Genomic DNA, 72,089 nt, shown 5'->3' with positions numbered 1-72,089 from the left:
TGCTCACTCTAACACTGTGTCACACACTTTCTCACACACACATGCTCACTCTAACACTGTGTCACACACTTTCTCACACACACACATGCTCACTCTAACACTGTGTCACACACTCTCACACACACATGCTCACTCTAACACTGTGTCACACACTCTCACATACACATGCTCACTCTAACACTGTGTCACACACTCTCACATACACATGCTCACTCTAACACTGTGTCACACACTTTCTCACACACACATGCTCACTCTAACACTGTGTCACACACTCTCACATACACATGCTCAGTCTAACACTGTGTCACACACTCTCACATACACATGCTCACTCTAACACTGTGTCACACACTTTCTCACACACACACATGCTCACTCTAACACTGTGTCACACACTCTCACATACACATGCTCAGTCTAACACTGTGTCACACACTCTCACATACACATGCTCAGTCTAACACTGTGTCACACACTCTCACATACACATGCTCACTCTAACACTGTGTCACACACTCTCACACACACATGCTCACTCTAACACTGTGTCACACACTCTCTCCCACATACATGCTCACTCTAACACTGTGTCACACACTTTCTCACACACACATGCTCACTCTAACACTGTGTCACACACTCTCTCCCACATACATGCTCACTCTAACACTGTGTCACACACTTTCTCACACACACATGCTCACTCTAACACTGTGTCACACACTGTCTCCTCCTGCATACATGCTCACTCTAACACTGTGTCACACACTGTCTCCTGCATACATACTCACTCTAACACTGTGTCGCACATTCTCTCACACACACATGCTCACTCTAACACTGTGTCACACACTTTCTCACACACACACATGCTCACTCTAACACTGTGTCACACACTCTCACATACACATGCTCACTCTAACACTGTGTCACACACTCTCACATACACATGCTCAGTCTAACACTGTGTCACACACTTTCTCACACACACACATGCTCACTCTAACACTGTGTCACACACTCTCACACACACATGCTTACTCTAACACTGTGTCACACACTCTCTCCCACATACATGCTCACTCTAACACTGTGTCACACACTTTCTCACACACACATGCTCACTCTAACACTGTGTCACACACTCTCTCCCACATACATGCTCACTCTAACACTGTGTCACACACTTTCTCACACACACATGCTCACTCTAACACTGTGTCACACACTGTCTCCTCCTGCATACATGCTCACTCTAACACTGTGTCACACACTGTCTCCTGCATACATACTCACTCTAACACTGTGTCGCACATTCTCTCACACACACATGCTCACTCTAACACTGTGTCACACACTCTCTCCCACATACATGCTCACTCTAACACTGTCACACACTCTCTTCCACATACATGCTCACTCTAACACTGTGTCACACACTGTCTCCTGCATACATACTCACTCTAACACTGTGTCGCACATTCTCTCACACACACATGCTCACTCTAACACTGTGTCACACACTTTCTCCTGCATACATGCTCACTCTAACACTTTCTCACACACTTTCTCACACACACATTTTAACTCACACTCACAAAAACACACACACAGACTATCATTCTAACACTCACTTACACCTACATTCTCACTCTAGCACACACTCACTGTAACACTCTTTCACACAAACACTTGCAAACAAGTGACAGGCACCTCTAACTCTGCAGGCTGTAGTTTTCTTACAAAAAAATAAGAAAAATGCTGAAAAGTACACTTTTCACTACACAATATATATAAAATGTTTTTGAACACAGTTTTAGTACACTGCTTTAGATGTTAATATATCTACTACTGGTTGCCAAAAGAGCTGCAACTGTGTTACCTACACTCTAACACCCTGCTGGAACTGTACTTACCTCTCAGAAGGCAAGGGGGTCAATTTATCAATCTCAGTACATTCACCAGCGTCAATACGCTAGCCAGACATCGCTGACGCGGATCTGAATATGATACCCTTATTTATCAAAAAGCCGTCAAAAACATGCCCGTTAAGTACTGTGCGGAGAGCATCGGACTGTTGTTAACTAACAGTCATCGATATTGCGGTTGTTCAGGTTTTTCCCAACTTTATTTATACCATTTCATTACTGTCCATGAACAAGCACATTTCTCTAAAGCTAATCTTTTATTTTTCCACTGTTAATGTCCAAGAAATAGCTACATATATACCTCAACAAACAATATCTCATAGAAAGTTATTTTTATATTTATTTGTTATACAAAAAATTCTGTTATATGATACTTTCACATAAATAATGTGTATTTGTATTTCTAGAAGTCATGATATGCTTTTATCTTATTTTTTTTATAAATGATTATTAATGCTAGAATTTGTACATATATCTTTGCACACACTTGTATATATATATATATATATATATATAATATCCCAAAAACAGATCAGCACATAAAACAGTCTATACAGCAGCCAGGGTGCACTTAAATGAAAATCCACAAATCCAAAGGCAAAAAAAGGCACTCACTGTTCACAATAAAATATAACTTTTAATTAGTATTCAAAGGTTAAAACGACATAACGTTTCGGTGTTCACATAACACCTTTGTCAAATGTCAAAAACAGTTATAGACAACTTAATGCCCAAGCACTCACCTATCATACCTTAACACACACAACCTTATGTACATCATCGTTTGGCACTCCTGTACTCGATCAGCCGTGTGCGCAGTGACGTCATGACGTTGCTGCGTAGCGTGACCACGTGGTTTCATGTCACCCAATCACGCCCAATCAAGTTACCATAGCATACAAATAGGCGATATACCATCCGTCACATAGTAACATGCACTAGCACATATGTCATCTATATGTTAGTCTGTCCATGTTCCCTGGTATATGTTGGTAAAACAATAACAAGTTTCAGAGACAGGATGGCAAACCACCGCTGTGCAATACGTGAGGATTTAAAAAAGGGGGAATCGGAGCAACCAGTCGCCAGGCATTTTGTTGAATGTAACCATAGCTTATCAAGCCTGAGGTCAATGTTGATTGACCATGTACCACCACTAAGAAGGGGTGGCGACAGGGACAACCGATTGTTACAAGTGGAAACGAAATGGATCCATATGCTGGACACATTGGTCCCTAGGGGGCTGAATACTGTCCTTGACTTTGGACCATTCTATAACAAATGAATCTTCAACTATACCTACCAGTAATGGATGCATGTTACCCAGAACTATTCACATGGATTTTCATCCTAGTGGGTCCTTACGGGTTTCTGATCATACTCCAGGTGGCATGATTAAATTTAGGTATAGATAAAAAACATATAGAATACAAAAAAGGGAAGTAATGTATCTTAGGCACATGGAATATATTTGTTTTGACCCAATACATGTAGATTTGCTAATATTAGACAGAAGAATTATCCAAATGTCCCTGCTATCCATGATTGATGATTTTTTAACTGTAATTACACTGGGTTATGATTTTTAGTGTTTTGCGCTCCTGTTGCATGATCTTCACTGTGAGCAATAGGTGTTGCTGTGGTCAATAACTATGGGCCAGTGTGTAGTGCCTAGTGCATTTATTGATAGGCTGTTATGCCTACTTACTTTTGAAACCGGGATCTATTAGCCCGGTATAGCTATGAGGTATTGTATACCGGTTGCTATGGTAACTTGATTGGGCGTGATTGGGTGACGTGAAACCACATGGTCACGCTACGCAGCAACGTCATGACGTCACTGCGCACACGGCTGATCGCGTACAGGAGCGCCAAACGATGATGTACATAAGGTTGTGTGTGTTAAGGTATGATAGGTGAGTGGTTGGGCATTAAGTTGTCTATAACTGTTTTTGACATTTGACAAAGGTGTTATGTGAACACCAAAACGTTATGTCGTTTTAACCTTTGAATACTAATTAAAAGTTATATTTTATTGTGAACAGTGAGTGCCTTTTTTTGCCTTTGGATTTATATATATATATATATATATATATGTATATATATATATATATATATATATATATATGTGGAGATTCTATTCAGCGCTTAGAGGTTCGTGTGGATCTATTAGTAGGCACTTTATATATCTATATATATATATATATATATATATATATATATATATATGTATGTGTGTGTGTGTATGTATGTAGGATATATATATATATATCTCCACTTCTGAAAAACAACTTATTTCCTTCTACTTTATATATATATATATATTTCTCTCTCAAATAGTCCCACACAATTATAAGGTGGATAGTCTTTGGAGCCGTAGTTGTTCACACAGTCCGCAGTACTGGTTCCTGAGTGCCCAAGAAGAACACGGCAGCTCGTCTGTAATAGAGCGATCCCCTCTGAAGTGAGGTCCCTCCCAAATGTCTAGAAACTTGTAGAAATAGACAAGCGCACAGAGGCACTCCTAGTGTAATACGTTTTTTACTTAAATATATGTGTAAACAAAGGATTTATCCGTACTCACATGATTCTACCTCATTCACTCTGAGGTCTCTTTGCAGCACTGTGTTAGTTAAAAGGCAATTCTTTGGTCTGGATTCCTCCTGTGTCCCTTGAACCGGCCCAGGTTTTTTACACAGTCCTTGGAGTTGATGTTCACTCGATACTGTGGAGTAATACTCAAGGGCTATAAGGGGTTAAAGCGTCTTTCTGCTATCTCAACAGGAGTGCATGCAGACTTTTATTGCAGAAAGGAGTGTACTAACACTTGTAATTTATATGTTTAAAAACACCAATATTTAATGATTAAAAATAAAATAAAATACAAGCAAAATTTAGCTCCACGTCTCACCTCAATACCAGCGCTGCTTGCGGTAGCGGTGAGCTGGCAAAACGTGCTTGTGCACGATTTCCCCATAGGAATCAATGGGGGAGAGCCGGCTGAAAAAAAACCTAACACCTGCAAAAAAGCAGCGTAAAGCTCCTAACGCAGCCCCATTGATTCCTATGGGGAAATACTTTTTATGTCTACACCTAACACCCTAACATGAATTCCGAGTCTAAACACCCCTAATCTTACACTTATTAACCCCTAATCTGCCGCCCCCGACATCGCCGCAGCCTACATTATATTATTAACCCCTAATCTGCCACTCCAGACACCGCCGCCACCTACATTATATTTATTAACCCCTAATCTGTCGCCCCAACGTCGCCGCAACTATATTAAAGTTATTAACCCCTAAATCTAAGTCTAACCCTAACCCTAGCAACCCCCTAACTTAAATATAATTTAAATAAATCTAAATAAAATAACTATCATTAAAGGGACACTCAGGTTAAATTAAATTTTCATGATTCAGATACAGCATGTAATTTTAAACAACTTTCCAATTTACTTCCATTAAAAAAAATGTGCACAGTCTTTTATATTTACAATTTTTGAGTCACCAGATCCTACTGAGCATGTGCAAAAATTCACAGACTATACGTATATGCATTTGTGATTGGCTGATTGCTATCACATGGTACAAGGGGAGTGGAAATATACATAACTTTGAAATTTGTTATAAAAAAATCTACTACTCATTTGAAGCTCAGACTAAGTGCTTTTGCATTGTCTTGTTATCTTGCATTTGTTGATTATGCAAATCTAATGTGTTGACTGATCCTTTAACTAAATTATTCCTATGTAAAACTAAATACTTACCTATAAAATAAACCCTAAGATAGCTACAATATAACTAATAGTTACATTGTAGCTAGCTTAGGATTTATTTTTATTTTACAGGCAACTTTGTATTTATTTTAACTAGGTACAATAGTTATTAAATAGTTATTAACTATTTAATAGCTACCTAGTTAAAATAAATACAAATATACCTGTAAAATTAAACCTAACCTATGTTACAATTACACCTAACACTACACTATAATTAAATTAATTCCCTAAACTAAATACAATTAAATACAATTATCTAAAGTATGAAACCCCCCCACTAAATTACAGAAAATAACAAAATAATTACAAGATTTTAAAACTAATTACACCTAATCTAATCCCCCTAATAAAATACAAAAGCCCCCCAAAATAATAAAAAGTGCTATACTAAATTACAAATAGCCCTTAAAAGAGCCTTTTGCGGGGCATTGCCCCAAAGTAATCAGCACTTTTACCTGGAAAAAAAGTACAATACCCCCCCAACATTAAAACCCACCACCCACACACCCAACCCTACTCTAAAACCCACCCAATACCCCCTTAATAAAACCTAACACTAACCCCTTGAAGATCACCCTACCTTGAGAAGTCTTCACCCAGCCGGGCTGAAGTCCTCAACGAAGCCGGGCGAAGTGGTCCTCCGGACGGGCAGAAGTCTTCATCCCAGCCGGCCAGAAGAGGTTCTCGAGACGGACAGAAGTCTTCATCCAGGTGGCATCCTCTATCATCATCCATCCGGCACGGAGCAGGTCCATCTTCAAGACATCCGACGCGGAGCATCCTCTTCCATCGACGTCCAACTGAAGAATGAAGGTTCCTTTAAATGACGTCATCCAAGATGGCATCCCTTCAATTCCGATTGGCTGATAGAATTCTATCAGCCAATCGGAATTAAGGTAGAAAAAATTCTATTGGCTGATGCAATCAGCCAATAGGATTGAGCTCGCATTCTATTGGCTGATCCAATCAGCCAATAGAATGCCAGCTCAATCCTATTGGCTGATTGGATCAGCCAATAGGATTGAACTTCAATCCTATTGGCTGATTGCATCAGTCAATAGGATTTTTTCTACCTTAATTCCGATTGGCTGATAGAATTCTATCAGCCAATCGGAATTGAAGGGACGCCATCTTGGATGACGTCATTTAAAGGAACCTTCATTCTTCAGTTGGACGTCAATGGAAGAGGATGCTCCATGTCGGATGTCTTGAAGATGGACCCGCTCCGCGTCGGATGGATGAAGATAGAAGATGCCGCCTGGATGAAGACTTCTGCCCGTCTGGAGGACCACCTTGCTCGGCTTCGTTGAGGACTTCGTCCCGGCTGGGTGAAGACTTCTCAAGGTAGGGTGATCTTCAAGGGGTTAGTGTTAGGTTTTATTAAGGGGTATTGGGTGGGTTTTAGAGTAGGGTTGGGTGTGTGGGTGGTGGGTTTTAATGTTGGGGGGGGTATTGTACTTTTTTTCCAGGTAAAAGAGCTGATTACTTTGGGGCAATGCCCCGCAAAAGGCCCTTTTAAGGGCTATTTGTAATTTAGTATAGGGTAGGGCTTTTTATTATTTTGGGGGGCTTTTTTGTTTTATTAGGGGGATTAGATTAGGTGTAATTAGTTTAAAAAACTTGTAATTATTTTATTATTTTCGGTAATTTAGTGTTTTTTTTCGTACTTTAGATAATTGTATTTAATTGTATTTAATTGTATTTAGTTTAGGGAATAATTTAATTATAGTGTAGTGTTAGGTGTAATTGTAACATACAGTTGCAAGAAAAAGTATGTGAACACTTTGGAATTATATGGATTTCTGCACAAATTGGTCATAAAATGTGATCTGATCATCATCTAAGTCACAACAATAGAAAATCACAGTCTGCTTAAACTAATAACACACAAAGAATGAAATGTTGCCATGTTTTTATTGAACACACCATATAAACATTCACAGTGCAGGTGGAAAAAGTATGTGAACCCTTGGATTTAATAACTGGTTGAACCTCCTTTGGCAGCAATAACTTCAACCAAACATTTCCTGTAGTTGCAGATCAGACGTGCACAACGGTCAGGAGTAATTCTTGACCATTCCTCTTTACAGAACTGTTTCAGTTCAGCAATATTCTTGGGATGTCTGGTGTGAATCGCTTTCTTGAGGTCATGCCACAGCATCTCAATCGGGTTGAGGTCAGGACTCTGACTGGGCCACTTCAGAAGGCATATTTTCTTCTGTTTAAGCCATTCTGTTGTTGTTTTACTTCTATGCTTTGGGTCATTGTCCTGTTGCAACACCCATCTTCTGTTGAGCTTCAGCTGGTAGACAGATGGCCTTAAGTTCTCCAGAAAATGTCTTGATAAACTTGGGAATTCATTTTTCCTTTGATGATAGCAATCCGTCCAGGCCCTGACGCAGCAAAGCAGCCCCAAACCATGATTCTCCCACCACCATACTTCACAGTTGGGATGAGGTTTTGATGTTGGTGTGCTGTGCCTCTTTTTCGCCACACATAGTGTTCTGTGTTTCTTCCAAACAACTCAACTTTGGTTTCATCTGTCCACAGAATATTTTGCCAGTACTGCTGTGGAACATCCAGGTGCTCTTGTGCAAACTGTAAACGTGCAGCAATGTTTTGTTTGGACAGCAGTGGCTTCCTCTGTGGTATCCTCCCATGAAATCCATTCTTGTTTAGTGTTTTACGTATTGTAGATTCGCTAACAGGGATGTTAGAATTTGACAGTAACTTTTGTAAGTCTTTAGCTGACACTCTAGGATTCTTCTTCCTCATTGAGCAGTCTGCGCTGTGCTCTTGCAGTCATCTTTACAGGATGGCCACTTTTAGGGAGAGTAGTAGCAGTGCTGAACTTTCTCCATTTATAGACAATTTGTCTTACCGTGGACTGATGAACAGCAAGGCTTTTGGAGATACTTTTATAACCCTTTCCAGCTTTATGCAAGTCAACAATTCTTAATCGTAGGTCTTCTGAGAGATCTTTTGTGTAAGGCACCATTCACATCAGGCAATGCTTTTTGTGAAAAGCAAACCCAGAACTGGTGTGTGTTTTTTATAGGGCAGGGCAGCTGTAACCAACACCTCCAATCTCATCTCATTGATTGGACTCCAGTTGGCTGACATCTCACTCCAATTAGCTCTTGGAGATGTCATTAGTCTAGAGGTTCACATACTTTTCCCACCTGCACTGTGAATGTTTACATGGTGTGTTCAATAAAAACATGGCAACATTTCATTCTTTGTGTGTTATTAGTTTGAGCAGACTGTGATTGTCTATTGTTGTGACTTAGATGATGATCAGATCACATGTTATGACCAATTTGTGCAGAAATCCATATCATTCCAAAGGGTTCATATACTTTTTCTTGCAACTGTAGGTTAGGTTTTATTTTACAGGTATATTTGTCTTTATTTTAACTAGGTAGCTATTAAATAGTTAATAACTATTTAATAACTATTGTACCTAGTTAAAATAAATACATAGTTGCCTGTAAAATAAAAATAAATCCTAAGCTAGCTACAATGTAACTATTAGTTATATTGTAGCTAGCTTAGGGTTTATTTTATAGGTAAGTATTTAGTTTTAAATAGGAATAATTTAATTAATAATAGTTATTTTATTTAGATTTATTTAAATTATATTTAAGTTAGGGGGTTGTTAGGGTTAGGGTTAGACTTAGATTTAGGGGTTAATAACTTTAATATAGTTGCGGCGACGTTTGGAGCGGCATATTAGGGGTTAATAAGATAATGTAGGTTGCAGCGATGTTGGGGCGGCAGATTAGGGGTTAATAATATTTAACAAGTGTTTGCGAGGCGGGAGTGCGGCAGTTTAGGGGTTAATATATTTATTATAGTGGCGGCGATGTCCGATTTGGCAGATTAGGGGTTAAAAAAATTTTCAAGTGTTTGCGATGTGGGGGGCCTCGGTTTATGGGTTAATAGGTAGTTTATGGGTGTTAGTGTACTTTTTAGCACTTTAGTTAAGAGTTTTATGCTACGGCGTTAGCCCATAAAACTCTTAACTACTGACTTTAAAAATGCGGTACCAGTTTTGACAGGAGAGGGTCTACCGCTCATTTTTTGAAAGACTTGTAATAACGACGATATGCAAATCCCATTGAAAATATAGGATACGCAATTGACGTAAGTGGATTTGCTGTATTTTCGAGTCTGACCAAAAAAGTGAGCGGTGAGCCTGTCATTTCAAGACTCGCAATACCAGCGGGCATTAAAAAGCAGCGTTGGGACTCGTAATCTAGCCGATAGATTTTTCACAAAAAATAAAAAGGAAGTTAGATATATTATGTTCTGTATTTATTTCATTTTTATCTCTATATCTATTAGTTCGACAAGTTTGGGGAAAAACTTTTCAACAAATTTGTAGAAATATTGTCCCCTTGCTTTGTAATGAGAGACAAATTTGTAGCATAATCCATAAGTGGTAATCTATTTTTCATTTTTATCCCTATATCTACTAGTGCACCAAATGTGGAGCAATAATATTGTATGATTTAGAAAGGGTATACAATTTTAATAGAGTTTCTAATATACTTTTATTATGTAATATACTTCATTGTCTTGCAGCATCAAACATAAGCTTTCTGTGTTTTTAAACTCCCATTGAGTTCTATGGCATCAGCGACCTCAAGGGTGGCGGATTTAAACTAGGTATGCTGCGTCAGAATAGGTGCGAGCGTACCTGTTAAATGTTTGATAAATTGGGAAAAGGGTCAAATAGAGTCGAATGTGAATTCGAAACATCTGTAATGACGCAAGCATCGATCTGCGTCGGATTGAGATTGCGGGATCGTATTTTATGTCACAAATTTCAACATTTGCCGATCTTGATGCTTTGATAACTACGGCGGATCAATCTCGCAACAAATACGACGCAGAATTTAAGCGTATTTTCATTTGACGCTTTGATAAATTGACCCCAAGGAGTTAAGTCATAAACACACCTTACCTTTTTAAGAACCTTCATTTTGGATACTACCAGGACTATTTTTAGGTCTCAAATAAAAGGAACAATAGGCAAAGGGACAGTAACAATATATTATTTTATCCCAAAGCCCATAATATACACAACTCACATTTAGATATGGGAAAATACATGAACTAAAAGTAAATTATGAAATGCTCATTGAACTGTTATAAGCAGAATATAGAGAAGAAAAATATTAGAAAAAGTTACTATGTAGCAACCAACATTAGTTTTCCCTGGTGTGCATGCAGAGTATATCTACAGTATGTACCATAGTACAGATTAATGATTCATACTACTACACAAAAAACATTGTCGAAAAGTGGTGCACTGTTAATCTCAGACCAGCCATTTTCAATTCCCTTTCTTTAAAAGCTTACCTACAGCTTGCACTCCACAATGCCATCCTTTGCCAGCCAGCCAGTCATGCTAGTCTTGTCTAAGCTACTTAAGGCTCAGGAGCAGGTTAGCTTTTATAGACCTACTGCCCCCGAAGTGCTCTGACTCAGACTGCCTCCTAAGTTTAATGCTCCAACTATCAATGCTACTGTCAGTCCCCTACTGTTCAATTTTTTTGTGTGCACTCTGTCTCTTACCAACCACACACCAGCAATAATTTCCAGCACTTAGGGCTCGATTTATCAAGCTACGGCGGACAGAGGAGTACATATGCGCCCCTGTCCACTGCAGCTCACCTCTGGTGGACAGAATTCCGTTGGCGGAATTCAGCATTCCACAAGAACGCTATTTTGCTCTCTTGTGCAAAGCCGCACCCTGCTCACGTGCAGGCAGGAGCTATCAATCTCCCCGTTCGGACAAGACCAGGGAGATTGAAATTCTCCATCTAAGAGTTGGAGAAGAGGATGACCGCTACTTCATAAATACGGACTGCAGGTTCTCTTGTGAGAGCCTGCAGTCGAAGAGCAGGAGAAGGCTTAATAAATTGAGCCCTAACTACCAGCACTCCTATAGGACTGCCACCATTAAATGTAAAAATAAAGAATAAAGAGTATTAAAAGAAAAATACTCAACGCTGTTTGAAATCAGCAGGGGGGCATAGATTTTACTTCTTCTCTTTTATCACTGCTGCTTCATATCTAATGAGCTTACTCTCTGGGTGATCAGTGAAAAAGAGAGGGCTGCGTTTTGTGGTATTGGGAGCACTGGCAGATGGGGCAGAAATGGCACAGATAGTGCAGGATACACTGGCGATTGGGGCTTGCATGGTAGTTGAGCATGACTTATTACTGTGTCTTTATAGAATTTACTTGACCTAGATGTATAAATAGATTGCCACAAATGTTTGCATAATTAAGTTTTTGATGTATTAGACACATAGGCGCCCATTTATCAAGCTCCGAACGGAGCTTGTGGGCCCGTGTTTCTGGCGAGTCTTCAGACTCGCCAGAAACACCATTTATGAAGCAGCGGTCTAAAGACCGCTGCTCCATAACCCTGTCCACCTGCTCTGATGAGGCGGACAGGAATCGCCGGAAATCAACCCAATCGAGTGCTATCGGGTTGATTGACACCTCCCTACTGGCGGCCGACTGGCTGCGAGTCAGCAGGGGGCGGCATTGCCCCAGCAGCTTTTGTGCAATGTTAAATGCGGAGAGCATATTGCTCTTTGCATTCAGCGACGTCTTGCGGACCTGATCCGCACTGTTGGATCAGGTCCGCAAGACCTTTAATAAATAGGCCCCATTATATCACTTTAGCTGTAATACAGGTGTTATAAAACCCTGAGAAAGGTGGGCAGAGTTACTAATGAAACACTGCATCAGTCTCTAGTGGTGAGACTATCCTAGACAGGTTCCATTATTGTAAGGGTTTAACTTGAGGAGTTACAGGGACAGTGTTAAAGTGGAGACTTTCTAGAAAATGTGCAGTCTTGACAGTATCAACGAGTGTGGACTGAAGAAGAGGTTTGTGCTCCATAAATGAATAATGATGTCATATCTTAGACACAATTAGTTTCTACCACTCAGTGTTTCCTTTAAATTATTTGTGTTCATTATGTGTATTTAGCAAAACAAATTGCTGCAGTAATCTTGCTGTAAATAAAGTGTAGAAAACCCATTAACAAGTTTATAAAACTGTATTAATTTATTAGCATACCAAATTAATACTATTATTGTGAGTTGTGCACTCATGCCTATTTTTTCATCTGTATTTGGACTATAGCCTAATGTATGTGCATCATGTGATCATGTAATTGTATAAGTCACTGCTATTACAGAACAGTCACATTCATTTATACTGACTGATGTAAGCTTTTAATTTAATGAGTTATAATTAATATATATATAATCTACAATATTATTTGCAATATTTTTTTTTCCAGTTATTAGCAGAGTATTGATTATATGAATATTCATTTATAGGGGCCGAATTATCAAGCTCCGAATGGAGCTTGATGCCCCTGTTTCCGCACGAGCCTTCAGGCTTGCCAGAAACAGACGTTATGAAGCAGCTGTCTAAAGTCCTCCTGCTTTGAGGCTGTAACCATCAATCCACCCAATCCTATACAATCAGGCTGATTGACACCCTCTGCTAGAGAATCTGCAGGGGGTGGCATTGCACAAGCAGTTCCCAAGAACTGCTTGTGCAATGATAAATGCAGACAGCATATGCTGTCGGCATTTATCGATGTGCGGCGGACATGATACGCTACATTGTATCATGTCCGCTCGCACTATGATTAATTGGCCCCAACGTGTCTATAGTGCCTATAATTATTATTATCATCATATTTAGAAGTAATATTACTCAGTTTTGCTGTTTACGCAATGTTCGAAAAGGAACAAAAAATAAGTATTGTGTCAATGTTACGGAAGAGGAAGAAACTAATCTTCTTTTTTTGCTACATCACTGGGTTTTTTTTACTATACAGAGAGAAGTACTAACTTTACAGGTCATAGGTCAATTGCTTGTGTCACACTCACTCAGTAGTAAGAAGGCCTTTAGTCTTCCTGAGTCATAGTGGCAGGGTACTATATAAGCTGAAATTCACAAAAGTCACAAGTATAGTGGGACCTTGCGCAGAGTCCTGGGAAGATGTGTTTCATGCTGTAATAAAAATTAATTTTCTTGCTAATATATACAGTCTGTCCATGTGCGGAGTTATGTGGCAGCTGATCAAAGAGATCCCAGGTTTGGGGCTATCATGTTCAGACCCTTAATGCTCGAATGTCAAAACAAGATTCTTGGGAGATGCTTTGAGGTGTGCGCCTCAAGGGAGCATGACCCCTCCCCCTTGCTACATAACATATACAGAACGTGGCTATTATAGTTCTTCTCTAATTCCCACCACGGAATTAATGTAAACACATGTAACATGAGCAGTATACATAGGATTCTGAAAACTAGAAATCTCTGGCAAGGTACATCAGGGGCTCTAATCTGCAGTGCTAGTGGATTTTAGTTACCCCTTTTTTTAAATGTTACAGATTGTTATTGAGTTGTCTTTTTGTAAGAAGAGACTGCTTTATACCTCTGATTCTGTATTAAACTCATACTCCATGTGTAAGTGTCAAAACCATTTATGGTTATTCCAGTCCTATTGATAGCACTTCACTTGTGATAAGGCTTGTCCTAGATGTAATCCCTAGATTATGTGTATATGTGTGTGTGTATATATATATATATATATATATATATATATATATATATATATATAAAGTATATATATATACAGTATATTTATATATATATATATATATATATATATATATACACACACAATACAACAGAAGTGAGTACACCTATATCACTTAAATGTCAAATTATTCAAAATTGTTTCACTCTGGGGTCTGCATTTTTAATATAGTAAATCTAAACCGTTAATTTTTAATTTTACATCTGAGCAAATACCCCACTGTTCAACTTAGATGTAATGCAACTAATGTAAGGTTTTAAAATATTGAATCATTTGACATTTAAGTGATATTGCACAGGAGTGTACTTACTTCTGGTGTGTGTATTATATATATATATATATATATATATATATATATATATATATATATATATATATATATATATATACTTTTACTATAACCCTAACAATTTACTTCAAGGGGTAGATTTAATAAACAGCTGATGTTGCTTGCTCTGCCCAATGTTTCCGGCTCACTGGAAACATAAATTAAGAATTAGCGGTCGTAAGACCGCTGCTCCTTAACTCATCCGCCACTTCTTAGGTGGCAGACTGCAATCATCCTGATCAGATGATTGACACCCCCTGCTAAACGCCAATTGGGCGCGAATGTGCAGGGGGCAGCATTGTACAAGCATTTCACCAGAAATGCTTGTGCAATGTTAAATGCCGACAACGTATGCTGTCGGCATTTAGCGATGTCGGGTGGACATTGTTTGCTACAGCGAATTATGTCCGCCCGCCATTTGATAATTGGACCCCAAGGCCCCTATTTAACAAAGTCTGGCGGACCTGATCCGACAGTGCGGATCAGGTCCGCCAGACCTCGCTGAATACGGAGAGCAATACGCTCTCCGTATTCAGCATTGCACCAGCAGCTCACAAGAGCTGCTGGTGCAATGCCGCCTCCTGCAGACTCGCGGCCAATCGGCCTCCAGCAGGGGGGTGTCAATCAACCCTATTGTACTCGATCGGGTTGAATTCCGGCGATGTCTGTCCACCTGCTCAGAGCAGGCGGACAGGTTATGGAGCAGCAGTCTTTGTGACCGCTGCTTCATAACTGCTGTATTTGGCGAGCCTGCAGGGGGCATCAAGCTCCATTCGGAGCTTGATAGATAGGCCCCCAAGTCTCAAGTCCCTCTTTTTTAGCACTGTTATGTGTCGCACTTGTGCACAACACAACTTATAACTTGTAATATAAATAACTTTTATCACGACCGACCTATCCATTGAAAGATGTCGGCCGTGCTTAAAGAGACACAGTCTACAACAGAATTTGTATTGTTTTAAAAGATAGATACTCCCTTTATTACCCATTCCCCAGTTTTTCATAACCAACACAGTTATATTAATGTACTTTTTACCTCTGTGATTACCTTTTATCCAAGCATCTTCTGACAGCCCCCTGATCACATGACATTTTATTAATTATCTATTGACTTGCATTTAGAACTGTTTTGTGCTAACTCTTTAATAACTCCTCGGGTGTGAACACAATGTTATATATATGGCCCACATGAACTAGCAGTCTCCTGTTGTGAAAAGCAAATAAAAAGTATGTGATAAGAGGCTGTCTGTAGTGGCTTAGAAACAGGCAGAAATTTAGAGGTTTAAATGTTTTAAAGTATATTAACCCCTTGAGTGTTAATAGCACTCTCCCACTTTGAGGGAGATCTGGGGGCTCCCACCGGCTCCTACCCCGGTGTTCGGGCCTGCATAGTGACAGGTATCGCCAGGGCTTCACGTTATGCACGGTGACATCACGCGCAATGACGTGATGACGTCACTGCGTAGCTTTATTTAACATTAACAATGTTAAATACAGGAGCAGGGGGCATGCTGCTTAGAAACCTGTATCTCAGGCATCTAAGCAGCTACAGACCCCCAAGACCCAGTGTAAGTCTTGGGGATCTGAAATAAATACAAAAAAAGTAAAAAAAAAAATATTTTTAAAAATATCAAATAAAAAAAACTTTAAAAAACCTTAGCACCCAGGTGGGAAAGGGCTTAGCACTCAAAGGGTTAATATAACAATGTTGGTTGTGCAAAGCTGGCGAATGGGTAGTAAAGGCGTTATCTATCTTTTTAAACAATAACAATTTTAGTGTAGACTGTCCCTTTAACATTCTCTGGTAATTCTGTTTTACCATGGACTTATAATACCAGTTGCGCTCTATCTTAGCATTGTCTAATGATCTTAATAGCACAACTCGTGTTCTGCACTTGTTTTTCAGTATAAAACTCTACCCACCTCTTGGAGAAGCCAATCGGAGCTTAAATTTGCAGGCAGCAAGGCTAGCAACAGTCATAGAGGTAGATTTATTATTTATTGTTTCACTATCAGCATTTAATATTGCACAAGCATTTCTTGTGAAATGCTTGTGCAATTCCGCCCCATGCACATTAGTGGCCAAACGGCCGCTAGCAGGGAGTGTCAATCATCCCGATCGTATTACGACCGCTGCTTCTTAACGTGAGACGCTGCTTGTTAAATACGGCCCAGAATGTTCATATAAAGTGTTTTCTTAGCAGTTGTTATCTGTTGAAGTCAATTAGGGAAATAAATGTAGCAGGGTTAGCCTTTAGAAGTAGTCAGGGTGCACTTCAAGTTTTTTTGAGAGTGAAATTGCATAAAATGGGGGTAAAATAAATAATTAAAGTATATTATAACGTTGTTTTACTAGGCATAACAACAATTTATATAGAAATACCAGGGTGCTTACTGGATTTTTTTTTTGGGGGGGGGGGTTTAAATGATTTTTTTTTTAATTGTAGTGTTGTGTATACTTATTTACAGCTGACAAAAGGGTCAGATTACAAATGGAGCAATAAAACCGCACAATTAGACCCTCCTTCCATTCTGCAGGCTTGCTAAAATTGAATTAATAAAGACACCCCCATTAAGGGGTTTCTCTAACAACTGAGATTACATTTTTTTGAGCTTAACTATGAGTTTTGCGCTATACAGGGTGCAAAACTAACCCAAAATAAGTTGCGTTATTTCACCCCCCATATCGCTGCCATTACGAGTTACGGAAAAGCCTCCTTGTACTGCGATATGGTGGCGTTAAGCTCCATACCGCACAAAATCCAAGGGCTGCTTTGACGTGCTTGTGCACGCTTTCCGCCATAGACATCAATGGGGAGAGAGTGTTAGAAAAAAAAGAAGTCTTCATCCAGGCAGCGACATCTTCATCCATCGCGGGGTCGTCTTCTATCTTCATCTCGGCTGCATGGAGCGGCGCTGTTCAAAACAGCCAATAGGATGAGAGCTTTTAAAATCCTATTGGCTGTTCAAAACAGCCAATAGGATGAGAGCTACTGAATTCCTATTGGCTGATTTGAACAGCCAATAGGATTTCAGTATCTCTCATCCTATTGGCTGTTTTGAACAGCCAATAGAATTTTAGAAGCTCTCATCCTATTGGCTGATTTGAATTTGAAGAATCAAATAAGCCAATAGGAATGCAAGGTACGCCATTTTGAAATGGTTACCTTGCATTGAAGCTTCAGTGTACGACGGGGACTGTATGAAGAGGACGCTCCTCGCTGGATGTCTTCACCGCTCCGCACCACCGGGATGAAGATAGAAGACGCCTCCATGATGGATGAAAATGTCGCTGCCTGGATGAAGACTTCTCGCCGCATGGACGTCCGGACTTCAGCAACCGTGAGTAGATATGCCTGGGTTAGTGTTAGGTATTTTTTATTTTTTGTGGTGTTTTTTTCTTCAAATTAGGGTTTGGGCTTTTGAAAAAGAGCTAAATGCCCTTTTAAGGGCGATGCCCATACAATTGCCCCTTTAGGGGCAATGGGTAGCTTAGGTTTTTTTTAGAGTTAGGTTTTTTTATTTTGGGGGGATGGTTGGGTGGTGGTTGTTACTGTTGGGGGGACTTATTATTATGTACTTTTTTTTACAGGTAAAAGAGCTGTTTAACTTAGGACAATGCCCTACAAAAGGCCCTTTTATGGGCTATTGGTAGTTTATTGCAGGCTAGGGTTTTTTTTATTTAGTGGGGGGGTATTTTTATAGGGCTATTGTTTTTATTTTTGATAATAAGCTTAGTGTTTTTTATTTTTTGTGATTTAGTGTTTATTATTTTTTCTAATTTTAGATTTTTTTAATTTTTCTCGTAGTGTTAGGTTTTTTAAATTTGTAATTTAGATTTTTTAATTGGTAGTATTTTTTATTTTATTAGAATAGGTTAATTTATAGTTTAATGTTACGTTTATTTTTATTTCACAGGTAAGTTTTTATTTATATAAATATAGTTATATTGTAATTTTAATTTAATGTTAGAGGGGTGTTAGGTTTAGAGGTTAATAGTTTAATTTAGTGTTTTGCGTTGAGGGGGGCCGACGGTTTAGGGGTTAATAGGTTTATTTAGTGGCGGAGATGTGGGAGGCCGTAGGTTTATTTAGTGGCGGATATGTGGGAGTTTGGGTTTAGGGGTTAATAGGTAGTTTATGGGTGTTAGTGTACTTTGTAACATTTTAGTTATGAGTTTTGTGAAACATTTTTGTGGCGCAAAACTCATAACTACTGGTTTCAGATGGCGGTATGGATTGTGTCAGTATATGCTGTAACACAAGCTTTTTAGCCTCACCGCACAACCTGTAATACCGGTGCTATGAAAATCCCATGCAAAAACGTAATTTTTTTGAGTGCGGAATGGACTTTGTGTTACAGGCTAAAATGCTTGCGGTATAGCTATACCGACACGACTCGCAATAGCTGCGTTACTGCCATTACACTGAAATTGCCATTTTTTCAGCGTTAAAAGCCATAACGCAAAACTCGTAATCTACCTGTTTATTATTGTGTAGAGATTGAATTGCTCCGCAAAGCGATTGCTGGAAATACCATTTTGAATGCTACATCATGTCATCCCAGACATACTATTTCATCTATCCCTAAAAGTCAATATATTAGGGTAAAACGTAATTGTACTACCAATCAGAGTTACTCTAAACATTCAAGTGACCTAACTGACAGACTGACCCAAAGAGGGTACTCAAGGTTAGCTCTTGATACTATTAAAAAAGAAGTTGATCTTCTAGATAGAAAGGATCTCTTTCTGTCTAGTGGAACAAAGGATGTTGATAAATTCAACAAACCAAAATTCATCACTTCTTACAGTGTTGAATATGGTCAAATCTGTAACATTGTACGTAAGGCTCTTCCAATTTTGGCTACTGACGATAGTCTGGCAGGTATTATTAAGGAAGGTATTTGCTTTGTATCACACAAAGCTCATACTTTGGGTAATTTACTGTCTCCTTCTATGCTGCCACGACTACAGTCCAATAAGAATTGGCTCTCTATCAAACCAGGATTCTTTAAGTGTGGGAGCAGAAGGTGTAAATCCTGCTCCTATGCTTCTTTTGGTACCAGATTTGTATCTACAAAGAATCAAAAGAACTTTGAAATTCGGGAGCATATGACTTGTAACTCTTGCTATGTCATATATCTTTTGACCTGCAGGGGATGTTTAAGGCAGTATGTAGGACAAACGACACGTGCTCTTAAGGATCGTTTTCTTGAGCATTTACGTTCAATTGGGAGTCCACTACTCCCATCTCCCTGCACTTCAAACAACAACATAATTCTGACAGTTCCCTGCTAACATTCCAAGCGATCCAACTGATTCCAAGGCACCCAAGAGGTGGGAATAGAGGAATAGTTCTCAGTAAAAGAGAAGTTTATTGGATTTTTCAGTTGGATACTAGAATGCCAGCGGGGCTAAATTCAGAATGGGATGTGAAGTTATATGTAGATCAGTAGTTATTTTACTTTTGATATAATGTCTCTTTAAATCCTCAGCATTTTTGCTTATATATTTTTTTGTTTACTTTGATTGTTATAATATTTGGCTTTAATTTGATTAAGCATAATAGAATAAGGACATTGTTATGTTAGTATTTACCTATGTGTTTAACTTGGTTTGTTAATGCATATTGTTAATATCCCTTCTTTTTACTTTTTCTCTTTTTCTATTATCCCCCCTTACTTTGCCCTTTGCACACTGCTTTTGCAACAGATTTGTTTCTGGTTGGACAGCCACTTATTGGGAGTGTCCGGCTTAAGGGTTTATAAAGCAGTGGGTTGTGGGTATTAAGTATGGTCACTGAGGAAAAACATGCTTTTGACATAGGAAACGCGTCTGACCAGTTTTTTCCTGTTTTATTTTGCCTGTCACACGCTACTTATGCCTTCCTTACCTGTTTGGGCACTGTGTGGATATTTACCAAATATATTGAGCATTTGACTTTGTGAAGCAATAAACAGGTATTTATCAGCTCATCATCGTTTGAATTTCTCAGCTTTATTGGGTGCGCTGAATGTTGTTGTTGTTCTATTGTTTGAGCGTTGATGGAAGCGCTCTTTTCTCCGCACCAGAACAGCTGAATGTCTGAGAACTCGTCACGACTACATCAAGGGGGTGTGTCGGACTACGTGAAGCGCACTGCATCATCGGGGACTTTACACACAGCAAGTGTTTGAATGTTTGAACGCTTCCCGGTTGCTGGATGAAACTACCTGTTTATTAGATGGTGTTATTATTAGTGTAACTATACTTTGTAATGCATTTTTTATGTGTTTTGTGCAACTTTTATGTTTTGCGAAACAGTTAGTCAGAGCTCTGTAGTCGCAGTAATCATTCTAGCGTTTACTTTCAACTGGTAATACCAGCAGTAAGCCAGATGAGCAAAAACCCCCGTGATTAACCGCTTATCGCTCGGGAGCAAACATTTCTGATCCACTCGAAATCTGGCCCAATATGTATATTCAGTCATAAGATCCAACTTGTAGCTGACAAAATACTGACTGGTTTAAATCTAATTTTATCTGAAGAATTGAGGACACTGTTTTCAGGAGTGGGAACATTTGAGAAAAATACCTCTGTCTTCAGTGGTTGTCTGGCATATGGGTGAGGGGTACTGGCTATTATAAGTGTAGGAGCGTAAATAATTGATGGGGCAGATGGCTGGGATATTGAGCACAAGGATGAATTCTCCAGGTGATAGGTGCACAATGATAATGGTGAGGATGAGTAAGAGAGGCAGCAATAGTGGGTAATAGTTGTAGTTAGGACGTTCTTGGCCAGAAGAAAACAGTTGCAAGTCTTTAAATAAGGGAGAAACCTTTCATTTTGATCCCCCCCCCGAGGAGCATCTGACCCCCCCACACACACACACACCTGCAGTGTATTTATATAGTCACAGTTTAAAATGCCTGCTCCCACTTTTTAAGACCATCAAGACAATTATAACGTGCATCCTTTTTTGAGTTCTGTAAAGTTAATGATAGGTTATCTGGGCTAATGTGATCTCTTGTATCAAAGAGATGATATGAAAGATAGGCTTATGTGGTTTGTTTGCTGATAGTGATAGTGATTAACGTGTTTGTTGTACAAAACCAACATCAACAACAAAAATCGAGGTCGCTAAATGTATTGGTTCTAATATGATCAAGCCCATAATTACATTGCTCTAGACAGAAATCCTAATCCAATTAAGCAAAGGTAAATTCTCAAGTGGGGTTTCCTATTTTATTACAGGAATGAAAGTGTTGTACAACACTTATCTGTGGCCTATATTAGTATAACAATCTGCACTGCTAACTAATGCTCCAAAATGCTACTCAATGGTAAACACTTTTAGAAAGAGCTGGAAATTAGGAATTCAAATAAGAATGACATTAAAGGGACATGAAACCCAAATTGTTTCTTTCATGGTTTAGGTAGAATGTACAATTTTAAACAACTTTCCAATTTAATTCTATTATCACATTTGCTTCATTCTCTTGGTATTATTTGTTGAAGGAGCAGCAAAGCACTTCTGGTTTCTAACTGAACAAATGGGTGAGCCAATGACAATCGGTATATATATATATATATATATATGCAGCGCCAATCAGCAGCTAGAACCTAGGTTCTTTGCTGCTCCTGAGCTTACCTAGAGAAAACTTTCAGGAAAGGATAACAAGAGAAGAAACAAATTAAATAGTAGAAGTAAATTGGAATGTTGTTTAAAGTTGTATGCTCGTTTAAAGCATGAAAGAATGTTTTTGAGTTTCATGTCCCTTTAAATATTTATTTTACATTAAAAATGAATAAATATTATCTAAATGTTATAGTTTGATATAGAGTATAAACACTGAAACATTTTAAAAAAAACATACAAGGGACACACAATTTTATAATTATTTTCAAAATATATGTAATAAATTACATAGCTGCAATGCTAAGATCTACTCTTAGGGTTGTGAAACTGGAAGCCAAGGCCCCTTTTAGACCCGGGTTCAGTGCTCCCCACCAGCTACATTGTTGATAGTTTTTTCTCCTCAGACTTGGCATAGCAGGGAGTACAGCCAACCCAAAGCCGTACCGCCTACTCTATAGACTTCAGTAAGAACACGCTTATGCTATTCTGCATTGATGCTATGAATTCTGCACTACAGCTTCAAATGCAATGCTGAGTGACCAAGTTGCTGGACTGTAAATGAAAATAGGCTTGGGTTACATAACACCACACAAATTCTTTATGTAGTTGTAAAACAGAATGCAGTTAAAGGGCCATGATACCCACATTTTTTCTTTCATGATTTAGAACGAGAATGCATTTTTAAACATCTTTCTAACTTACTTCTATTATCTAATTTGTTTTATTCTCTTGATATTCTTTGCAGAAAAGAATATCTAGATATGCTCAGTAGCTGCTGATTGGTTGCTGCACATAGAAGTCTCATGTGATTGGCTCACACATGTGCATTGCTTTTTCTTCAAATAAGGATATCTCAAAAATGAAGCAAAATAAATAATAGAAGTCAATTGTAATGTTGTTTAAATTTGTATGTTCTATCTGAATCATGAAAGAAAGATTTTGGGTTTAGTGGCCCTTTAACATCACCAATGTCATTTTGGCATGTGTGTTTAACCCCCGGAGGGAGCAGCAAGCATTTAAACTACCACATAAACATGACTATTGATTGGTGGGTTACTGCCATTTATGTTCAATGGTTGTGTTCTGTGTGGGGACTACAACGCTTGTGGCTCCTGAGAGGGAGTTTAACTTCAACAAAGGTGGGAAACACAATGGTAAACACATTATCTATGGGGCAGTAATACAAAAATGACATGGTCGGCTGAATAAGCACATGTCATTTTTGTATTAAATCTATAAAACCATATTTAATCTATCATAGTGTTTATATATAATGGCAACTTATGTACACATGTTAACAAGCAGAATGGTGCAGCACATATCACAATGAATCAAAACTGATAACATCAAAACTACATATGGCAAATATATGCACTATAATGAGCTCAACTCTTAGCAAAAGTTTCACCCTTTGTCGCTAACAATTACCTCTTATATTGTAAACTGTGTAAGGAGCAGTGCTCTCTCCTTGTCTCTGTTTACCCTTTCCTTGTCTGTATGTATTGTATCTCATGTACAGCACTGTGATATATAAATAATAATAATAGTACAGGTTCCATGGCATTAAATAGATTAAACTGATAGTAAGTGCTAAGGAAAAACAGGGTTATTAATTAAGGTCATTTAAAAGTACAGCTAAAAGCAAGAGCTATTATAGGGAAACTCAAGTCAAAATAAACTTTTATGATTCAGGTAGAGCAGCAGTTTCAAGGCACTTTAAAATTTACTTCCATTATCAAATTTTGCAGTCTTTTTATATACACACTTTCAGTGGAACAAGATCCTACTGAGCATGTGCACAAGCACACAGGGTGTACGTGTACTAGTCTGTGATTGGCTGATTTCTGTCACATGATACAGGGGCTGGAAAATGGGAGAAAAAAATAACTTGCCAGTAATAAATCTTCTGCTTATTTAAACATTTTTATCAGCATGATAAAAGCTTAGTTCCCTTTAATAAACAAGTTCCACTAAAATGTTATTTATTGTTACTTTTAATTTCCTTTGTGAAAGCTCCCCCAACCATTTTTTTTTTATGAGGATGCGTAAAATATGATGAATGCTACTACAAAAGTGATTACATTATAAAGAAACATAGGCCTAATAGTATTACAGATCAGTGATGTTATTTAAAATAAAAAAATTAATGGTTGCATATAAACTGAACATTTACTATAAATCAATGGTTATTTAAATGTGTTTAAACCATGCCAGAAATAAGAAAATAACTTATAACAGTCATTCAACTCTCCTGAACAGAATTGCATTATAAAGTTGGAGATATTGATGCCATTAACTTGGGATACAAAGTGTTTTTAAAAGATAAAGAATCCCATATCAATTCCAGTAATGTGAAGGTGGATTTGGAGGAGCCAGCCATGGTGGAACAGTGGAAGACAAGCAGAGACAACACTTAAGTGCTTCTTAGTAGCCCTCATTATTATCAGAGTGAGATGAGACTTGGCTGAGCTTTATCTAAGGGCTGGTGATTCCTTTCCCTCACTCCTCTGGACAGATGACCTAAGGGTCACTGAAATGAAAGTGAAAAGCAACAGGTCCCAAGAAAAGGTCAAAAGGTGAAATAAAGCTAGAGCTGTGTAAATGTTTCATAAGGGGGAAGAAACAAGGAAGGAAACAATCTGTAGATAGTCTGCATTACTCCAATACAACTGCAATACACTAAACAGGTTCAAGTATTGGAATTGCAATCAGGGAATGAGGATAAAGGGATAAAGTCAGAAAAGTAAGATATCACGCTAACAGTCATTTTGGAAGTAAATACGGGTATCTATTTAAAGTGTAGAGAAGCTAAAATTGACAACATTGTCATGGTGTAGTGGGACAATAAAGCTGATAATACGTATTAGCAGTGTATTTATTTAGTAAAGCGTTTTACATGAACTGTTTATCTGTAAGAGGTCTTTAAGTTCTACCTGAACAAGAAATATGTCTTCAATATGTTATATGAAAATGCCAAACACCATCTACAAAGCCTAGGTTTAGTGAACTGTTTATATATATTTGTATATATTTCTACTAGTTACGGAATAGTGTATATATTTATATATATATATATATATATATATATATATATATATACACACACAACACAACAATTAAGGTTTGTTATAATGTTATAATAATTTGTGATATTGTATTCATACTAGTAAAATAATATACTGAGTGATTAACGTTTCAAATACTTTAATTTTTCAGAAAAGTTATTTTTTTCATAGACTATTGTATTTGTTATTTTCTATTATCCTGTTGACTACAAGGTTTGGTAAATTAAAGAAATAAAGAGATCTGCAAGATATTTCAATAAAAAGTGCAATATTCTTGGTGGAGTTGATGGAAGTTATGATGGAGATAAAAGTGTGAAATTAAAATCCTCCATTTAATAAAATTAAAAATTGTATACCCAATTAGCACATCTAGGTTATAATCTCTACTTGCTTATTGTAACGTATACAGAATACTTCGGGGGAAAAAGCAAGCTTGGATTCTTGCCTAGATGTGCTTATTGGCTATACAATAAGTATTATAATATTACATTTAGTCCTAACAATGTTTGGCATAGTTATATTCATATGAAACCACTATTTATCAATCACATACTTTTGATACCTCAAGGGTACATTTATGTAATGCATAAATAGAAAAATCCAGTAGCCTAAAGAGTATATATAAAGTAGTAAGACTAAATGCATCACTAAACACCTTTTTATATGGGTAAAGTTTAATATTGTCAATATAGTTTCCAAAAAACTTAAAGGGACAGTTTACTCAAAAATGTTCTCTCCTTTAATTTGTTCCCAATGATCCACTTTACCTGCTGGAGTGTATTAAATTGTTTACAATTAGCTCCTTTACCCTTATATCGGCATTTGAAATAGTTGATTTAGCATGTGACCTCCCCACCTATTCTGAAAATGTGTGGCCGCAGGTCCAAGCTATAGATAAGCTTTGTAAACACAGCCAGCAGAAGAGATTACACTCCCAGTGGGATATAGCAGAGATAAGGTAATACAATGTTCATTTTCCATTGTTCTCTCCAAGTACTGGTGATTGTTTTAAGGACAGATATAAGATAAAGAAGCAGGTATATGTGCACAATGTGATACAGTAATGAGATCGGAATATACCTACAAGCTCAACCAATTTTATTAGGCTGTGGCTTCAAAGCACAAAATCAGAGCTTTAATATACACAAATAAGCCTTAAAAAGCTAATTTTCATACATTTTTTACTCTGCAGTTGGTAAAAAAAGCAATTGTAAACACATTAAGGGAAAAACTGTTTTACAGTATACGGTCCCTTTAAGGTGATTTTCAGATTTGCAGTCACCTCAATTGGTTTTCAGATGCCTTTGCAACTCATTAACTTATCAGAAGATTAGTATTTTGAAACCTCTCACAAGCATTTTGCTAATTCTTCAGAAAAAAAACAATTCATAAAAAATTTCCACGTGAGATTTCTAAAACTTATTTTCAAGAACCCTGCTTGAAAGCCAATTTTGACTTAGACACCACAGCACATCTAGCGTTTTCATCAGTAGGGCTTCATCTGCAACGATGCATTATTTTATGTCAATGTTCTCATTTTGCTTATATTTATGTCCACAAAAAAAATCAAAGAAATGAATCTTATACATCAGTATTCATGTATTTAACCAACCGAAATGTATTATAATTATTTCTGATATATATTTGGTGGCCTAAATAATCTAAACATTACCCCCATAAATTAGCTGAGAGGAAAAAAATCATTTTGAAAAGCCAATTCTGAAACACTGAAATATAACCCACCGAGAGAGAGATCTTCAGCTTGGGAATGTAACATTCTAGGGTGTCCTGATACCCTAGTCTAGAATTGCAGTACTAAGGAAAGGATTCCTACCCTACGTAACACCTGAGGGTTTAGGAGAGTTGTGAGCGTTAATCATTATATGTAAAAAATACTTCAAAACACTGATCCATTTTGCCCTGTAAGGATAACTACCTAGTGTACCAAAGAAGAACAAGCCACTACTACTAACCAAACACGAGGAACAGGTTAAAGCTTATTTCATATTAGCAAAATATCTAGATTACAAAACACCTGGCAGATGCCATCTCTACCATGTATCTTTTCCCGGTTAGGAAACCAAAACTGTGTATTATATTAGCCAAATATGTATAAACCAATTAATGCCAATTGATGATGTTGTGTGTTTTGTTTTTAGTGAAAAGACAAACACTAAAGTTGGAGAAACAAAGGAGAGCTGTTAAATAATTAACATATTGCAGGGTGAGTTTATGCTGTTTGAAACAAACAAGCAGTTTTTTTTTTGCCAAAGAGGACAGGGCAGGAACTGTAGGCAAACTCTCTGAGGGCTGCCTGTTACCTCCATTGCTCCACTATTAATTGACTTGCAGTCATTTTATAAGGCGAGACCACCTACACTGCATGTAGCTCTAACCTTTATTTAGAAAGAAAGGTGGGCAGGACACCTAGCTGACAAAATCTGCAGAAACGAGATGGATGGTGTGTAAAGGAGAATGATGGAGTGGATAAGAGATCACAGAAATAAGGAAAACTATTTTCTGTGTTGTATCTAAAGGAGGATGTTTCAGATTGTTTTATAGCGGTTACATCTTAGAACTATTTTAGAGCTAAATAAACTTTTTTTCTCTTTAGGTTCGTGTCCAACAATGAGCTGATGGCTATTTAAGTTTAATAAAGCAGTATGGATTGTACATATCTGATGTTTAAATTGATCTGTAAATGTACTTTACTTTATTTTAAAGTTATCATGCACGCTTCATTTAAAGAGAGAGTTAGACTGATATGGGATGACTGAAACATACAAAGATGTGGGCAATATAAGCTATGCAAACACATAAGTTATACTGGTCATATCACCTGCATTTTGATCATAATGAGACTTTTCAGTCTAAATACTATGCGTTGAGCCGCCTTCTCTACTTGCCACCCGCTGGGAGCCATATTGTAGTCCAGTCAGCTCCTGTTAGTGAGCTAGAGCTGACAGGGCGAGAGCTTTCTTAATGAGGGAAGGCAGCGGCTCCAAGCTTGGGTGGGGGTATTAGCAGAAAGAGAGAAAGCATCCTGTCTGCGGTGGTCAGCATTAACCCTTGTACTCCCACCAGACACTTTGGCTCTAGTCACAAGTTGGTTCTTGGAATTTCTGTCTTTATTTGCTCTTTGCAACTTTATTGATCTCCTTGATAAACGCGACATAATCATATAAGATTAGTGTGCACATAAATGCCAGTGAGGATACTAATGTATTTTCAGTCAAAGATGTCAAACTTTTTAACCATCTTCTGTTTTGAAGGGTTTAGCATGAGACAGTCCCTTCAATGTTGGATAATGACTTTGCATTCCCCGAATTACTCATCTAGTGAGACACTTTAAGTTTTTAATGTAAGCTGTTTAATTATATGTAGTTAAACAACTCGGCAATATACACGTTTATTTTGTCCCATTTTCCTGTCATTCAGTTCTGAAAACCATGGGCTTTCCAAATCCGGTTGAAGGTGGAAGTGCATTATTACTTGTATATTGTGCAACACTTGTATATTCCACACAGTCATTGGTTGCAAACTGTAGTGACCCATTTATTAATGTTGTTATTGGCCTCAGAAAAGAAGGAATCCTAAATTACAATATGACGGCATCTATTGCTTTATAGACACAAATGTTACCCTTATTTTTTAAATATTTAAACAGCTACTATGATTATAAGAAATATCTGCATATTATTTTAAGGCTAAACTTTGCTTTGAATACATCATATCTAGCATTTATTTTTACTTTTAAAGGGACACAACATTAATTTAGGAGATTTGCTTTTCAGCCAATGAGCAAGCAATCTATAGGAACCAGTGGTACACAGACAGGTGCCTCTGGATAGCTTCAAATTAAAAACACTGCTATTTTTTAATCCAAATAATATTGTAACGTTTAATTAGTGCTATTTCATATGCATGATTCCCGTTTTCAGCGTTTACTTTCCCTAACAGACGATATACTGCCACTTCCGGCTACATCCTGATGTCTATATCGAATTTCCTTTAGGACAATGGCTATTGCTAGATTGTATAAGATGATAACCGGAAGCACAACACAAAATTGTAAAATGCATCGGTGCCCATTTGTGTTTAGATTCAGAAATAAAATGTTGTCAAACTGCTCATTTTGTTTCTATCAGAAAAGAGGCTGTGTTTGGGACAACGGACAACTGGGAAAATAATAATGAGGATTGTGATTTCTTTTTTTGTGGTAAAATATATAACTTTGATGTGAATAAAACCCCTAATATCATCTGCTGCTCCCATAATATCTAACCCATATAGAACATTTTTTTACCATTTTAAAGAAAACATTTTTTCTTGTGCTTCTCAATAGTATAAATCATTTGATATACAGCATAACACAGCTACTTATTCACAAACCATTTTATTCCCAGAGTTTGGCAAATCAATGTTAGATTAGATACTTCTGTCACACACAGGCAGATTAACACTGGTAAATACAAATTGCCTTTCAGGTAACACTAGACCTCTCAATAAAAGTACCATAGAGTACTTATAATTTATAGCCATAGTTTAGCTTGGCCCCATATTTTTATTTAAATTCATTTATTTAAAAGAATAAAATCACATTACTGTTTACTAGGAAATCTAAAACACAAGATACAATATATTGTTACAAAGTCCTGAAAGTTATTTTGAATATATAAAAAGCAGCATATAATTCATTCTATGTAGGCAGCATTGTTTTTGAACACATTTGGTTACACACAGTTTAATTATGGCTATACAAAGAATCCTGTGCACCATTTTTCATTTTAGCAAAATATTATGATCAATAACTTTTATCACACAGTTGTGCTGGCTGTGAGCAAATGGGTTAAATCTAACAGTATCTCAGGCTAACTTCTCTCGGTGGAAGGTCAAAAAGTAAAAAAAATGTTATGTTCAGGAGGTTTTAAATCTCTCTGATCTCACTAAGCGATTAGCAAGATACTTCTTGGCTGGCAGCTCAATGAGTATTGAAGGAGAAATAAAGACAGTGCAATGTTTATACAATGCTTTTACTTCAAAGTAATACATCTGCTTACAATCTTTTACTAAGCACATAGGAACTCTGGCTCCACCCAGTGGAAGGTAAAGATTGTACAGCTACATACATCAAGGAAAACACAGTATGTTCCGTAATAATACCAGTTATACTAAAATGCTCTTTTTTATTTAAAAAATAAAAATAAAAAAAATGTTAATTTAATGATAAAGAGACTGTTCACAAACAGTTATGTAGTTTACATGGTCATTTCCTTATATGCATAAATTAGATGCAATCAAACTGAGTCATATACAAATTTACAATTACTGATTCAGTTTAAAGGACTGAAAAAAAGGGATACTATAACAGCACTCATAGTCATTCCCGGTTTTTGTGTGATGCGTGGGTTATAATAAAATTAAACTTTATTAGAAAAAAAACATTAAAAATTGGGTTTCTTTAAATAAATTTGCAAGATCTGTGCATTTAAAGTGAATGTCAATTTTTCCGGTTTGGATGATATATTTATTTAGACAATCATCCTATTAAGCATACCTCCAATATAATTTTTTATTAAAACTATTAATTTGTTTTTAATTTTATATAGTAAATATCGTTCATTTACTTTACCCGCTCCTCCCACTCACTGTTTCCTTATTCTCCTCCATATTACGTATACAGCGGTCCCACCCGCTGTTTACGTATCTGCAATGCGCGCTCCCATTTAAGTCTGCCATTGCGCATGCGTTACTCCTGTTTCCGCTGTCAAACAACATAGTATTCATTGAATCAGTACATTCAATGAATACTATTGTTGTGAAGCGAAGGACAGGATCTCCTACCCCCAGCCTGTAATACCGCCAATTATAAGTAAAATACTCCGTATACTAGTCTATACTACTATACTAAAAAAACTCTGTATACTAGTCTATTGCGCATGCGCGAAATGTGCACTCGCTTACGCTAATGAGCTGAGAACCACAATAGAACGCAAGCGCAAGAAGGACTCATTACGTCATCCTAAGGGGGTGGGTCCCCCTGTGGTTAGAGACGTTATTGGCTCGGAAGACGTCCATTATAATCAACACGAATGGAGCGCGAATGCCGGGTGGAGGATGAGAATAACAGGAAACAACATAAATTATTAAAAACTAGTCCTAAAGCCCGTTCACACGGGGTCTCTCTCTCACACTGTCTCTCTCTCACACTGTCTCTCTCTCACACTGTCTCTCTCTCACACTGTCTCTCTCTCTCTCTCTCTCATCAGCTGTGCGCCTTCACTTGCCCGGTCCTCGCGCTGCTGTTTTCACTTGCAGGGGTGCGCGTGCGAGGTCGGGTGGGTGCGCGTGCGATCAGCTGTGCGCTTTCTAAGGCCAAGTGTTTGTCTGTACTGCGCATGACGGCTTCAGACAAACACTTGTCTTTTATAATATAGGATAAAGGTATATATTTAAATATTTACAAATTGATGAATGAAAGTCCAGTTTTTTTTATAAACAACTGTTACAGAGAACCTTAGTCATGAAGCTGACTTTACATTCACTTTAAGTGTAGGTACAGAGAACACCTTGTGAGAATTTTATATAAAAGGTTTAGTTATGCATAATGAAACAACTTTGCAATATATTTTTATTATCCTCCCTTCATGTAATTTAGTTCTGAAAATTTTACAATGTCTAATTTTTAGAACTTGAATTGCACTGTGCTGACTTCTCAAGGCTAAAGGCCCGGTGTTAAAAGTATTGTGATAATGGTGATATTTTAAAAAGACACCGTCTTGTAATCAAGATTGGCTGCGGAATGTTATAAAGGGCTGAAATATGTGTTTGAAAGAAGTTTTGCCAAGAGGCATTTTACTATGTTTCTCTGTGGGAGGCGATACTTCTATGACACTGGCAGATATTTAAAAGCAGCATCACCACTTGCATTGAAGGTGTAATAAATATCATACCTTTACACAGTATTGTATGGCAATATAATTTACATGCATTTAGAGAAAAGTAATACCTTTTGCTACAATACAATAGTAAACTAGGACATAATTAATACAGCTATAGGAGCTGGGAGATTGTGGGTATATTGTACATGTGTATTCACTGTATTATGTATATAAATCATTTTGTAAAGTGCTATAATATGTAAGTAAGGTCTTTTTTGTGAAATAAATAAACTTGTTTTTAACTTTTGGTGTAGCCGCAGCACTTTACAATATAATACATAGACATAATACAGTGGATACACATGTACAGATGTATCAGACTGATATACTTCAGGAAAGTTTTCTTCTGTGAAAAGCACACTGGTCTAAAAGAGGCTGCTTCCGGGTGGTAAATCGCCATAGAACAAGCCACTGAGCTGTTGTTCGTTCCTGGTAGAGCGCTTCTCTCTTTGTATGCAAATTATTATGACCCTGGGGAAGTCTCCCTATGGGTGATGGGGGAAACCAGACGTGGACTCCTTGCCCAGTGTGCTTAGAGGAATGTGGCTGCACCTCACTGACGAGGCCCATAGGAGGCCGAAACGATCGTCTGGGGTTGTCATGTTCCTTGTTCAGAGGAGAATTGCCTGGTATTTCGGGGCTGGACTGACCTTACTTGGCGGGATCAGACTGATATACTTCAGGAAAGTTTTCTTCTGTGAAAAGCACACTGGTCTAAAAGAGGCTGCTTCCGGGTGGTAAATCGCCATAGAACAAGCCACTGAGCTGTTGTTCGTTCCTGGTAGAGCGCTTCTCTCTTTGTATGCAAATTATTATGACCCTGGGGAAGTCTCCCTATGGGTGATGGGGGAAACCAGACGTGGACTCCTTGCCCAGTGTGCTTAGAGGAATGTGGCTGCACCTCACTGACGAGGCCCATAGGAGGCCGAAACGATCGTCTGGGGTTGTCATGTTCCTTGTTCAGAGGAGAATTGCCTGGTATTTCGGGGCTGGACTGACCTTACTTGGCGGGATCAGACTGATATACTTCAGGAAAGTTTTCTTCTGTGAAAAGCACACTGGTCTAAAAGAGGCTGCTTCCGGGTGGTAAATCGCCATAGAACAAGCCACTGAGCTGTTGTTCGTTCCTGGTAGAGCGCTTCTCTCTTTGTATGCAAATTATTATGACCCTGGGGAAGTCTCCCTATGGGTGATGGGGGAAACCAGACGTGGACTCCTTGCCCAGTGTGCTTAGAGGAATGTGGCTGCACCTCACTGACGAGGCCCATAGGAGGCCGAAACGATCGTCTGGGGTTGTCATGTTCCTTGTTCAGAGGAGAATTGCCTGGTATTTCGGGGCTGGACTGACCTTACTTGGCGGGATCAGACTGATATACTTCAGGAAAGTTTTCTTCTGTGAAAAGCACACTGGTCTAAAAGAGGCTGCTTCCGGGTGGTAAATCGCCATAGAACAAGCCACTGAGCTGTTGTTCGTTCCTGGTAGAGCGCTTCTCTCTTTGTATACACATGTACAATATACCCACAATCTCCCAGCTCCTATAGGTATTTTATTAAGGTCTTTCTTTCTTGTTGTTTTTTTTAACAATGTTGATTGCAGACATAGCCAATATATGTGTTCCCTGGGAGTTTAATCTGTGTTCCATGGGAGTAACCTGCATTTAACGATGAAACATTTCTGGGCGTTTCAAATTTGAAAAGGACTAACCTCCATAAGGGTGAAACTTTCTATACCTTACCTGCTATGTGATACCATACACTTAACCCAATAACCCCAATAACACACGGACACCAGTTATGGGAGAAAAAACCCTTTCCCCATCCGGGGAGAAGGGTTGCATTTATTAAAGAATAACTGAAATAACTTAATAACAATAACTTATCGTTGGCCGGCAAGGAACATCCCTGTCCTAAAAACTCCTAAGAAAGGGGTGAGACCACCCTAAAGGAATGAGGGATGCCCCCCATTCCGACAGCCTGGAGGGCTTTTTTAGGAGGGATCGTGCAGGGAGCCACGAGCGTCGGCCCTTGCGGCTGTCGTTGAATGTGCTCGCCTGTCCCCCTCCTCTTATTACCCGCCAAGCTGCCCCAACTGGATATTTGTCACACCCCTGCTGCCGCCGCAACAGGAACATGACGCCATGTTCCTACCTAACAGGAGTTGAGGGACCCCCGAACTCCTAAGACAACGGTTCCTCGGCCAAAAGACTGTTAGATCCGAAGGGGGGGTCCCTAGAACAGAAATTAAAGCACTTTGGGCTTACTAAGGTCCGAGTGATTATTCAGCCCCCAGCCAAAGTGATACTATTGCCGGCATCTTCACAGACCACCATCCACTGGAACACATCATCCATAACTGGAACAGAGCATCTGTAACTTGTGAGGGAAGGGAGGGAAGACAAGAAACAGGTTAGTGACCCTACTTCCTGCCTGCAGCCCCTAATATAGGTTCTGCAACAACTCCCTCTAGCTGTAAGCCCAGCTAAGACACCTAGACAGTAATACACTTAGCACTCCAGTCAAAAGTTAACCCTTAAGTTGCTGTGCGCTTAATCAGCTCTCCACTTTACTTTTAATAGCACCTTTTCACCCATATCAGTCTCGCCAGCTTTTCAGGGGTGAGATTTGAAACGGAAAGAAATCTACTGAATGTGCAGTGAAACATATCCATTTACATATGTATTATTTTAACTGTTACTACATATGATCCATTTTATATTTAGAGAACACAAAATCTATCGGCTAGATTACGAGTTTTGCGGTATGAGTGAAAAAGCAGTGCTATGGCTCTTTTTCACTACCGCTGCTATTACAAGTCTTGTAGGTACAGCTCTACCGCACACTTTTTTGGCTGTCACGCAACGTAACTACAGCAGCTTTTAAAAAGTCCTTTTTCAATGGGACTTCCAAAGCACCGGTATTACGAGTTTGCCTGTCCGGCCAAAAAGTGAGCGGTACGCCTATACCGTCAAGATCCGTACCGTAAACTGAAAGTCAGTAGTTATGAGTTTTACGCTACAAAGCCGTAACATAAAACTCATAACTAAAGTGCTAAAAAGTACACTAACACCCATAAACTACCTATTAACCCCTAAACCGAGGCCCTCCTGCATCGCAAACACTAAAATAAAATTATTAACCCCTAATCTGCCGCTCCTGACATCGCCGCCACTATTATAAACATATTAACCCTTAAACCGCCGCCCTCCTGCATCGTAAACACTAGTTAAATATTATTAACCCCTAATCTGCTGTCCCTAACATCGCCGCAACCTACATTACTGTTATTAACCCCTAATCTGCTGTCCCTAACATCGCCGACACTATACTAACGTTATTAACCCCTAAACCTAACCCTAAGTTCAACCCTAACATCCCTAACTTTAATATAATTAAAATAAATCTAAATAAAAATTACTATCATTAACTAAATAATTCCTATTTAAAACTAAATACTTACCTATAAAATAAACCCTAAGGCCTAGATTTGGAGTTTGGCGGTAGCCGTGAAAACCAGCGTTAGAGGCTCCTAACGCTGGTTTTAGGCAACCCCGGTATTTGGAGTCATTCAAAAAAGGGTCTAACGCTCACTTTTCAGCCGCGACTTTTCCATACCGCAGATCCCCTTACGTCAATTGCGTATCCTATCTTTTCAATGGGATCTTTCTAACTCCGGTATTTAGAGTCGTGGCTGAAGTGAGCGTTAGAAATCTAACGACAAAACTCCAGCCGCAGAAAAAAGCCAGGAGTTAAGAGCTTTCTGGGCTAACGCTGGTTCATAAAGCTCTTAACTACTGTGCTCTAAAGTACACTAACACTCATAAACTACCTATGTACCCCTAAACCGAGGTCCCCCCACATCGCCGCCACTCGATTAAAATTTTTTAACCCCTAATCTGCCGACCGCCACCTACGTTATACTTATGTACCCCTAATCTGCTGCCCCTAACACCGCCGACCCCTATATTATATTTATTAACCCCTAACCTGCCCCCCACAACATCGCCGCCAGCTACCTACAATAATTAACCCCTAATCTGCCGACCGCAAAGAGCCGCCACCTACATTATAGCTATGTACCCCTAATCTGCTGCCCCTAACACCGCCGACCCCTATATTATATTTATTAACCCCTAATCTGCCCCCCTCAACGTCCCCTCCACCTGCCTACACTTATTAACCCCTAATCTGCCGAGCGGACCGCACCGCTATTATAATAAAGTTATTAACCCCTAATCCGCCTCACTAACCCTATAATAAATAGTATTAACCACTAATCTGCCCTCCCTAACATCGCCGACACCTGACTTCAATTATTAACCCCTAATCTGCCGACTGGAGCTCACCGCTATTCTAATAAATGTATTAACCCCTAAAGCTAAGTCTAACCCTAACACTAACACCCCCCTAAATTAAATATAATTTTAATCTAACAAAATAAATTAACCCTTATTAAATAAATTATTCCTATTTAAAGCTAAATACTTACCTGTAAAATAAATCCTAATATAGCTACAATATAAATTATAATTATATTATAGCTATTTTAGGATTAATATTTATTTTACAGGTAACTATTTAATAGCTACCTAGTTAAAATAATTACAAATTTACCTGTAAAATAAATCCTAACCTAAGTTACAATTAAACCTAACACTACACTATCAATAAATTAATTAAATAAAATACCTATAATTATCTACAATTAAACCTAACACTACACTATCAATAAATAAATTAAATACAATTCCTACAAATAAATACAATGAAATAAACTAGCTAAAGTACAAAAAATAAAAAAGAACTAAGTTACAAAAAAAAAAATATTTACAAACATTAGAAAAATATTACAACAATTTTAAACTAATTACACCTACTCTAAGCCCCCTAATAAAATAACAAAGCCCCCCAAAATAAAAAAATGCCCTACCCTATTCTAAATTACTAAAGTTCAAAGCTCTTTTACCTTACCAGCCCTGAACAGGGCCCTTTGCGGGGCATGCCCCAAGAAGTTCAGCTCTTTTTCCTGTAAAAAAAAACATACAATACCCCCCCCCAACATTACAACCCACCACCCACATACCCCTAATCTAACCCAAACCCCCCTTAAATAAACCTAACACTAAGCCCCTGAAGATCTCCCTACCTTGAGTCGTCTTCACCCAGCCGAGCCAAATTCTTCATCCAAGCGGAGCAAGAAGAGGTCCTCCATCCGGTAGAAGTCTTCATCCAAGCGGGGCAGAAGAGGTCTTCCATCCGATTGAAGTCTTCATCCAAGCGGCATCCATCCGGAGTGGAGCGGCAGCATCCTGAAGACCTCCAACACGGAACATCCATCCTGGCCGACGACTGAACGACGAATGACGGTTCCTTTAAATGACGTCATCCAAGATGGCGTCCCTCGAATTCCGATTGGCTGATAGGATTCTATCAGCCAATCGGAATTAAGGTAGGAATATTCTGATTGGCTGATGGAATCAGCCAATCAGAATCAAGTTCAATCCGATTGGCTGATCCGATCAGCCAATCAGATTGAGCTCGCATTCTATTGGCTGATCAGAACAGCCAATAGAATGCGAGCTCAATCTGATTGGCTGATTGGATCAGCCAATCGGATTGAACTTGATTCTGATTGGCTGATTCCATCAGCCAATCAGAATATTCCTACCTTAATTCCGATTGGCTGATAGAATCCTATCAGCCAATCGGAATTCGAGGGACGCCATCTTGGATGACGTCATTTAAAGGAACCGTCATTCGTCGTTCAGTCGTCGGCCAGGATGGATGTTCCGCGTTGGAGGTCTTCAGGATGCTGCCGCTCCGCTCCGGATGGATGCCGCTTGGATGAAGACTTCAATCGGATGGAGGACCTCTTCTTGCCCCGCTTGGATGAAGACTTCTACCGGATGGAGGACCTCTTCTTGCTCCGCTTGGATGAAGAATTTGGTTCGGCTGGGTGAAGACGACTCAAGGTAGGAAGATCTTCAGGGGCTTAGTGTTAGGTTTATTTAAGGGGGGTTTGGGTTAGATTAGGGGTATGTGGGTGGTGGGTTGTAATGTTGGGGGGGTATTGTATGTTTTTTTTTTACAGGCAAAAGAGCTGAACTTCTTGGGGCATGCCCCGCAAAGGGCCCTGTTCAGGGCTGGTAAGGTAAAAGAGCTTTGAACTTTAGTAATTTAGAATAGGGTAGGGCATTTTTTTTATTTTGGGGGGCTTTGTTATTTTATTAGGGGGCTTAGAGTAGGTGTAATTAGTTTAAAATTGTTGTAATATTTTTCTAATGTTTGTAAATATTTTTTTATTTTTTGTAACTTAGTTCTTTTTTATTTTTTGTACTTTAGTTAGTTTATTTCATTGTATTTATTTGTAGGAATTGTATTTAATTTATTTATTGATAGTGTAGTGTTAGGTTTAATTGTAACTTAGGTTAGGATTTATTTTACAGGTAAATTTGTAATTATTTGAACTATTTTAGCTATTAAATAGTTCTTAACTATTTAATAGCTATTGTGCCTGGTTAAAATAAATACAAAGTGGCCTGTAAAATAAATATTAATCCTAAAATAGCTACAATATAATTATAATTTATATTGTAGCTATATTAGGGTTTATTTTACAGGTAAGTATTTAGTTTTAAATAGGAATAATTTATTTAATAAGAGTTAATTAATTTCTTTAGATGTAAATTATATTTAACTTAGGGGGGTGTTAGTGTTAGGGTTAGACTTAGCTTTAGGGGTTAATACATTTATTAGAATAGCGGTGAGCTCTAGTCGGCAGATTAGGGGTTAATGTTTGAAGTTAGGTGTCGGCGATGTTAGGGAGGGCAGATTAGGGGTTAATACTATTTATTATAGGGTTAGTGAGGCGGATTAGGGGTTAATAACTTTATTATAATAGCGGTGCGGTCCGGTCGGCAGATTAGGGGTTAATAAGTGTAGGCAGGTGGAGGCGACGTTGTGGGGGGCAGATTAGGGGTTAATAAATATAATATAGGGGTCGGCGGTGTTAGGGGCAGCAGATTAGGGGTACATAGGGATAATGTAAGTAGCGGCGGTTTACGGAGCGGCAGATTAGGGGTTAATAATAATATGCAGGGGTCAGCGATAACGGGGGCGGCAGATTAGGGGTTAATAAGTGTAAGGTTAGGGGTGTTTAGACTTGGGGTACATGTTAGAGTGTTAGGTGCAGACGTAGGAAGTGTTTCCCCATAGCAAACAATGGGGCTGCGTTAGGAGTTGAACGCGGCTTTTTTGCAGGTGTTAGGTTTTTTTTCAGCTCAAACAGCCCCATTGTTTTCTATGGGGGAATCGTGCACAAGCACGTTTTTGAAGCTGGCCGCGTCCGTAAGCAACTCTGGTATCGAGAGTTGCAGTGGCGGTAAATATGCTCTACGCTCCTTTTTTGGAGCCTAACGCAGCCATTCTGTGGACTCTCAATACCAGAGTTATTTTAAAGGTGCGGCCAGAAAAAAGCATGCGTAGCTGACGCACCCCTTTGGCCGCAGAACTCTAAATCTAGGCGTGAGCTTGCTACAATATAACTAATAGTTACATTGTAGCTAGCTTAGGTTTCATTTTAATTTCACAGGCAAGTTTGTATTTATTTTAACTAGGTATACTAGTTAGTAAATAGTTATTAACTATTTACTAACTACCTAGCTATAATAAATACAAATTTAGCGGTAAAAAGTACAGTAATTAAATACAATTAACTAAATTACAAAAAAAACAATAAATTACACAAAATAAAAAAGAAATGATCAAATATTTAAACTAATTACACCTAATCTAATAGCCCTATCAAAATAAAAAAGCCCCCCCAAAATAAAAACTCCTAGCCTAAACTAAACTGACATTAGCCCTTAAAAGGGCCTTTTGCGGGGCATTGCCCCAAATAAATCAGCTCTTTTACCTGTAAAAAAATAATACAAACAACCCCTAACAGTAAAACCCACCACCCACACAACCAAGCCCCCAAATAAAATCCTGTCTAAAAAACCTAAGCTCCCCATTGTCCTGAAAAGAGCATTTGTATGGGCATTGCCCTTAAAAGGGCATTTAGCTCTTTTTCTGCCAAAACCCTAAGCTAAAAATAAAACCCACACAATAAACCCTTAAAAAAAACCTAACACTAACTCCCGAAGATCCACTTGCAGTTTTTGAAGACCGGACATCCATCCTCAATGAAGCCGCAGAAGTCCTCAGCGAAGTTGGTAGAGGTCTTCATCCAAGCGGGACGAAGTCTTCTTCCAAGCCGGCAGAAGTCTTCACCTAGACGGCATCTTCTATCTTCATCCATCTGGCGCTGAGTGGCTCCATCTTCAAGATATCCGGCACGGAGCATACTCTTCTGATGACGGCTAACGAAGAATGAAGGTTCCTTTAAGGGACGTCATCCAAGATGGCGTCCGTTGAATTCCGATTGGCTGATATAATTCTAACAGCCAATCGGAATTAAAGGTAAAAAAATCCTGTTGGCTGATGCAATCAGCCAATAGGATTGAGCTTCAATCCTATTGACTGTTCCAATCAGCCAATAGAATACGAGCTCAATCCTATTGATAGAATTCTATCAGCCAATTGGAATTCAAGGGACGCCATCTTGAATGACGTCCCTTAAAGGAACCTTCATTCTTTGTTAGCCGTCATCAGAAGAGGTTGCTCCGCTCCGAATGTCTTGAAGATGGAGCCGCTCCGTGCCGGATGGATGAAGATAGAAGATGCCGTCTGGATGAAGACTTCTGCCGGCTTGGCTGAAGACTTTGGCCCGCTTGGATGAAGACTTCTGCCGGCTTCGCTGAGGACTTCTGCCACTTCGTTGAGGATGGATGTCCGGTCTTCAAAAACTGTAAGTGGATCTTCGGGGGTTAGTGTTAGGTTTTTTTTAAGGGTTTATTGTGTGGATTTTATTTTTAGCTTAGGGTTTGGGCAGAAAAAGAGCTAAATGCCCTTTTAAGGGCAATGCCCATACAAATGCCCACGTCGGATGACTTCAAGATGGACCTGCTCCGCTCTGGATGGAAGAAGATAGAAGATTCCGCCTGGATGAAGCCTTCTGCCGGTCTGGATGTCCTCTTCTGGCCGGATCGGATGAAGACTTCTGCCCCTCTGGATGTCCACTTGTGCCCAGCTGGGTGAAGATGGCTCAAGGTAGGGTGATCTTCAAGGGGGTAGTGTTAGTTTTTTTTAAGGGGGGATTGGGTGGGTTTTAGAGTAGGGTTGGGTGTGTGGGTGGTGGGTTTTAATGTTGGGGTGGTATTGTATTTTTTTTACAGGTAAAAGAGCTGATTACTTGGGGCCAATGCCCCGCAAAAGGCCCTTTTAAGGGCTATTTGTAATTTAGTATAGGGTAGGGCTTTTTATTATTTTGGGGGGCTTTTTTATTTTATTAGAGGGGTTAGATAAGGTGTAATTAGTTTAAAAAAATTGTAATTCTTTTTTTATTTTCTGTAATTTAGTGTTTGTTTTTTGTACTTTAGTTTATTTAATTTAATGGTATTTAATTGTAGTTAATTGTAGGTAATTTATTTAATTAATTTAATTATAGTGTAGTGTTAGGTGTAATTGTAATTTAGGTTAGGATTTATTTTACAGGTAAATTTGTACTTATTTTAACTAGGAAGTTATTAAATAGTTAATAACTATTTAATAACTATTCTACCTAGTTAAAATAAATACAAAGTTGCCTGTAAAATAAATATAAATCCTAAACTAGCTACAATGTAACTATTTGTTATATTGTAGCTAGCTTAGGGTTTATTTTATCAGTAAGTATTTCGTTTTAAATAGGAATAATTTAATTAATTGTAGTAATTTTATTTCGTGTTATTTAAATTATATTTAAGTTGGGGGGGTTGGACTTAGGGTTAGACTTAGGTTTAGGGGTTAATAAATTTAATATAGTAGCGACGACGTTGGGGGCGGCAGATTAGGGGTTAATAAATGTAGCTAGGTGTCGGCCATGTTAGGGATGGCAGATTAGGGGTTAATAAAATTTAACTAGTGTTTGCGAGGCGGGAGGGCGGCAGTTTAGGGGTTAATAAATTTATTAAAGTGGCGGCGATTTCTGGTCGGCAGATTAGGGGTTAAACATTTTAGTTAAGTGTTTCCGATGTGGGGGGCCTCGGTTTAGGGGTTAATAGGTAGTTTATGGGTGTAAGTGTACTTTTTAGCACTTTAGTTAAGAGTTTTATGTTACGGCGTTAGCCCATAAAACTCTTAACTACTGACTTTTAAATGCGGTAGGAGTCTTGCCAGGAGAGGGTCTACCGCTCACTTTTTCCAGCTATCGTAATGCTTTTTAAGGCTAACGCAAGACTCGTAATCTAGGCGATAGTTTCCTGGCAATAACAAAAATTAATTGAGTACAACAATATTTTTTCTAATGCTAATTTTTATTGGGGAAATCATTCAAATCCATAAGTGTTCAGTTTAGGTAGATCTATTAATATAACTGTAAGGCCTATGTCTACAGTACAAGCTTGGATTGGCCTACCAGGATACCAGGAGATTTCCCAGTGGGCCGCAGCAGCTGGGGTTGGCTATTCTTTGAATGGTTTCTAGTGTCTAGTCAATTCACACTGTGAGACAGATCTCCAGATTACACTATGTATAATCATAAGGGTTAAACTTTCTATAACCATACCAACTAGGTAACAACCAAGCTAAACATATTAACCAACTTAGACCAAATCAACTTAAACCCTGGAAACTGGGCAATTAACCACTTCACATCTGAGACCATAATGCTGGCAAGATCACCCATGGGCAGAGTCCCCACGTTGTTGCCCCCTAGATGAAGCACTAACACATGGGGCACCCCATCTTCTTCTGTCTTCCGCCACCTGAGTCGGCAAGTCTGAATACACCATGCCTGTCTTCCCCAGCCAACTGATACTGCACTTTGCAACCAGCAATCCAAGCTGCAATCCTTCTGTCTGACTCGCTGCCCACAGGGCCACTCAATGAATATAAGAGTGGCCTAAAATACACACTCTCTTGCTCTGCTGAGGCAAACCTATAAAAAACAGAAACACATCAATCCTGGCTTCCCGTTCCTAAAAGGAAAAAACGACAACTAAAAACTAAAATACCACTAACCCAGACGTGCCCTACTTCAATGGCCTAATGTATTTTGCTCTACGCTCACTTTTCTGAGGCTAACGCCGGCTTGCAGAAAACTCGTAATACCAGCGTTGTCTTAAGTGAGCGGTAAGAAAAAAAGGAGCATTAGCAACGCACCCCTGTTACCGCATAACTCGTAATCTCGCCGTATGTTTTTAGGTAGGTGGCTCTCCGCCAGTTTTGCAAATACATTAGGCCATTGAAGTAGGGCACGTCTGGGTTAGTGGTATTTTAGTTTTTAGTTGTCGTTTTTTCCTTTTAGGAACGGGAAGCCAGGATTGATGTGTTTCTGTTTTTTATAGGTTTGCCTCAGCAGAGCAAGAGAGTGTGTATTTTAGGCCACTCTTATATTCATTGAGTGGCCCTGTGGGCAGCGAGTCAGACAGAAGGATTGCAGCTTGGATTGCTGGTTGCAAAGTGCAGTATCAGTTGGCTGGGGAAGACAGGCATGGTGTATTCAGACTTGCCGACTCAGGTGGCGGAAGACAGAAGAAGATGGGGTGCCCCATGTGTTAGTGCTTCATCTAGGGGGCAACAACGTGGGGACTCTGCCCATGGGTGATCTTGCCAGCATTATGGTCTCAGATGTGAAGTGGTTAATTGCCCAGTTTCCAGGGTTTAAGTTGATTTGGTCTAAGTTGGTTAATATGTTTAGCTTGGTTGTTACCTAGTTGGTATGGTTATAGAAAGTTTAACCCTTATGATTATACATAGTGTAATCTGGAGATCTGTCTCACAGTGTGAATTGACTAGACACTAGAAACCATTCAAAGAATAGCCAACCCCAGCTGCTGCGGCCCACTGGGAAATCTCCTGGTATCCTGGTAGGCCAATCCAAGCTTGTACTGTAGACATAGGCCTTACAGTTATATTAATAGATCTACCTTAATATGCTTAAGATATTTATTAAATGAGCATAAATTAATTCTTGTATTGAAGTAAAATGAGTAAAATACATCTCATTGTAGCACGCACACAGAATGTTAAACTATATGTTAAATTGAGCTGATATAATGGTAACCTTCACGGTTTATATACGTGAATAATTTCTAGTTTTAGGTAGATTTGTAAATAATAGGTATTGTGTAAATATTTATTTTGAAATATGTTTGTCCTTGTGTCTTTGTTTGTCTGTGTATTTTGTGATGACTGGTTGTTTTAGGCATAGTCAATTTCAGCTTAAGCTTTTACTTCTAGCCCCATGCATTTCCCCTTTAAGGATTTATTAATGCTGCACTATGTGAAATGCCGTTTTAAGGAGCTATGATGAATTCATCAGGTGACTTGCCTTTTACCATAAATAAAGACGTTTGTATGTGTTACGTCACAACCCGGAAGAAGCTCCATGCTGCAAGTCAGGAGTGAAACGCGCAACAGGGCGCGTCGGTGAGCAGCGCCTTTTGTCCGTGGGATCCCCCCACTCTACCATTTGGAGCAGCTTATCCAGTGGTATTATCCGCCAAGTGCCGGTCAGAGAGCCGAACCATTTAAGTGTGAAGGGGTAGTGAGTATATCTTGGAAGGGTCGCATGTGTGATCATTACTCAGGGGCTTTGAGTGTGGTATGAACTGCCTTGCATTTTTCTTGTATCCTAATTGGATTTTTACACCGGGTACACTCGCCCCTCTTTAAAACTGTCTCATGATAATCTCCCACACTTATCATCTGGATTAGTCCGTTGTACTGGTTGCTGTGTATGTTGATTAACCTGGCAAATCAGCTTCAGTAGTGTGTGTCATCCATCATTACCATTTTCATTTGTTTACCTAACATCATCTCTGCTGTGACACTGAACATATCATCTATTATCATATCATATTTATTCATTTGATACACTCATGTGTCTGATTCATTCTCATTCCATCTATAAGTGGATTGTGTCATCATTGAGAGTATAAATTCATTTTAATTGCATCCTTAAGTGGATAGTGTCATCATTGGAAATTGTAATCCTTCTATACTGGACTTTTTTGCCGGCTTAGGTTTCATTTTAGAGCTGTATGAGGGGCCCATGTGATTTTTCTGTTTGTCTTCTGTGTGTGTCTCATTGTTATATGTGTTGCATTCATGTATTCTGTATTTTATGAAATTCATTATTTATTTAATGTCTTTTATTTTATATGAAATCATGTTACAATAAATTGCACATTTTTTGCATTCTTGCATTTCATTAATAATTATTATTAGGTGGTTATTTAATATCCTGATCTTTAGTGCGGCACCTTATTTTGGTACAGCCCTCTTTCTTTGTGTATTCACATATGTTAATAAATGTAGGTAGGTGTCGGCGATGTTAGGGATGGCAGATTAGGGGTTAATAAAATTTAACTAGTGTTTGAGAGGCGGGAGTCCGGCGGTTTAGGGGTTAATAAATGTATTAAAGTGGCGGCGATGTCTGGTCGGCAGATTAGGGGTTAAACATTTTAGTTAAGTGTTTGCGATGTGGGGGGGGGGGCTCGGTTTAGGGGTTAATAGGTAGTTTATGGGTGTTAGTGTACTTTTTAGCACTTTAGTTAAGAGCTTTATGTTCCGGCGTTAGCCCATAAAACTCTTAACTACTGACTTTTAAATGCGGTAGGAGTCTTGCCAGGAGAGGGTCTACCGCTCACTTTTTCAGGCGATCGTAATACCGGCAAATCCCATTAAAATGATAGGATACGCAATTGACGTAAAGGGATTTGCGGTATGCTAAAATCGTGGGGAAAAAAGTGAGCGATAGACCCTTTCCTGCATGACTCGTAATACCAGCGGGCATTAAAAAGCAGCGTTGGGACCCCTCAACGCTGCTTTTTAAGGCTAACGCAAGACTCGTAATCTAGCCGATAATCTGCTAACCTGATGTCCCTTCTGAAGCAGCATCAGTTGCTGAATGAATGAGGAGCCACTACTGATGGATCCCAATTTAAATTCCCTACTACTCTAGTCATAACTGAATGGGACTGAAACTGGGAAAGAAAAGATCCATCATGGTGCACTAAAAATACCCCACCTTCTATAGGCCAAATGGCTAGAAGCCTCAAACACTGCTGCACAGGATAAATAGATGGCTCCACCTGCGAACGCAAATTGAGCCATCTACCTTTGTCCAATTGATCTGTTTTAGAATGTGCCGCAAAGTAGGCTAATGAAAAAGCTGTAGCAAACAAAACTACTTCATAATGTGAACTACAAATGTCCTGCAGGCATGCAACCATCTGTACTGGTCTTCACCTAGTGACTGGCTCCCTAATATCCTTGCTCACTACCCTCCGCCTTTGTGTTCCCTTAAGCGCTTCCCTAGCCAGAAAAGCTTTGGAAACATCTTTTACTCCATATAGTTTGGAAAAGAATGAAATTGTAACTGTGCAACTTCTGATTGCCCCCGGGGAAAGACCCCCATCATGCAAGCAAGCTATCCACTGCATAAATATGTGCACATATGGAGACCTCAAGATGAATCTAGAGAGGCCAGCAATGACAACCATTCCCCCAATACCTCTAGTAAGCTTGCAAAGTACTAGGTGCTAGCGACCCCCTCAGTAGTCTTAATGTAGTTCCCCAGAACTCACCACCTAGTGTCTAGACCTCATTGTGCAGTTTTACTCCAGAGAGGGAGAAAACTGAGGGACGGCTGCAGTCACAGCTTTAGAGGGGAGTATTTTTTTATTTATGTAATTGTGTTACATTTGTTTTTTTCTTGCTATACTGAGATTCTTCAGTAAGCCTGCACTACTCCAACCAGGGGGCCAAGCTGTGGCTGCCTACTGCATTAGTATAAAAGTGTAACTGCTGATTGCTAACTGTCCTAGACAACCAGACCCTCAATCCATTGAAATCCCTCAAAATGCCATACCCTCAAATCAGATCTGATGCCCTGAGAGACTCTAACTTGTGCTCTAGGTAACTTCAAACCAATTAGAACTACTCTTGTTGCAAAATTCAACAACCCTAGCATAGATTAAAAGTCCCTATGGACTTTAGGGGGGCCTAAATTGCCCCTACCGTAGTGTTGAATTTTAGCGCAGGCAACCTACACTCTTAAGCTACAGTGTCAATTTCAATACCCAAGATTACCAAACAGGTAGAAGGACCCTTTTTTCCTAGCTAGAGGCACTCCTAGCCTGCCCATATATTGTTGTATAATCCCCAAAAGGCAGCCACAATTGCCTGATTCAGCCTTATCTAAGAGAAGAAAGTTGTCTAGATAATGGGCCACCCTTCCAATTCCAGCCATACAAATCACCGCCCAATGAAAAAAGGAGCTGTACCGCCGTACACTGGATCTTCAATGCAAGGGAGCCTTTTCAAAATGGCGTCCCTTGCATTCCTATTGGCTGATTTGATTCTTGAAATTCAAATCAGCCAATAGGATGAGAGCTACTGAAATCCTATTGGCTGTTCAAAACAGCCAATAGGATGAGAGCTACTGAAATCCTATTGGCTGTTCAAAACAACCAATAGGATGAGAGCTAATTAAATTCTATTGGCTATTCAAATCAGCCAATAGGAATGCAAGGGACGCCATTTTGAAAAGGCTCCTTTGCATTGAAGATCCAGTGTATGGTGGTGAATGTATGAAGAGGACGCTCCGCGCCGGATGTCTTTAAGGATGGATCCGCTCCGCCGGGATGAAGATAGAAGACGCCGCCTGGATGAAGACTTCTCGCCGCCTGGATGAGAATGGATGTCCGGACTTCAGAAACTGTGAGTGGATCTTCGGGGGTTAGTGTTAGGTTTTTTTAATGTGTAATTGAGTTTTTATAATTGGTAGTTATTTTAATTTTAGTATAATAGTTTAGTATAATAGTAATGTTAGGTTAATTTATAGTTTAAACTTAGGTTTTTTTAATTTCACAGGTACGTTTTTATTTATTTTAAGATAGGGATATTGTAATTTTAATATAAAGTTAGGGGATTGTTAGGTTTAGGGGTTAATAGTTTAATTTAGTTTTTTGCGATGTGGGGGGCTGGCGGTTTAGGGTTTAATAGGTTTATTTAGTGGTGGTGATGTAGGAGGCCAGAGGTTTAGGGGTTAATAAATTTATTATAGTGGCAGTGTTTTCAGGGAGTGGCAGAATAGGGGTTAATAACTTTTATTAGTGGTGGCGATGTCGGGAGTGGCACATTAGTTGTTAATAACTTTATTTTGGTGTCGGCGATGTCGGGGGTGGCAGTTAAGACTTGGGAATTATGTTAGGGTGTTAGGTTTAAACTTACTGAAAAATAATAGGGGACGCCCTTAATGTGTACAATAGTAGTTAATGAGCAGTTGTAACAGTGAGTTACTAGTTAGGTGGGTGTTAATGACACCGATATAACAATATACACAGTGGTGAATAAGATACAAAAAAATATATGTAATTATAAATATCAGAAGAGTCCTCAGAAAGGATTAACAGTTATGTTTCAATAATGTATCAGTGAATACAATTTTAAAAAACAAAAAACTATGACATATAGATGGTATCAATATATGTGAGTAGATGTATAAGCACCACTAGGGGGCGCGAAACGCATCAGACTCTCGTGTTTGTCTGTCTGCCTGCCTTTCCTTGGCCTAAACTATGTGCTTACAGTGTTTTTTGTTGCTGTATTTTTTAAGATTTATTCATTAATAAACTTGGATTTTTTATCTTTGGTATCACTGTGCAGTGCCTGCTTTTTTGTCCTTTTGCATACTAGCTTGTGTGGCTTGATTCTGCCACTGCTACGGCACTCTGTTGCTATTGGAGGAGCTTGGATGACCTTCGGGCGGGTATACTTCTGCTTTTGGGAATGGTGAGAATCGGATTCTGCCTGGGCCGACGCATATTTTGTGTTTTTGGCACAATCAGACAGCTGTCTGTAGAGGATCAAGGCCGCGACCCAGGATCAGTAATCTGCAGTGAATAGAAGGGGACAGAAGCGCCACATGGCCCAATATTGTTGGAGTATTTGAGTTGAAAAAGTTTTTGATGATTGCACTCACATGAGAGAAGACACCCTTAATGGTGTAGATGGAGCAATCTGGGGTCAATAGCAGTTACTCAGAAGACTGACCTCTGATGGATGTGTTGTAATCTGTAGAGAACAATACAAAGCACAAGAGGGTGCCTATATGGCCTAGTATTGCTGATGCAAATGATTGGTAAAATATATGATATGCACTCACATTTGATGGAGCACCTCCCTTGGTACTACAGAGGCAAGCTGGGATCAATATGGTCACCCAGTAGACTTAATCCCCGGCATTCAGGAACTCTCAGTAGTCCAATATCGGATTTAAGACGTAAATGTTAGATAACAAACAGGCAGCAAGTGGTAAGTAGTAAGAGTACTGAGAGTTCCTGAATGCCGGTTTAAACGTAACTTTTTTTCCACATAGACATCAATGGGGTTGTATCACGACGATTGCCATTCCGCACTTCAGGTGTTAGTTTTTTTCTAACACTCTCTCCCCATTGATGTCTATGGGGGAAGCGTGCATGAGCACGTCAAATCAGCCCTTTGATTTTGTGCGGTATGGAGTTTAACGTCACCATATCGCACGCACAAGGAGGCTTTTAAGTATCTTGTAACGGCAGCACTATGGAGGGTGAAATTAAGCAACTTTTGTTGCATTCGTTTCGCACCCTCTATAGCGCAAAACTCGTAATCTAGGTAATAGTGAATAACAAATGTCAGGTCACAAAAATAATAGTTAAATAAAGCTCTTTCTAGACAAATGAACATCCTGATCTCACAATAATAAGTGTAACTGTGAAGAAAGAGAAAAGAAAACAAGACATATACATCAGAGACATCGGATTTTAAGAGGTTTATAGAGTTGTGGTAAATACTGAGCTAGCCACTCTTGGGCCTCCTAGATAATTAAATTTTGTATAATGGTAGTTACAGCGAAGGCAACTTTTGGGCCTTTTGGTGAGCTTAAGGAAGTCTAGGTTCTGATATATTATACAATGAAACAGATAACAAAAAGAACTAGTGAGTCTTAAAGGTTACTTTTGCATATTGTAGAGTTTAAACACAGCAATATCCTACAAGTAGAAGAAACATTAGTGAGAACAAAGCTGACTCAGAACGAGATGAGCAATACATAATATTTAAGGTATCTAAGTGTCCACAGCCAGCAAGTTATATTGACTTCAGCTTCATATTATAGATGTACAGTTGATAAAGAGAGCAATGCTCATAAAGTGTTTACAGTTTGTGGTAAATCAACAGCTAGACAAGTATATTTAGCTACATTATATAGATGGGACTATTTGATCAAGTAGATGAGGGGACCAGGTATTTGAGAATATCCTGGTCAGGGATTTCGCTTTATGTTTGAGTGCTAGTGACAGGTGAGACGTCATAACTAGGATATAGCAAGCAGTGTCTTTAGGCTATAGACAACCTATCAATATAGTGGATGGTAAGAGTAATCAAAGAGAGAAATACTGTTCAGTCAACAGTTAAGCATGTCTCCTGCTGCCTCGGCCACAGCCAGCCAGGCTACCGCTATATATCTCTAGAGTGAGTAAGTGGATGGCTGGTGACTGAATAATTATAAGGTCTAATGTAGCTCTTAATCACCAGTAATCCCTTCAGTATAACAGATAAAGACATATGCAAAATGATACTAAGAGGGACAACTGAAATAAATTTAACTTAAACAGTTATACATAGCACAGAAAATACACATAGACAAACCAATGTGTTTCTGTCAATCTCTACGATTTGTAACCCCTAGATGGAAAGGTTTAACTTTACAAGTATTGTAGAAAATATAGGATTATCATACAATACTGGTTGTACCACTCTCCTTACATTGCTAATGTTTAAATATAAGCACCATACGGATAACATATGTATGCAGGTAAAACTTGTCAGACAGCAAAAGTTTAGAAAGCAAGAATATGCAAAGTCCTGTGTATGCACAGTTATATGGTGTAGCACCTCTATATAAGTGTGCCCTGAACATAAGACGTTGTAACCTATTCCCTCTTTGAGCTTACACGATTAGGGGGCTGCTCCACTTCCCTCTGAGACAAGAATGGATGTATGAGTACGGCTCTTGGTTCCAATGTCAAAGCAAACTCTCTGGAGCTGAGAGATCTCTAATTTAGGAGTGGTCTTTTGTAGTGCTATCTCCATGGCATGAACTTGTCCGTTTAGTGAGTAGTAAGAGGTGATAAAACCTCTCAGTCATCTGGTCCTCAAAGTCTTGTAAGAGGTCTTTAATTACTGCGTAGAAGTCTTCTACATGTGTAGTCATAGTGCTAATGGGGGGGTGTTAAGATCTCCGTATTGTAGGCCGCCGCCTAGAGACTTAACAATCCAGATCTGGGTTGGAGAGTCATAAAGAGAGCAAATATGATATCAATCTCCTTAGAGAACTTTATAGCCTTCAGGTATATAAATCCTATGCTTAAATCCTGCTATTTTCGGCGGATTATAGACATCTCGTCTCCAGCTTCAGATATTGCGACCAGCCATGATCGCTGCCTGGACATGCCCCACCTTCCCTCTTTTACCTTTCTGGCTACCCTAAGTTTCAAGTGAGCATGCATCAAATACTGTATACCATACAAGTGTTAGATTTATTTATTTATCTGGTTCTGCGGGTTATTGTCACTGCGCTTGTAGAGATTAACTCTCTGATCTGTGATTCTGATTTGTGATTCTGGGCCCCGGTTTGGACTGCACTACTCCTCTCCTCCGTATCCGTTAGAAGGTCCAGTTTCCTTTTACCTTTTCAGGGCGGTTAAGCCACAGATAATTTCTTGTTATATTTGATATATATAGATTATAAGCTGATTTCTTTCAGCAATCAGTTATAAATTAGTTTTAATTTTGCTATTATTATCAGGAGCTCTGGCTATGTGCGACTGTTCTCCTCTATGTCTAGCTCCGCCTCCATCAGTGTTAGGCTTTTTTAATTTTTTTTAGGCTGTTTTTTTTTGTTTTAGTTTAGGGTCTGGGCAGTAATAGAGCTAAATGCCCTTTTAAGGGCAATGCCCATACGAATGCCCTTTTCAGGGCAATGGATAGCTTAGATTTTTTTAGAATTAGTTTTTTTATTTTGGGGGGTTGTTTGGGTAGTGAGTGTTACTGTTGGGGAGGTCTTTGTGTCAAAGGCAAATTTGACACAAACTGAAAAAGAGGTCCTAAGCTTGGGTCTGGGTTTTTCTCCCATCTCTCACTTCAGCCTTTTCGGCACTATGCACAATGTTAATTTGTTTGTGAGAAAACTCACCCTTAAGAAACATTTTTTTGGAAGTGTGGATGGCCCTGAACAGGCTGCAGGTGACTGTGTCCCCAGTAGCCAACAGGCTAATAAAGATTGTCTTAGATTTGATGAACAATGTTTGGTTTTAGATGACTACTCTTTGTAATAAAAATATTCAACAGGTTGAGGGTACCTTTAAACCACCCTCTATATCCAGCATGAAAAAGAGTGACTTTTACCCAGTGCAAAGCAGGAGTAAAAATATTGACGTTTTCCAGCATACGGTTGAGAAAAAACTTATTGCTCTGTCTGAGGAAATCAATTCTAGCAACAAAAAAAAGGATTTGTTTAAACACAACCTTACACTGGCACAACGTCAAGCTCTAACAGCTTTGGGTACAAATACAGCTTTGGTAATTAAAGAGTCAGATAAGGGAGGAAATGTGGTGGTAATGGATAGGGAGTATTACATAAATTAATCATATAGACAATTGAATGATACAGAAGTTTACAAAAAACTAACCTTCAATCCCACCTTTGCCTACAAACCTTTAATGGAGGATATACTTATTTTTAGCCAACAAAAAGGGATTATACCATCTTCACTATTTAATTCATTGCTTCCAAAAACTCCCCTAACCCCTATCTTCTATTTTTTGCAAAAACTGCACAAAGATGCATCTAAGCCTCCTGGACGCCCTTTTGGAGCCCCTTTCTGAGTTAGTGGATCCCCTCTTGCAGCCCCTGGTTATTAGCCTTATGAGCTATGTTAGGGATGCCACCCAGGTACTTAGGACAGTACAGGATATTGAGTGGGAACAGACGTACCGTTTTGTCACCATAGACGTAGTGTCCCTCTATACCTCCATTTCACACCAGCAGGGATTGGATGCAGTCTCTTTTCTTTTGGATAACCATTAAAATTACTCAGTAGATGTGAAACAATTTCTCATCATGGCCATTGAATTCTTACTGACACACAATTTCTTACTGTTTGAGGGTTGTTGTTACCTCCAGAGGCGTGGAACAGCTATAGGGGCTAAATTTACCCCCTCCTATGCCAATCTCTTTATGGGATGGTGGGAGCTGTTCCACATCTATGGGGGTGGCAACCCCTTCAAAAACAACATCATTTATTTTGGCCGCTACATTGATGATCTGCTGCTGGTGTGGAATGGAGATGAGGATAGTGTTGTGAGCTTCATTGAGTATATCAACAGGAATGAGGCTAACTTGAAGTTTACTTTTGAACAACATTCATCTCAGATTAAATTCTTTGATATTGAGCTTAAAGGGACACTGTACCCATTTTTTTTCTTTTGTGATTTAGATAGAGCATGCAATTTTAAGCAACTTTCTAAGTTACTCCTACTATCAAATTTTCTTCATTCTCTTGGTATCTTCATTTGAAAAGCAAGAATGCAAGTTTAGATGCCGGCCCATTTTTGGTGAACAACCTGGGTTGTCCTTGCTGATTGGACAGCACCAATAAACATGTGCTCTCCAGGGTTTTGAAACAACAATTGGCTGGCTCCTTAGCTTAGATGCCTTCTTTTATAAATAAAGATAGCAAGAGAACGAAGAAAAATTGATAATAGGACTAAATTAGAAAGTTGCTTAAAATTGCATGCTCTATATGAATCAAGAAAGAAAAAATTTGGGTTCAATGTCCCTTTAACCCCTTAATGACCAAGGACGTACGCCACACGTCCTCAAAAAAAATACAGTTAATGACCGAGGACGTGTGGCGTACGTCCTTGGTCTGGAAAGCAGCTGGAAGCGATCCTGCTCGCTTCCAGCTGCTTTCCGGTTATTGCAGTGATGCCTCGATATGGAGGCATCCTGCAATAACCCCCCTTGGCCATCCGATGCAGAGAGAGCCACTCTGTGGCCCTCTCTGCACCGGACATCGGTGGCCGGTATCGTTGGTGGGTGGGAGCAAGTCTGGGAGGCGGGTGGGCGGCCATCGATGTGCCGAGTGGAGGGAAGGGGGGCGGGATCGGGGGCGGAACCGTTGGGAGCACGCACGGGAGCGCGCGCGTGCACGGGGGGGCGGCGGGCGGGCGCGTGCACGGGGCGGGAGCGGGAGGGAACCGCTACACTACAGAAAAATAAAGCTGGTAAAAGCTAAAAAAAAAAAAGATTTTAAAGTTATAAATAACAGCTAAGGGATCTGGAAGGGGTGGGGGGTTGGTTTTGGCGGGGGGGGGGAAGCTACACTACAGAAAAGGGTATTTTTAAAACAAAAAAGGCACATTTGTTACTAAACTGGGTACTGGCAGACAGCTGCCAGTACCCAAGATGGCGCCCATTAAGGCAGAGGGGGAGGGTTAGAGAGCTGTTTTGTGGGGGATCAGTGAGGTTGGGGACTAAGGGGGGATCCTACACAGCAGCATATGTAAATATGCCAAAAAAAAACCAAAAAAAAGCCCAAGTATAGCTTTTATTTTAGTACTGGCAGAGTTTCTGCCAGTACTTAAGATGGCGGGGACAATTGTGGGGTGGGGGAGGGAAGAGAGCTGTTTGGGAGGGATCAGGTGGTCTCATGTTTCAGGTGGGAGGCTGAGCTCTACACTAAAGCTAAAATTAACCCTGCAAGCTACATAATTAACCCCTTCACTGCTAGCCATAATACACGTGTGAAATGCAGCGGCATTTGGCGGCCTTCTAATTACCAAAAAGCAACGCCAAAGCCATATATGTCTGCTATTTCTGAAGAAAGGGGATCCCAGAGAAGCATTTACAACCATTTGTGCCATAATTGCACAAGCTGTTTGTAAATGATTTCAGTGAGAAACCTAAAATTGTGAAAAATTTAACGTTTTTTTTTTAATTTGATCGCATTTGGCGGTGAAATGGTGGCATGAAATATACCAAAATTGGCCTAGATCAATACTTGGGGTTGTCTACTACACTACACTAAAGCTAAAAGTATCCCTAAAAGCTCCCTACATGCTCCATAATTAACCCCTTCACTGCTGGGCATAATACACGTGTAGTGCGCAGTGGCATTTAGCAGCCTTATAATTACTAAAAAGCAACGCCAAAGCCATATATGTCTGCTATTTATGAACAAAGGGGATCCCAGAGAAGCATTTACAACCATTTAAGCCATAATTGCACAAGCTGTTTGAAAATAATTTCAGTGAGAAACCAAAAGTTTGTGAAAAAATTAATAAAAAAGTTAACGATTTTTTGTATTTTATCGCATTTGGCGGTGAAATGGTGGCATGAAATATACCAAAATGGGCCTAGATGAATACTTTGGGTTGTCTACTAAAAAAAAATATATACATGTCAATGGATATTCAGAGATTCCTGAAAGATATTAGTGTTCTAATGTAACTAGCGCTAATTTTGAAAAATAATGGTTTGGAAATAACAAAGTGCTACTTGTATTTATGGCCCTATAACTTACAAAAAAAGCAAAGAACATGTAAATATTGGGTATTTCTAAACTCAGGACAAAATTTAGAAACTATTTAGCATGGGTGTTTTTTGGTGGTTGTAGATGTGTAACAGATTTTGGGGGTCAAAGTTAGAAAAAGTGTGTTTTTTTCAATTTTTTCCTCATATTTTATCATTTGTTTTATAGTAAATTATAAGATATGATGAAAATAATGGTATCTTTAGAAAGCCCATTTAATGGCGAGAAAAACGGTATATAATATGTGTGGGTACAGTAAATGAGTAAGAGGAAAATTACAGCTAAACACAAACACAGCAGAAATGTAAAAATAGCCTTGGTCCCAAACGTACAGAAAATGGAAAAGTGCTGCGGTCATTAAGGGGTTAATGCACAGATATCCACACATACTATTAACACTTGTTTATATAGGAAGCCTACTGGTGGTAACACCATTTTGAACTACAAATCATGCCATCCAAGACATGTTCTGAAGGCTATACCTAAGGGCCAATACATAAGAACAAGAAGTATATGCTCTAATGATGCTGCCTATAGGGAACAAATTGATATTTTGGATAGTAGGTTATCCCAGTGGGGCTATCCTACTAAACTAATACAGTCTACTAGGGAACAGGTTAATCAGATTCCACGTAATACCCTCTTGGCGTATAAACGTGATGATAGGGCTTTGTCAAAACGTGCTGATTGTAGGGATAGGCTAATTTTCAGCACTCCCTATAGCCTTGAATTCCACAAAATTTGCAACCTCATCAGGGAATGCTTACCCATTCTTGCCACCGATCCATCTTTGGAGAAGGTGGCGAATAATGGTTGTAAGTTTGTAGCAAAGAAAGCGAAAAACATAGGCAATATGGTGGCCCCTCACAGTTGCCTGAACATAAGATACGTACCTGGTTGTCACATAAGATAGGTTTTTACAAGTGCAAATCTAAAATTTGCAAGACCTGTAACTATGTCACAGAGGGTGAATCATGTAACTCTTCAGTTTCCAACATGAACTATCAGATTAGGTACCATTTAAACTGCAATTCTATGTATGTAGTTTATCTCTTGACCTGTAGGGGGTGCCAGATTCAATATGTTGGCAAAACCAAGAGGATGCTCAGAGATAGAGCTCTTGAACACATCAGGGGTATTGACAATCCCGATGTCTTCACACCAGTAGCAAAGCACTTTAAAAATATGCACGCAGCAGATTAATCTCTGGCATCTTTCCAAGCTATTGATCACATTCCCCGACATAAGAGGGGTGGTGACAGGGAATATAAATTGTGCTATAAAGAAGCACAATGGATATTCATTTTGCGTACCAGATACCCACTTGGAATAAACATGGAAACTGATGTTAACTTGTTTATCTAACATGTATATCCTTGCATCTCACATATATGTATATATTCTTTACCTCCTAGCACTAACATAATATTGTTTCATGTGGCTGTATAGCAAGCTAAAATTTCTTTGATACTGTAAAAACCTAATCACTGAAGGGAGCGCTCAAGATGCAGTATAATCAATAATCTAGAACAAAAGTATATATGATGGGGCAATGTTAAGCTATCATAGATGAGTATATACACAATAAAGGCAGAAAACAGTAAATTCTTAGATACTGTAGTGAAAATACACTTGCAATTGTGAAAAATTAGACAGTCCTTTATACGTTCTTCAAAGGATAATGATTGCTGTAGCGGCTGCCTCCTCCTCACTGGATGGTCCAGGTGGTACTATATAAGATAAAACAGAATGGAGGGGCACCTCATGTGTGGTATCATCTATTAATTAACAACGAGTCACAGAACTATTGCCAAATGGGTACTCACAAATTTGGAGAGCACACTTATGTGCTGGTAGGGGTGGGCTGCAGAATTAGAAAGGTGTGACAGCTCACCCACTTGAAGGCGCTCTTGGTGTAAGATGGTGGTACTATAAGGGAGACAAGAAATACGGGCACCACATGTGCAGACTATTAATGGTACAACCACAACAGATTCCTTAATGTGGAGGGTACTCACATATTTCCAGAGCACACCAATGTGCTTGTAGAAGCAGGCTGCAGATTAGTAGAGGTGTGGCAGCTCACCCAAACTCTAGGTATCTTGATATTTGTATGATAATGTGTTCCCTCAGGTGCTGGGCTGGTCTCTCATAGGTGAACAATGGCAGATGGTGGGTAGAAATGAATCCACTCAAAGGATAAAAGATATATCCAAATTTATTTAAAAAAGCATAAAAGATTAAAAACAACAGCACAATGATTGCTGATGAGAGTGGATAACAGGGTGTCCAATAATCACCCAATCATACAACGCGTTTCACGGTTCACAGACCGTTTCATCAGGCATAAAAAATAAAAAATAAATGTATGCCTGATGAAACGGTCTGTGAACCGTGAAACGTGTTGCATGATTGGGTGATTATTGGACACCCTGTTATCCACTCTCATCAGCAATCATTGTGCTGTTGTTTTTAAACTTTTATGCTTTTTTAAATAAATTTGGATATATCTTTTATCCTTTGAGTGGATTCATTTCTACCCACCATCTGCCATTGTTCACCTATGAGAGACCAGCCCAGCACCTGAGGGAACACATTATCATACAAATATCAAGATACCTAGAGTTTGGGTGAGCTGCCACACCTCTACAAATCTGCAGCCTGCTTCTACAAGCACATTGGTGTGCTCTGGAAATATGTGAGTACCCTCCACATTAAGGAATCTGTTGTGGTTGTACCATTAATAGTCTGCACATGTGGTGCCCGTATTTCTTGTCTCCCTTATAGTACCACCATCTTACACCAAGAGTGCCTTCAAGTGGGTGAGCTGTCACACCTTTCTAATTCTGCAGCCCGCCCCTACCAGCACATAAGTGTGCTCTCCAAATTTGTGAGTACCCATTTGGCAATAGTTCTGTGACTCGTTGTTAATTAATAGATGATACCACACATGAGGCGCCCCTCCATTCTGTTTTATCTTATAAAATTTCTTTGATTATTTTCTATATTATCATTTATATAGGCCTATTTTTATTTCATAATAATGTGACTTAAACCCATTAATACAGACAGGAAGGGGTTAAACATCACATGTGTGTTAAATTTAATTGGAGTATATGCCTTTAAAAGGTGAGTCCAGTGTGTGTAGCCTATATCAGTGAACAAGTGTGGAGGCCACACACGAAACATGTCTGCTATTCTCTGCATTACTGGATCTCCTTTCCTGATTCTGTGAGCTGTGTGCTCACGTTTTGGTTTTATGTTACACTTGCCTCTAATAAATATTTTTTCGCATTCTAATTGGAGTCCTTGTGCTTATATGAAGAGGAGTTGCTACGGACATTTCCCCTTACTAGTGGGTGTTACTGTTGGGGAGGTCTTTGTGGGTTTTTTTTTACAGGTAAAAGTGCTGATATCTTTGGGGCAATGCCCCACAAAAGGCCCTTTTAAGAGCCATTGGTAGTTTATTGTAGGCTGGGGGGGGGGGTATTTTGGGTGGGCTTTTTTATTTTGATAGAGCTATTAGATTAGGTGTAATTCTTTTTTTATTTTGGATAATTTCGTAATTTAGTGTTTGTTATTTTTTGTAACTTGGTATTTTTTTATTTTTGTAATTAGATACTTTGTAATTTTTAGAGTAGTGTTAGGATTTTTTTAATGTGTAGTTTAGTTTAATTTAATTGGTAGTTAAGTTAATTTTAGTTTTTCTAATTTGACAGGTAAGTTTTAATTTAATTTAAGCTAGGGAAATTGTAATTTTAATATAAAGTTAAGGGGGGCTTTCGGTTTAGGGGTTAATAGTTTAGTTTAGCATATTTCATTGTAGGGGGCTTGCAATTTAGGGGTTAATAGGTTTATTATAGTGGCGGTGGTGTAGGGCTTAATAACTTTAGTATAGTGGGGGCGATGTGGGTGGACGGCAGATTAGGGGTTAATAATATTTAAATAGTGTTTGTGATACGGGAGGGTGGCGGTTTAGGGGATAATAACTTAAGTATAGTGCTGAGGATGTCAGGGAGCGGCGGAATAGGGATTATTAATTTTTTTAAATTGGCGGCGATATCGGGAGCGGCAGATTAGGGGTTAATACATTTATTATAGTGTTTGCGATGCGGAGGACCTCGGTTTAGGGGTTAATAGGTAGTTTATGGGTGTTAGTGTACTTTTTAACACTTTAGTTATGAGTTTTATGTTACAGCTTTGTAGTGTAAAACTCATAACTACTGACTTTAGATGGCGTTACGGATCTTGTCATTTTAGGCTGTAACGCTCGCTTCTTAGCTTCACCGCAAAACTCGTAATACCGGCGCTATGGAATCCCATGAAAAAACTTTGTTTTCAGTAGTGTGGTACTGACGTTGCGGTACAGGCTAAAAGGCTTGCGGTACACCTATACCGACAAGACTTGTAATGGCTGCGTTAGGGAAAATTATGCATTATGGGCCACAACGCTGCTATTTGACTCATAACGCAAAACTCATAATCTAGGTGTATATTAACAAATAGAGATGGAAATTTCAAATTCAAATTTCAATTTGAAATGAACACCTCTTAGAAAATAGTTACTAATGGTGTTAAATTTGAATTAGAATTCAAAATTAACACCTCTATTAATAAATATATTTACTATTGGTGTTAAATTCAAATTTGAATTTTCAAATAAAATATTTTTTTATTTTTAATAGAAAGCATGAATACAATACATTTTAAAGCACATTTAATGTTGAGTTCGAATAAGGGCTATTACTATCAATTAACCTTCTATATTAAAATTTGAAATCATTATTCCTTAGTTAAAATTTTAATTCAAAATTAACATCATTAGTCTATTAACAAATAGAGAAAAAAAATTGAATACACATTTTAATTCAAAATTAAGACCTCTAATATTTAATATATCTACTATTAGCGTTACATTTTAATTTTAATTCGAATTTGCATTTTCAACTAGACAATCATTTTTGGATTTTCAAGTTATGAATATTATACATGTTTAATCACATTTAATTTTGAATTTGAAACAAGGTTAATAACATATATTAACATTTTACATTAAAATTAAAATTCATTATTTATTAGTTGAAAATTAAAATTTGAATTCAAAATTAACACCATTAGTAACGATATTAACAAATAGAAATTTTGAATTCAAATTTTAATTAGAAATTAACACCTTTTACTTGTAGGAATATAAAAGTTCAAGAAAACGGCAGCACCACCTTAATATGCATTAAAGCCTCTTTATTCTTTATGTAGGAGCAGGTACAAAATGACTATGTTTCGGGTCACATACCCTTAGTCATGTCAATTACAACTGTGTATTACAACAACCTTAAATACCTTAACCTGGTGAACTGGCTCCTCCCCTTTGACTATTACTTATATTTTTCATTCTGGTTCAATCCAGCTCCCCCTATTGGCAGAGGAGTGAAACTTCAATGCAAAATAAAACAAAACAAAATACACACATACAGATATGTAGCAGGTTAGCCTATCACAAAAAATTCTTTTTCTGAGGAAAAAATATATACATATTTTTTTATATTACATGAATATACCCAAGTCAAAACCAAAAGGAATGAACAGAGACTTTGACTTGGGTATATTCATGTAATATAAAAAATATGTATATATATATATTTTTTTTTTATAGGCTAACCTGCTACATATCTGTATGTGTGTATTTTGTTTTGTTTTATTTTGTATTGAAGTTTCACTCCTCTGCCAATAGGGGGATCTGGATTGAACCATAATGAAAAATATAAGTAAAAGTTAAAGGGGAGGAGCCAGTTCACCTGGTTAAGGTATTTAAGGTTGTTGTAATACACAGTTGTAATTGACATGACTAAGGGTATGTGACCCGAAACGTAGTCATTTTGTACCTGCTCCTACATAAAGAATAATGAGGATCTCTGCATATCAAGGTGGTGCTGCCGTTTTCTTGAACTTTTGTATTATCCAAAGGTTTTTGCAGTGACCTGTGGGCGTGCACACCTGTTTGTTTGTTGTGCTGGATTACATTGGATTTTGCATATTGATTTACTTGTAGGAATATGAAACTTTTTTCTTTCATGATTGAGACAAAGGGGCCGAATTATCAAGCTCGCCAGAAACAGTAGTTATGAAGCAGAGGTCTTAAGACCGCTGCTCCATAAATTGTCTGCTGCCTCTGAGGCTGCGGTCTTCAATCCGCCTGATCCTATACAATCAGACTGATTGACACCCCCTGCTAGCGGCCGATTGGCCGTGAATCTGCAGGGGGCGGCACTGCACAAGCAGTTCACCAGAACTGCTTGTGCAATGATAAATGCTGACAGCGAATGCTGTCTGCATTTATTGATGTGCGGTGGACATGATACGCTACATTGTATCATGTCTGTCCACACTTTAGAAAATCGGCCCCAGAGCATGCAATTTTAAGCAACTTTCTAATTGATGTCTATTATCAATTTCTCCAACATTGGTGTGTCCGGTCCACGGCGTCATCCATTACTTGTGGGATATTCTCCTCCCCTACAGGGAATGGCAAGGAGAGCACACAGCAAGAGCTGTCCATATAGTCCCCCCTCTGGCTCCGCCCCCCCAGTCATTCTCCTTGCCGCTCTGAACAAGTAGCATCTCCACGGGGATGGTGAGGAGTTTGTGGTGTTAGTTGTAGTTTTTTATTTCTTCTATCAAGAGTTTGTTATTTTAAAATAGTGCCGGTTTGTACTATTTACTCTACAACAGAAAATGAAGAAGATTTCTGTTAAAAGAGGAGTATGATTTTAGCAGCAGTAACTAAAATCAATTGCTGTTCCCACGCAGGACTGTTGAGCCTAGAGAACTTCAGTTGGGGGGAACAGTTTGCAGACTTATCTGCTTCAGGTACGATTAGTCATATTTCTAACAAGACTGTGTAATGCTAGAAGACTGTCATTTTCCCTCTTGGGGATCGGTAAGCCTTTTCTTAGATTCATAACAGATTAAGGCTTATAAATGGGCTCTATACTGGTTGACACTATTGTGGGTTAAATCGATTGGGTTTTATCAGATTTATTGGACATTTAGAGTGTTTTTTTGTGTTATAAAAGCACTTTTGGGAACGTTTTTTTCGCCTGGCATCTAGTTAGACTACTACTTCAGTCAGAAAGGCCCCTTCACTCTGGTAATGCAGATGAAGGAGGCCCTGTTTTCGCGCCTCAATTGCGCAGTTTATTTACTTGGCAGTGCATGCAGCTTCATTTGAGGGTCCTGTGGGTAAAGAAAACGGACTCAGGAAGGTTTATTTCAGTGCTGGATCACTTTAAGGGAAGGTAAAAAGCCGCAGCAAGGCTGTGGCAGTGATTGTTGTGTGTTAAAATTGTTTATTTGAACAAATAGCTCCGGTTTGCTCATTTTAAGGGTTAAAGTCTTGAAACTTGGTGTGCAATACTTTCAAGGCACTAAGATTCTGGGGTGCAAATTTTGTAAAAATCGGACATTGCCTTCATAGTTTTTCAAACTTTCAGAAATAAAGTGTGCTTGTTTATTATTTAAAGAGACAGTAATGCTTTTCTTTAAAAACGTTTTTATTGCATTATTAGCCTGCCATATTCTGTCTAACATGTCTGTACCTTCAGATAGCTTATGCTGTGTATGTATGGAAGCCAAGGTGGTTCCCTCTATTAATGTTTTGTGCAAATTGTGTCATAGCGTCCAAACAAAGTAAGGACAGTACTGTCACATTTAATAAGATTGCCCAGGATGATTCTTCATGTGAAGGTAGTGGGGATAGTTTATCATCCTCTCCTTCTGTGTCAATACCAGTTTTGCCCGCGCAGGCGATATCTAATACAGCTAGCGCGCCAATGCTGGTTACTATGCAGTAATTAACTGCAGTGATGGATAATTCTTTAGCAAATCTATTATCCAAACTGCCATCCTATTCTAGAAAGCGTGATTGCTCAGTTTTTAAATACAGAAGATGAGCAGGTTAGCGCTGAGGACAATTTACCAGTTGTTCCCTCACATCAATCTGAGTATAGCAGTGAGGGAGGGCCTGTCTGAAGGGGAAGTTTCTGATTCAGGAAAAGTTTCTCAGCAGGCAGACACTAATATAGTGATGTTTAAATTTAAGTTAGAACACCTCCGCGCCCTGCTTAAGGAGGTCTTAACTACTCTAGATGATTGTGATTCTCTGGTAATGCCAGAGAAATTGTGCAAGATGGACTAATTCTTAGAGGTTCCAGTGCACGCTGATGCCTTTCCGATACCCAAGCGGGTGGCGGACATAGTGACTAAGGAGTGGGAAAATCCAGGTATACCTTTTGTTCCACCTCCTATATTCAAGAAAATGTTCCCCATTGTCGACCCCAGATAGGACACATGGCAAACGGTTCCTAAGGTTGAGGGGGCGGTTTCAATGTTAGCTAAGCGCACAACTATTCCTATTGAGGACAGTTGCGCTTTCAAAGATCCTATGAATAAAAGATTAGAAGGACTGTTAAAAAAGAATTTATTCAGCAGGTCTTCCTTATTCAACCAATCTCGTGCATTATTCCTGTCACTACCGCAACGTATTTGGGTTCGAGGAACTGGAAAATTCGCTTCAAAGGGAGACTCCATATGATGAAGTCATGGACAGAATTCACGCACTTAAGTTGGCTAATTCATTTATTTTGGATGCCGCTTTTCTATTGCTAAGTTAGCGGCGAAAAGTGCAGGGTTTGCTATAGTGGCGCGCAGAGCGCTTTGGCTAAAATCCTGGTCAGCGAATGTGTCGTCCAAGAATAAATTGCTTAATATTCCTTTCAAGGATAAGACCCTATTCGGGCCTGAATTGAAAGAGATTATTTCTGACATTACTGGTGGAAAGGGACATGCCCTTCCACAAGATAGGCCTTTTAAGGCTAAGAACAAATCTAATTTTCATTCCTTTCGCAATTTCAGGAACGGACCAGTTCCTATCTCTGCGGCCTCCAGACAAGAAGGCAACACTTCCCAACCTAAACCAGCATGGAAAACATTGCAAGGTTGGAACTAGGGTAAACAGGCCAAAAAAAGCCTGCTGCTGCTACCAAGACAGCATGAAGGGGTAGCCCCGATCCGGGACTGGATCTAGTAGAGGGCAAACTCTCTCTTTTTGCTCAGGCTTGGGCAAGAGATGTTCCGGATCCCTAGACACTAGAATAGTCTCTTTGGGATATCTTCTAGAAAGGAACTTCCTCCAAAGGGAAGGTTCCACATGTCTCGCTTATCTTCAGACCAGATGAAGAGACAGATGAAGAGACAGGCATTCTTACACTGCGTAGGAGCCATAGTAAAGTGGGAGTGATACACTCAGTTCCAACTGTGGAACAAGGTCAGGGGTTTTACTCAAACCTGTTTGTAGTTCCCAAAAAAAGAGGGAACTTTCAGACCAATTCTGGATTTAAAGACAAAGGCTCATACAGACATTGTTCTAGCCTTTCTCAGATCTCACGGGTGGAAGGTGAACGTAGAAAAGAGTTCCCTGTCTCCGTCAACAAGAGTTCCCTTTTGGGAACAATAATAGATTCTTTAGAAATGAAGATCTTCCTGACAGATGTCAGAAAGTCAAAGCTTCTAAACGCTTGTCAAGTTCTTCACTCTATTCTGCAGCCTTCCATAGCTCAGTGCATGGAAGTAGTAGGATTGATGGTTGCAGCAATGGACATAGTTCCTTTTGCTCGAATTCATCTAAGACCATTACAACTGTGCATGCTCAATCAGTGGAATGGGGACTATGCAGACTTGTCTCCACAGATTCAAGTAGACCAGATGACCAGAGACTCACTCCGTTGGTGGTTGACACAGGATCACCTGTCTCAGGGAATGAGTTTCCGCAGACCAGAGTGGGTCATTGTCACGACCGACGCCAGTCTATTAGGCTGGAGCGCGGTCTGGGATTCCCTGAAAGCTCAGGGTCTATGGTCTCGGGAAGAGTCTCTTCTCCCGATAAACATCATGGAACTGAGAGCGATATTCAATGCTCTCCGGGCTTGGCCTCAACTAGCGAAGGCCGGATTCATAAGATTCCAGTCAGACAACATGACGACTGTAGCTTACATCAACCATCAGGGAGGAACAAAGAGTTCCTTGGCGATGAGAGAGGTATCCAAGGCCATCTATCTGCAATTCACATCCCAGGAGTAGTCAACTGGGAGGCGGATTATCTGAGTCGTCAGACTTTCCATCCAGGGGAGTGGGAACTCCACCCGGAGGTTTTTGCCCAGTTGACTCAATTATGGGGCATTCCAGACATGGATCTGATGGCGTCTCGTCAGAACTTCAAGGTTCCTTGCTACGGGTCCAGATCCAGGGATCCCAAGGCGACTCTAGTGGATGCATTAGTGGCGCCTTGGTCGTTCAACCTAGCTTATGCGTTTCCACCGCTCCCTCTCCTTCCCAGGCTCGTAGCCAGGATCAAACAGGAGAAGGCCTCAGTGATTCTGATAGCTCCTGCGTGACCGCGCAGGACTTGGTATGCAGACCTGGTGAATATGTCATCGGCTTCACCATGGAAGCTACCTTTGAGACAGGATCTTCTAGTACAAGGTCCATTCGATCATCCAAATCTAGTCGCTCTGCAGCTGACTGCTTGGAAATTGAACGCTTGATTTTATCCAAGCGTGGGTTTTCAAATTCAGTGATAGATACTCTGGTTCAAGCCAGAAAACCTGTGACTAGAAAGATTTACCATAAAATATGGAAAAAATATATCTGTTGGTGTGAATCCAAGGGATTCTCCTGGAGTAAGATTAAAATTCCTAAGATTCTCTCCTTTCTCCAAGAAGGTTTGGATAAAGGGTTGTCAGTGAGTTCTCTAAAAGGACAGATTTCTGCTTTACACAAACGACTGGCAGCTGTGCCAGAGGTACAAGCTTTTGTACAGGCTTTGGTCAGAATCAAGCCTGTTTACAGACCCATGACTCCTCCTTGGAGTCTAAATTTAGTTCCTTCAGTTCTTCAAGGGGTTCCGTTTGAACCTTTACATTCCATAGATACCAAATTACTATCTTGGAAAGTTCTGTTTTGGTTGCTATTTCTTCTGCTAGAAGAGTTTCTGAATTATCTGCTTTGCAGTGTGATCCACCCTATCTGGTGTTCCATTCAGATAAGGTTGTTTTGTGTACTAAGCCTGGTTTTCCTCCGAAAGTTGTTCCAACAAGAATGTTAACCAGGAAATAGTTGTTCCTTCTCTGTGTCCGAATACAGTTTCAAAGAAGGAACGTTTGTTATACAATTTAGATGTAGTTCGTGCTTTAAAGTCCTATTTAGAAGCAACAAAGGATTTTAGACAAACCTCATCTTTGTTTGTCGTTTACTCTGGTAAGAGGAGAGGGCAAAAAGCTACTGCTACCTCTCTTTCTTTCGGGCGGAAAAGTATTATCCGATTGTCTTATGAGACTGCCGGACGGCAGCCTCCTGAACGAATCACAGCTCACTCTACTAGGGCTGTGGCTTCCCATGAGCCTTCAAGAACGAGGCTTCTGTTGATCAGATATGTAAGGAAGAGACTTGGTTTTCTCTGCACACTTTTGCCAGATTCTACAAATTTGATACTTATGCTTCTTCGGAGGCTATTTTTGGGAGAAAGGTTTTGCAAGCCGTGGTGCCTTCTGTTTAGGTAACCTGATTTGCTCCCTCCCTTCATCCGTGTCCTAAAGCTTTGGTATTGGTTCCCACAAGTAATGGATGACGCCGTGGACCGGACACACCAATGTTGGAGAAAACAGAATTTATGCTTACCTGATAAATTACTTTCTCCAACGGTGTGTCCGGTCCACGGCCCGCCCTGGTTTTTTAATCAGGTTTGAAAAATTTCTTTCTCTATACACTACAGTCACCACGGCACCCTATGGTTTCTCCTTTTTCTCCTAACCGTCGGTCGAATGACTGGGGGGGCGGAGCCAGAGGGGGGACTATATGGACAGCTCTTGCTGTGTGCTCTCCTTGCCATTCCCTGTAGGGGAGGAGAATATCCCACAAGTAATGGATGACGCCGTGGACCGGACACACCGTTGGAGAAAGTAATTTATCAGGTAAGCATAAATTCTGTTTTTTTCTTTATTCTCTTTGTATCTTTTGTTGAAAAGCAGGGACGTATGCTTAGGAACTGGCCCATTTCTGGAGTATTATATGGCAGCAGTTTTGCAAGAATGTTATTTATTTGCAAGAGCACCAGATGACGACACTATTTCCTGTCATGTAGTGCTCCAGATACCTACCTAGGTATTTCTTCAACACAGAATACCATGGGCAAATTGATAATAGAAGTAAATTGGAAACTTTTTTAAAATTGTGTGCTCTGTTTGAATCACAAAAGAAAATGTTTGGGTTTCATATCCCTTTAATATAGTTACCAATGGTGTTAAATTTTAATTCAAAATGAACACCTCTTTTAGTTAATATATCTAGTTGGTGTTAAATTCAAATTTTCATTTTCAACTAGACAATAATCATTTTGAGTTTTCAATAGAAAACATGAATACATTTTTAAGCACATCTAATTTTGAATTTGAAATGCTTGTGCAATTCTAAATGCAGACAACGTATGCTGTCCGCTTGCAGCGATGTCCAGCGGACACGATTCACTACAGCAAATTATGTCCACTCAACCAGTGTTAAATGGGGCCCATTGTCTTAATATTTATTTTAATTAATTGGGGAATGTGGGTTCAAAAGTACTTTAAACATAATTTAGTGATATCACCTGCATTGCAGATATACATACGGAGAGCCAATGCCACAGAAAGGTTATACAAATTACAAACTTTACAATTATAATTATTCACATATCAGGACATATTGTATTATAATTTAGAAAAAAAGGCTTTATATGAAAATGTATCTTTACTTTTTTCCCCATTTACATGACCTTCTACATGACTACTTTTTACATGACCTTCTACTCATGGATTCCTAGACACCTTACATGTTTGGGGATGAGATCAAACAAAAAAATGAAAAAAATGAAAATATATCTACCCTGTGTATCATAAGGGACAGGTTTATGATACATAAAAGAAAAGGAAGGTTCAGCGTTTAACATTGTTGTTTCCTGAAACAAAATAAAAATAGAAAATAGAATTATCTTAAGAGCAAGCATATCAATTATGTGTAAAAGAGGTGCCTAAAAGGTAACTACCAGATACCACTGCACCAAAAACTCCAGCCCCTGTGCCAACAAAACCTGTTACCATCCCAAAGCAAGATGAACTGCTATTGGACCCCAGAGCACACATAAATGTCCCTCTCCTAAGAAACACAGAAACATCCATAAACTAGCCCCTAAGGAACCCAAAAATGGGCACTAAAATGTCTCCCAGGGACCGTTAACCAAATACAGAAATTAAATGAAATATAGTTTTACGCAAGCTGTAATTAAAACGGATTTCAGGTATATTTCCCCCATGAGGTATACGATTTCTAGTGAGTTCATGGTGTTCATCCTTAAAGTGTCTCACTGAATAAGTATTCTGCCAGCAATATTATAAGGTTGAGTGTTATCTTGATCAAAATGTTAACGTGTTTCTATTTAACTAAGGCCTTACTCATGTGCAATTAATTCTGTGTATGTGAAGTAAATTTGTTCTTTTTAAAATGTTTGTGTCTGGGAATATTCTACTGCAATAAAGGAGTAGTTTGATTTTTCATTTTGAAGACCAAGTCTTGAAGTTTAAGCATTTAATCAGATGTAAATGGCACAATATAGAGCAACTATATTGTCAAAATTTGGCATTAGGCAGTCATATATGAATCCATAAAAAAAAAATGGTGAAAGCATATTTTGGCAACGTAGGTCATTTTAAATTATTTGTCTATGGGTATGGGGTGCAACATGCACACTGAGCAAACTTTAATTTAAAATGATTGTAGAAAATCATTTTAGTGTTAACAATGCAGTTTTCAATAGTTTCAGCATGGAAAGAGTTACAATTACAGAGTTTGTTGCCCTTTGTATGTTGTAGTTTTCACTCTGCTATATATCTATTCACCGTTTTTTTCTGGATGGTTGCATAAAAAGGCATATACATTTGTGTTACAATGTAATAAAAGCTTTCCGCCAATTTTTTTTTCTTTTTCCCCCCAAAATAAACACAGACAAAATGAACAGGTCAAGCAGTGAGGAGAAAGTGGTGCTTTTTACTTTTAAGCTCTCTGAACCATGAGAGAGAGGGGTCAAGGAGAGATGAGGGTTTGCTAAAGCAGCTGGGTGATGGGATCTGGACTGAACTTGTGGACACATTTTAGTGAACATGGAGCATGGTACTTAGTGCCTGTCTGGCTGGGAGGGGAATATAATCTCCATCTAGTTTGAAAGGGGTCTTCATTTAACATGTGCTCTGCTAGAAATGTCAACCTGATTGTGTCTAATCAAGTCCTCACTTAAGAAGGGTAAATATAACAAAAACCCTGTCTATAAATGTCTCTGAATTTCTCTCTTTTTTTTCTTTCTTTCTTTATTGGACAATTTCATAGGGAACAAAAATATTAACATGACAATACAATATTAACACTTATCCATAAGGGTTGACACTAAACTAATCTCTTCAAATATTTAAATTCAATGTCATAGAAAAAAAATAAAAATAAGTGTAGAACTCTCAATCCAATCATACTTAAGAGAATAACCAAAATAGTGAAGTACCGATAATGGAACATAAGACACATAGGGCTAGATTACAAGTGGCAAGCTAAAGTTGCAATAAGCAGTACTGCGACTGCGCTAACCTGCATGCAAATTACAAGTTGAATGTAAATGGGTGCGCTGAAGACAATATTTGCTCACGTCAGGTTAGCATGACTAAAGACCTAACCTAAAGTGTAAAGGATAATGCACCAAGCACATCAAAAGTACATTAAAATAAATTGATTGGAAATGGCTATAAAGTATGTATGCATGTATGTATATATATATATATATATATATATATATATATATATATATATATATACGTGTGTGGGAATATATGTATATACATTTGTATTTATATATATATATATATATATATATATATATATATATATATAATCATTCTATGAGGATGCACTTAATGTCAAGAAAATAGAGAGACACACTCACTGAGACAGAACAATAGCTAGAAAAACTTCCGTGCTTGTCCACAAGGCCAGTGCCACTCAGGGTGCAGTCTCTTTTTGCACACTATGCCTTTTCACAGAGAAAAGATATCCTGTAGCATATCAGTCTGATCCTGCCCAATGACAGTCCAGCTCCGAAATACCAGGCTCTCTGAACAAGACAAACAACAAACCCCAGACGTACGTTTCGGCCTCTCTTGGGCCTCGTCAGTGAGGTGCAGTTGCATATCTCTAGTGTATGTGTGAAAGGAGTCCATGTCTGGTTTTCCCCTTTTACTCTTAGGGAGAGCTAAGAGCAATTTACATAAAATCAAGAAAATAGAGAGACCCACTCACTGAGACAGAACAATAGCTAGAAAAACTTCCGTGCTTGTCCACAAGGCCAGTGCCACTCAGGGTGCAGTCTATTTTTGCACTTAATGTAACAGTTACAGCTGCCAATGTGCTAATAATGAAATTCAATATCCAAAAGCAAAAAAAGCACACGGACATTAAAAGTTATATTTTATACAAGTCCAAATAGTACTTTTTTTGCTTTTGGATATATATCTATTTCTATATATAGTAGCAGGGATGTGCACTCTCACTTTCAGGTCGACTGCCATGTAAAGAAAAAACTTGCACTCACTGGAACTTTTCAATAAATCTTTACTGTGATCGTGACGTTTTGGGGATAATGTATCCCCTTCCTCAGAACCATCACAATCACAGTAAAGATTTATTGAAAAGTTCCAGTGAGTGCAAGTTTTTTCTTTACAAATATATATATATATACACACAGTATATATATATATATATATATATATATATATATATATGTGTGTGTGTGTGTGTGTGTGTGTGTGTGAATATACGTAGTATATACCCAAATTTAAGGATACAGTTAATTCTTAAAGGGACAGTAAAGTCATAATTAGACATTCATGATTTAGACAGAGCATACATTTTTAAACAACTATCCAATTCACTTCT

This window comes from Bombina bombina, chromosome 2 (genome assembly GCF_027579735.1).
Source record: "Bombina bombina isolate aBomBom1 chromosome 2, aBomBom1.pri, whole genome shotgun sequence".
Lineage (NCBI taxonomy): Eukaryota > Metazoa > Chordata > Amphibia > Anura > Bombinatoridae > Bombina > Bombina bombina.
Note: the sequence above shows the minus strand (reverse complement) of the source record.